Genomic DNA, 72,089 nt, shown 5'->3' on the forward strand with positions numbered 1-72,089 from the left:
CAAGGAACAGGGGTAACAAGAACAAAGAAAAAAAAAAGTTGACGGTGATGGCCCATCTCTCCCATAAATGACAGATAAATCACAGAACGAGGGAAATGAACGAGTCTTGCCGTGTGTTTTCATGACCTTAACGCCTTTTCAGCAATACGTGCAATCATGTAGCCTTCTCTGGCATGTGTGCCTTGTGTAAGCTCGCATGTCTTGCAGTGGTAATTGCTTTTAGATCTCTGAGTTACTCTTTGCACTGAGGCTGGGAGAAGGTGTTGTGTAGCTGATGTGCTGCACGTGCGATGTACACGTATGCGTGTGTGTAAAAAAAAAAAAACTAATCGCCCAACCTTGTGGGTTTTGTGCCTCCTTGTTGTTGAACTATGCAGGTTCACACTGCAGATGGGAGCATGATCATCAAACAACAGCTGGTATGCATGTCAGCATCTGTTTGTGTTTGCATGCGCACGTCTGCACTTTCTTCTCGTGTATGGGAGTGTGTGTTTTATAGTTGCACGATAGAACCGCAATATGAAGTCACTTTAATGGGACACATTGATGAGATGAACGAAAAAAAACGACTATCTGCCCTCGTCCGTTGACAGTAAATAGTAAAAACATTTATTCCTATAAATCAGCTGAACTTTGTTTATATAGCACTTTAACAACAAACACAGCTGTAACAAAGTGTTGTATTAAGATAAAAGACAATAATTAAAATAATAATACAATCATAAATAAAGAAGGAGTGACTTTCAGCTACTCTCTGTCAGGAAGTCATACATGATTTGTTTGGCACAGTTTTTACACCACATGACATAACCCACCCATTATTATGCAGGCTTTGGACCAGCAGTGGCTGGGAATTGGTGCACTGACCGGGAATCAAACCCCCGCACCCTCTGCATGGAAGGTAGCAGCACTTACCACTACACTAACAATGCTAATGCAATCATAAATAACTAAATAAAATATACATGCGCTCTTTACACTTTACGCATTTAGCATACAGGACATGCAGATGTTGTGTGAAGCTGTGAGTAAATGAGAGAAAGCAGAAACACTGAAGTCGCCAAAGAACATTATGAGGACGTCGAGATTATAGATGTCCATGGCCGGGGTGACCACAGCGTGCATGACCTTAACTCATGTTTGCTACAAGCTAAGTTTGAATGTAAACAAGCAACTGTGGTTTTCTAGCAAGATATAAAAACATACAATATAAATATGGCATCATCAATTACATTGAATATGAAAATGATGAAATGTCAAATATATGACTTCATAATAATGGGTTGAGCAATAAAGTCATGGAATCAAGGGTTAATTTACTGTGATGAATAAGTAATTTGAAGCTAGTACAATCATAAATATTTGGCTTCATGTGTATTCCCTTCAGTTGAAAGTAAATGTTCAATGATATAGAAATATGAAAGCATACAATAATATGAAAATATTATTGAAAATTAAATAAAATATAAAAATTATGAAATGTCAAATTTATGTCTTAATATGAATAATGGCTCGATAGCATATTCAATTAAATACTATACACATTTCATAATAAAACTAAAGTTATACGAATATAAAATTTATGCTATATAGTATATATGTAGTTTACTACATATAGTAAAATGACAAGGCATGCTAATCCCCATGGGATAAGAATAAATATAATTACATATATATATATATATATATATATTTTTTTTTATTTTTTATTTTTATTTAACTTTATAGATACAGTATAATATAATGTAGAAATTACACTAAATTGTAATGGTCAAATAGAAAATATCTGTCCTAATAATTTTGATAGGATGAGGATTATTTACTAAAATAAATGATATGCAAAGCAGTTAAATGCAATATAAATATAAAAATACTTATAATGTTAAAAATATGTCAAAATACTAATATCTGTCTTAAAGCGCAATAACGTCCATAAGTTCAGAATAAATACAACATAAAAAAATGCATGAATATATGAACCATAAAATACAATATTCATACAACTCAAGAAACATAGAAAATGGACATAAAAGAAAATCACTCAAATTCATACTATCTGGTTCCATGTGTACTAATTGACATATGGGTTAAGACTGGATAAATTACAATATAAATACAGTATAACTATAACTAGTGTACAGTATGTAAAATGTTCCTTCAGGCTGGTGATATAATGGAGCATTGAGCTGTTGTCTGTCCAAATCAGACATGCTCACTTCTCACACTTTTCTCTCTTTTCCTCTTCTTTGTCCCATTACAAGGAGGGGACATTCTTTTTGTGGACCACCAATCACCCTCCAACACCTCCCATCTCCTCTTCTGTGCTTCCTTTGCGTCTTTCACTCTTACATTTTCTCCATTTCCGATGACAAACCCTCGCTTTCCGAGGCAGATTCCCTCAACTTTGAACAAAAACCACAGAAATCTCATGCGGGTGAAGTCGTCTCCCACTGTGCATTGCAAGGTCACATACCCTGCGAGTGAGTAACAATAGCTTGCTTTCTGCTGTTGTGTAGTATTAATAGTAGTAGTAGTCCTGGAATAACATAATTTATGCAGGGTTAATCTCTCCCCATACGTTCGGGCGCAGTGTGTCAGTGCCACAAAAGCCTTTTGTGCACTTCCAGTAAGGCCCACCAAGCTTTGCTGCTCAAAATGGGGGGGGGGGGGGGTGAGTAGAGTGTGTGCCACATTTGTGTGAAAGAGAAAAAGCGGGCAAAGATGGAGGAATGACCACCCAATTAGTCATTAGATGCTCAGAGGAGGGGCAAGTTCTTCCTGTGTATTTTACTTTAGTATTTATAAATATTTAATACAGAGGTACTGCAGTTAATGTACTGATAAAATGCATTTCAATTAAAAAATTATAATGAAAAATAGACTGAGTGCGAATAGTTGTTTGTTTATATGTCCCCTGCGATTGCCTGGTAACCAGTTCAGGGTGTACCCCGCCTCTCGCCCGAATATAGCTGGGATAGGCTCCAGCACGCCCGTGAGCCTAGTGAGGATAAGCGGTGTAGAAAATGGATGGATGGATGGATAATTAAAAATAGTTTTTATGTGTAAGGGGTTATTTCTGAAAATAATGACAATTTTAAACAACAAAGTAAATAATTTGGTGTTGTTTTTAAAAAGCAATGAAAGTCTCCAAGTTAGACATCAGTGCAAGGGCAGTTTATTTTCCTTCCTTATTTCCTATTTAATACAGCTCCAAATGCAATTATCAATGCGTGGAAATATATTTCTATCTCACTGTAACAAACAAACAAACAAAACAAAAAGTCGTCATTTTTTTTGTAGTTTTAAGTTTAATCTGGCAAGAGAGGAGAAACTGTACAGAGCAGATACACCAAATGCAGTACGCAAGCTCCTCTGACTAACACGCCAGCCGCTGGGCCACTTCTGCAAAACATCGAGCCACCTTGTGATCTACAAACATACATTTGCAGTTACCTAGAAGACAGCGTTCGAAGATAACCTTGAATAATGAGCCACATGCTGCTTCACCATGTCGAAAGAAAAATACATTACTATCTGTTTCTAGTTCCATTATCATGTATCTTATAAACTTATATCCTAACCTGATTAGTTGTTTTATATATATATATATATATATATATATATATATATCCATCCATCCATTTTCTGAGCCGCTTCTCCTCACTAGGGTCGCAGGCATGCTGGAGCTTATCCCAGCTGTCATCGGGCAGGAGGCGGGGTACACCCTGAACTGGTTGTCAGCCAATCGCAGGGCACATAGAAACAAACAACCATTCACACCTACGGGCAATTTAGAGTCCCCAATTCATGCATGTTTTTGGGATGTGGGAGGAAACCGGAGTGCCCGTCAGAGTGCCCAAGAGTGTGAAACCGGAGTGCCCACCAGTCTCTAACCAGTCTGGTTAGAGACTGGTGGATGACTGTTTCTGTCTCTGTCTCTCTCTCTCTCTCTCTCTCTCTCTCTCTCTCTCTCTCTCTCTCTCTCTCTCTCTCTCTCTCTCTCTCTACACACACATATATATATATACACACTGACGACTAAGAATAATACTGACGACTGACAACTAAGAATAATATATATATATATATATATATATATATATATATATGGAGAAAATGTAAGAGTGAAAGACGCAAAGGAAGCACACACACACACACACATTTATATATGCTAGGAGGGAGGAATATATATTAATGCTAGGCGGAATACCAAATTAAGAGATTAATTGATGAACATAAACTTTTGTGGGGATACAATGATTGACATCCTCGCAATGAATTTTCTGTGCTTTCTGTGTGTTTCTTGTCAGAAAAATGGCTAAATTACCAAATAAATTGCTCAATCCCAACCATAAAAATAACCAGTGCATGCTAACCTTTCATCTTATTTCTCTTCAGGAAGTGTGTCTGTCAGCTGGACATCCTTGATCACACCACGTCCAGAGCACATGATCTGTTTTGCCGAATAAGACAAGGGGAAATAGAGACAAATTGACGTGCCTTTTGAAACTCTTTTGTCACATTTGCAAGCATTTTTCCTGGTCAGTCTCTCTCTCTGCGTGCTCTTCTGTGCTGGGTTATTTTAGGCAGTCATTGCCAGAGGTCTTATCAGCAAAGTCTTCCTGCTTTTGAGCTGGCAGAGGAAGTGAAACGAGAGCCGCAAGTGCTCTGTTTCCTGTCTGCCAGATACCAGCAGGTGTGGGTTACTGTGCTCAGAGGTCCGCTTAGCTCATGCTCACGGGAACATACGCCATAGCGGCCAATTACGCCACTTTAGTACACTCCCCTCATTGTTCTAAAGCACTGGGTGGGCAACCTATGGTGCGTGGGTCATATACTGTATCAATAGTTTTTAAAAGTCCAAAAGCTGAAAATTTGAATGTGTATTGTGAATGCACACGTTTATTCCGTCACACGTTCTAAAAATCTGGCATATGGCCCTTGGAACACTTCATAAAAAAAACTAAAAACTGACGACTAAGAATAAGACCACAGCGAATAAGATCATGCACAAAAAAACAAAAAAACAACAACAATGAAACGTTCATTATAATTAGCATTTTCTTGTCAGGTGTTGCCTTAAATTGCAATGTATGAATTAGTTTAATTTCATTAGTTTTAAAGTATTATTATTTAATATATTTGTTATTGTATTTTTAAATGTCTTTTAGAAGTCATTTAATGAATCGAATACAAAAGAGTTTCTTGATTATCCGTGTAACGCTAATGCAAATATTATGTATTCAACTTAGAAGTGAATTACATCGAATGTCTAAAGTACAAGTCGGAGCAAAATTGGCTTACGTTACCTGTAGAGCAAAATACCATTCAGATTGCTGTCGCTTTAGCGTTGTTTCCCATAAAAATGTCTCCCTTTCATGTTTTTGTGTATTACCCTTTTAGCTCCTTAGTATGTTTTTTAGTATGCTAATGCTAATAGGCAGAGATGGATGTTAAAAGTCGAGGGTTGAAGTACAACACATATGAGTAAAATTATCATGTAGCTTAGCATTGCGGTAGCCCTCAACACTATATACTACATAACTTTAGCTTTAACAACATTGTTTTTAAAACACAGATAACTCTTCTGCCATTGGAGCATGTTTCCATATATTACCCTTTGAGCATGTTAACGTTAACGTTAATATGCAGAGGTTGATGAAACAACATACCAAAACTTGTGGTATCGGGCTGAAATGTTATATCTTCAACGTACAAGTGACTCATATCAACGTTTAACGAGTAGCTTAGCATTCCGGTAGCGCTAAATGCTGTGCATATTTTTACCTTCACACAAAACAAATGATTGAGTCATTTTAGCGTGTTTCCATATTTAGTGAAACATTTAAGCATGCTAATGCTAATATTTAAAAGTGGATAAATCTATCAATGTAAGATATGTATATGAATTATCTATATATGTAATCATGTATCAAAAGAAGACAAAGGGCAAGATACATTTCCTCTGTTGAGTCTTTTTTTTTTAACTTGAAAAGAATTCACACGTGAGAGCATTGAGAGCGTCCTCATCGAGGCCACCTCGATGAGGACGTGACAGAACACGCATACGCTGGGACCGAAACCCGACTTGAAAGTGTTCCCTTGCCCTCCAGACAGACGTGCAAGTGCAGAAAGAATGCAACACCCGTCGTGCCGCCCTGAGAGAGGTAACACCTGTGGCAGTACGTAGCGCGTCAAAGTCGCCGTGGCAGAGCCAGCTGGCTTTAGCCTCCTCCCACTTGTTTGCTTGCATCCATTTGATTAATAATGCTTGGCTTTTTGTTAGCTGTCTTTCGTTGTGTCTAGCTGTGTTAAAAATTCAAACAAAAAGCCCAACAAAATAACTAAAATAATTTGCCATTAATCCTATAACATCACATTGGAAATTTCCTGCCCGCGTCATTTGTTGTTAGAATTCATGGTGCTCAATCATAACTACCTCATTGTCCAACGGAAAAAAGAATATCGCATTTGGGAGTCACACAGGTTAGGCTACTTGCACAAAAGAGAATTGCAGTTCTGAAGTTGCGTCATTTTGCTATTATGCTAACATCAATGCGCTAGTCATATGCAGTTCAATAAAATCAGCTTACAAAATAAAATAATGCTGTTCAAAATGCTAAAAATGCTTTAGCCCAATTTTTCTACCATAGAAAGTAATTACAGCATCTTTATGTTTATTAGTCTTTTAGCGTATAGGGCTACATAAACCTGCAAAGGACACATTGTGATTGGCTACCACCATTCAAGCATAGTTTTAAGTAGTTCTAGATCTCTGATACCTGGCTCTTTTGTAGTGTTTTGCTGCGCCACTTTGTTCAATTAAAATGTAGCGCAACAAAGAAACAGAAACCCTTGAAATGAATGTTTTTTTATTTTTTCCTATGCAGAGATGAGGAGGAAGAGGGGGACAGAAAGTGTGTGGGGAAGCACACGGAGTAGCAATGAAGGACGAAGCAGATGCAAAAGGAGATAGACTGAGACGGGGAGGGTTTAGAAATGATTGTGTGATTGTGGAGTAGATGAATGCATGCCAGAGGGGAGACGGAATACTAATTTTGAAGGCTTATCTTCGGCGCATATATGGGGAAAAAAAAGAGTGCAGTATTTCCTCACAATGGAATTCCAATGTTTTATTACGTTGGAACTTGAAGGCTAGTGTTTTTTTTATCTACGGGGAAAACTGGCAAATAATAAATCAAATTAAAGTCACAAGCAGCGACGAACAGGGCCTTGCGCCCTCTTTTTCACGACAAATTCTCAAAATGATCGTCAAACTTTGACCCCATGCTCTGGCCACATTAGATGGTCTGTGCAAACAAGCTTCTCAAATTTGTATCGCCCATCTGTCAGGGAAACTTCTTTTCGAGTGGGGCCTTAGGGTGAATTCCCTAGTATAAGCTCTGGAATTTGCAAGTGTCCCTAATATTTTGGTCAGTGAGTGTATATTAGCCTTACATGGATTTTCAAGGCCTCTTCAGCCGTTGGTTTCTTTGAGTGAACCTCACTTCCTGGCATTCTTCCACTTCCTTCCTGCAGGCAAATAAGAAAGACTCTTCTGATTCATACCAGTATCACTCCGTCATACGTGGAAAAGCCATGACCTTCCATGCGGCGCCACCCCATTGTTTTGACACAGGCTGATGTGGCGGAAACGCCAGAGGCATCAAGTTTGATCAGTTGCCCTGATTTGGAAATACACACATTCAGTTGCATGGGGCAACACGGCAATGCCTATGGAGTAAGATACGTTTATGTATTTAAAAAAAAAAAAAAAAAAGAAAAGTATATATTAAATACAGAACAATGGTTTCATTTATTTGGATGCAGAACCTATTGTCATAATCTCATAGTGCTATGAATTATAATGAATTCTGCCTCGCAACAGGTGGAATATGACCTTTAATTTCATTGCCCTCTGGGGTGGTTGTGATCATTGAGCTCTGTCACATTTGTCTAGCAGCAAGTGTGATACTCTATTATTTCAGTAGTGAATAGGCAGTTTGAGGCACACCGAGACCGATGAATTCTACCAAGCAATAAATGTGATAAAAAAAAAATCTTTATTGGCCTGTGGCTGCAGGTGTGATTGAGCCCTGTCAACTATTCCTAGCAACAATTGTGATATGCCTTTTTTTTTTTCCAAGCGGAAAATTTGAGACTAATGTAGACGTATGAATTCTCCCTAGCAACATGTTGTACTTGTCCTTTACTTCATTGGCGAATGAGGTAGCGGCATTTTGACTGAGTCAAATACCATTGAATTGAACAGGCCTCTAGGCTTGTTATGACTGAGCCCTATAAACGCTGCCTAGAAACAAGTGTGATACACCATTAATGTAGTTTCAGTACGCTTCAGTACTGTGAATTCTGCCTCGCAACAAGTGCCGTGTGCCAATTATTGTCATTGGCCAACATCGCTGAGCAACAAGTGTGACACTCCTTTTTTGTCAGAAAGGGCAGTTATTTTTTTAACACTTTCAATTTTCCCTAGCAACAGATGTGATATACAATCATTTTCATGGACCATGGGGAGAAGTTCAAATTGAATCAAGTGGCGCCCCCCACAGTGCTGCCCTGGGTGGCTGCCTATATCGCCCCTATCAGAGAACACCACTTTCAGTGGCCACAACGGGGCAGTTTGTTAAGCTATAAACTCTGCCTAGTAACAGGTGACAACAACAAAAAAGATCCTGAATAATTCCATTATATTTTAATGTATTTACTTTATATATACACAAATGCAATCGGGCAACACTTTTTTTCTTTTCACATTATTTGTCTCTCCTTGTAAAACTAGAAAGCCCCCTGAGACAATGAATAATATGATTTAGATTTTTTTAAATGTTATCCATAATATTATTTAGATGACTATGAGTCCGTTATTCCACCAGGAGACATTTCACATGTGACTTTAACCTTAAGTGTTTTTATTATTTTAACAAGCTTTGTTTTCGTCATGGTTTGATCCATGAACAGTCATGCGGCCCCACCCTAGTAACTTGAGCCTTCTGTCGCTTGACGCCCCCGCCCCCTCAGCGTTATAAAGAGTGTGGAGCCTTGAGAGCAAAACCATTCCCTCTGGGACACTCTGGAATAGATCCTGCGGTGGGAGCTGATTCAGCAGTCTGCACCGTCCCCTTCGTCTCTCCTTCCCTCCCTCCCTTCTCTTCCTACAAATACACTCCCAGACTCTCATTTCTTTTCAATCTATCTTGGCTGGGAGTATTCAAGTTTTTTTGTTTTTGTTTTTTTAATCACAATGCTTTGGAAGCATTTTTGAGAACAAAGAAGGAAACATTCAGATATGAAGTGGAAAATGTAGCACCATAATGAAACACTAGAGCTGTCAATCTCATGGAAAATGGGAGACATTGAATTTTGTATGTAATATTGAAGTCTTTTGTCCAATATATTTGGTGCGCAGAACACAGATTATGCTTCTATTTAGAATATCCAAAGTTTGTATGTTTGCAACACAACTTTTCAGAAGCGATCTAAACATGGGCCAAACATTTAAACTTTTGTCTTGTCTGGAGGGAATTGTCCCCAATAAAATGCAGTTGACCAACTTTCCCACATGGTAGACTAATCATTCGAAAAAAGAAGGTGACTGAAGGTGATATAAAGTAGGTCCGGAAAGTTTCTTCATTAATGTACACACAGCACCCCATATTGACAGAAAAAAAACTGAATTGTTGACATTTTTGCCGATTTATTAAAAAAGAAAAAGTGAAATATCACGCAGCCATAAGTATTCAGACCCTTTGCTGTGACACTCATATTTAACTTGGGTGCTATCCATTTCTTCTGATCATCCTAGAGATGGTTCTACACCTTCATTGGAGTCCAGCTGTGTTTGATTATACTGATTGGACTTGATTAGGAAAGCCACTCCCCTGTCTATATAAGACCTTACAGCTCACAGTGCATGTCGGAGCAAATGACAATCATGAGGTCCAAGGAACTGCCTGAAGAGCTCAGAGACAGAATTGTGGCAAGGAACAGATCTGGCCAAGGTTACAAAAAGAATTATGTTGCACTTAAGGTTCCTAAGAGCACAGTGGCCTCCATAATCCTTAAATGGAAGACGTTTGGGACGATCGGAACCCTTCCTAGAGTTGGCCGTACGGCCAAACTGAGCAATTGAGTGAGAAGAGCCTCAGTGAGAGAGGTAAAGAAGAACCCAAAGATCACTGTGGCTGAGCTCCAGAGATGCAGTCGGGAGATGGGAGAAAGTTCTAGAAAGTCAATCATCACTGCATCCCTCCACCAGTTGGGGGTTTATGGCAGAGTGGCCCGACGGAAGCCTCTCCTCAGTGCAAGACACATGAAAGCCTGCATGGTGTTTGCTAAAAAACACCTGAATGACTCCAAGATGGTGATAAATAAGATTATCTGGTCTGAAGAGACCAAGATGGAAATTGTTGGCTTTATTTCTAAGTGGCGTGTGGAGAAAACCAGGCACTGCTCATCACCTGTCCAATACAGTCCCAACAGTGAAGCATGGTGGTGGCAGCATCATGCTGTGGGGGTGCTCTTCAGCTGCAGGGACAGGGAGACTAGTTGCAATTGAAGACAAGATGAATGCAGCCAAGTACAGGGATATCCTGGACGAAACCTTCTCCAGAGTGCTCAGAACCTCAGACTGAGACTTGAATGGCCCAGCCAGAGCCCGGACTGAAACCCAATTGAGCATCTCTGGAGAGACCTAAAAATGGCTGCCCACCAATGTTCACCATCCAACCTGACAGAACTGGAGAGGATCTGCAAGGAGGAATGGCAGAGGATCCCCAAATCCAGGTGTGAAAAAGTTGTTGCATTTTTTTGTTGCAACTAGTAATATGGGAAAGTATAAACGGGGGGGTCGATTTCGCAGTTTTTCGCTATCCCCCATGAATAGTGGGGATTTTGCTGTACATACTTTTTGTTGGACAGTTATGATAAGAAGATGGTGTTTTCATACAGCACATCATCGCTGTCCAATGAAAAACGTGTAACTCCAAATTTTGTGAGTGTTTTATTGTTATCTGAAAAACAACAAAATATGTTTTCTCTGTGTTCCCAAGCAAGAAACAAACTGCTAAAATTTGGAAATACATCCTTTTTATTGGACAGCGATGAAATGAGAAAATCTGCAGTTTTTATATATTGTGGCTGTCGAATGAAAAAAAAAACATGTTTGTTTGTGTCAACCCATCCCAAAACAAAAACAAAACGAACAAAAAAATACAATGAAATAAAATTTTAAAATCCTCCATTTTTTTTCATGTTTTGAGAAACCCACACAAAATTTGCTGGTATGTGCTTTTTGTTGGACAGTAATATTATAAGAAAATATGTTTTCATATTGTCAATATCCAATGAAGAAGATGTAACTTCAAAATTTGTGTTTACATCTAAAAATCACTGCGATTGGCTGGCAACCAGTTCAGGGTGTACCCCGCCTCCTGCCCGATGATAGCTGAGATGGGCTCCAGCACGCCCGCGACCCTAGTGAGGAATGAATGGAAATGGATGGATGGATGGATGGATGTTTTTGCTATAAAGAAAAAAAACTGCCAAAATTTGCAGATAAAAGATGTTTTTATACACTGAAGTTTTCCAATGAAAGACGTGTAACTCCACATTCTGTCAGTTATTTTATTTTCATCCAATAAATGTGTCTTCGTGTTTTGGAGGAAAAGGAAAAAAATAAACATTTGGAGATAGACTACATGCTTTTTGTTGGACAGCGAAAATATGGTGTTTTCAAACATCGAAGCTTCAGTTTCGAGTTTTAACTGGCCTGTGTGGGTGAGGGGGGCAAAGATTAAAAAGAGCCTATTTGACTTGTGGTTTCAGTGTGGAGAAAAGCATTGGGACAGGATGTGACAATGGAATAAAATATATAAATCAATGGTTCTAGGACAACATCAGATTGATTAATGAATTGATTTGGTGTCCCATCAGGGAGAGCTTTGGAGGGGATGCTGCAGCAGGCCTGAATAGAATCAATTGTTGTCTTTTATCAGGCCTCTCGTCTGGGAACAGGATCCTGACTGATAAAATCTATTTTAACCCCCCCCCGCATCTGGACCCCCAACTTTCTCCATGCTTGAACTACTACGTTGTCTCTATTGATAGCCAGATCAAGTCACTATCTGTTGCTGTCCTCTTTTCTGAACCTGCTATCTGTGTCGCATCTGTGCTTAGAGGTTGAGTGAAGGGTTTGTTTACATGGCAACGACCTAGTGAAAAACAGGGATGATGTTCCATCGTTATTTCGGCTCCATATATATTTCTCAAAACTATCACAGTACAGACGGCTGTGCAAAAACAAAGCAAAAAAAACAAAAAGCGTGGTACTTGGCCGATGTCACATTGTAAATACATTTTAAAGGCCACAAATTATCCAAAAGTGTAGACTGGCACCCATAATGTTGAATTGCTCTAAAGTCGTAAATAAAAATAGTCATATATTACACTATGCCACCTAATCCACCTCTCGTCATCAAAGAAATTGTATTATCATATAACAGTGGCTAGTATTTCCGCAATTTGTGGTTGGGGGATTTCGTTTACTTAACTGCAGATAGTGGAGGCGTCTCTTAGGACAAAGGCGTCGCCTCTTAAAATGTTCTCGTGAAACAGTTTCAATTTGTGTCAAGTGAAAAGGGAGTTTCAAACAATAAAAAGGAACATCATGGAGAATTTCAGACAAATGTGAAGAACAGAGGCAGATTGGGTCGGAGGAATAAGGCGCACGCAACATTGTGGAGCGACCACATGTCAGAGTTTACTGGAATGCTAATCGTCATTAAAGACGCCGTCGCCACATAACGTAAAATCATCTTCAATACTGCACAGGGTATCCGGTAACACTCCACACTTAAATATTTCTCTGTAAGTGTTTTGATTAGCAACAGAGTTTAAACTGGGTCAGTGGTAAATCAATATCGACTTGTAAATAATACCGGTGACGAACTGAGGTGGTAAGAGTTCCAACAATGTTCTTTTCAGATGAGAAATGAGGGAGGGTTCTTTATTGGAGGGAGGCGTTAATAATTTTCAATATAAATATGCATATACATAATATACATCAACGGGCTGGCCATTAGTTGAGAAAATTAGGTATTTGGGTTTTGAATTTGATGAATGACACTAAATTTAATCAAAAGAAAGAGCACCTTTAATACTGTGCGGGGACTGGTTGGCAACACATACTAAGACTTCATATTTTATCTTCATCTGTAGGTGTTGCTGTTTTGGTTAGAAACAGACTTCAAATGGGCTCAGCGTGTTAAACATTTCATGTCCGTGTGTGATAAATAGGATCTATGAACTGAGGTAATTATACTTCCTACACATTTTTTCCACTTAGGAGAAGGTATATGGATTTATTGGATCGACGTGTTTTTTCCCCCCTTCTTCTTAACAATGCTGTAACTGCACACTTTTGCTTCTGCTACATGACTTTTTTTTCTTCTAGATGAGAAAAGAGACGTTCGTTGGAGAGAAGCTTTTATTTTTCTCAATATACATCAGAGGGATTGCTATTATTTGAGGAAATATGGTTTGTGGGTTTTGAATTTGATGTACAGAAAGAAAATCTTGAACAGTGTGCAGGGAGCTCTTTTACACAATGCGGTAGTACTCCACATTTAATCTTCTTCACTAGGTCTTACTATTTTGGTTAGCAACAGACTTCAAATGGGCTCAGCAGTTTAACTATTTTGTCTGCATCGATAAACTGAGGTAATTGTGCTTTAAGACTCCGCACTGTGCAGGTGCTGGTGTTTTTAGTTAGCAACATATATGTAGATGCGACTGTTTTAATTGTGTACACGGAACCCATAACAGTGTCGCTTTCAAAAACCTCCATTTGAAATGTTTGCGTTTTATGTCTTCAAGAATGAGAATAAATGACCAAAAGGATATCAATGAACCGTTTTCAGTTGAAAGTGGCGTCATGTAAACAGTGTCTTAACTGAAAGCTTTGTTGAAAACCCTAATGCACACCCACATGTTACCAAATTAGCTGGTAAAGTATGTCTGTGGTTGTGTGTGTGTGTTTGCTTAGTCTCCTCAAACATGACCCGGCATGTCTCATAGGAATGCCTGTTATGCATTGTGTCAGGATTTTTTTTTTTTCCACACACCAATTTATCTGCCTAAAATCCCGAAGGTCATTGCCCACCCCCCAACTTATCCGCCGCACCGCTGCATCAGTGTGGGAAAGAAAGAAGATGAGAGGAAAAAAAACACAACTGTGGAATGTCTTCTTAAAGAGACAGCCCAAATAAACAAGCCTCCTCCTCCACAGGTACTGGAGCAGATAATGAGTGTTTTGAATGCACGGGCACTTGTCTTCCATTGGGGAGACAACAGTGTGTGTGTCTTTCCTCATCAGTGAGTACACACAGTAAGGGGCGCCAATCAGTAGCAATTATGCTCAAAGGCGAAGAGAGTCAAGAGCAGCATTCCTCCTCAGCACGACAAGTGCTCAAGTCAGCCTTGATTAAAAGCGACGTCTGTCTCAAGCGTGACGGCAAAATTCGCCTCCTCTCAAGTGCAAATACATTTGATTCTGGCACACACTCCCTCTGAATCCCCTTTGGCAAAGTATCTTGGCATCTTCTAGTGCAGTGGTCCCCAACCACCGGTCCGCGGACCGGTACCGGGGTGTGAGTCATTTGTTACCGGGCCGCGGAGAAAGAATGACCAATTTCTATCATTTCTGTTGCATTGCAATTCATGTGTCAATGTGTTTTATTTTGAAAATGGACCGGATCGTCGCCGCCGCAACAGCTGCGTGTCTCAATTGACACATCGAGACTGCACAGAACGCTTCCGTTTCCGTTCCCAGCCGGCTTAAACGCTTCTGTATCCGGTCCGAGCGGGCTGGCTAACGGCGACAGAGCTCAAATAACAAAATCATTACATAAACGAATTCAGTTCAAGGACCATCGGCAGATAATTTGAGCAAAAGAACAATACTGAAAGAGTAACATTTTTAGGACGATGTTATTGTGAAACTGGAAAAAATTCAATTACATTACAATAATTTACATTAAATACGGTTACCAGTATGAGGTTTAAAATTGTCAAACGTACTTGATTTATTAAATAATATCTCAATTATTATTTATCTGCACATACATTTTTTGGGGTTGATCTTTTCAATGTTCTGCACCAACAAAAACTGTAACAATATAATAAAACTCACCTCATTCATTCCAATATCATCGCTTAAAAACTGAGGGCTACTGTACATGATCGCTGCACCTGTTTTTAGCCTGTATTCAAACATTTATTCATTATATGCAATGATATCTAGCTATCTAGCTATCTAGCTATCTACCTACCTACCTACCTACCTATCTATCTATAAACAATCTTATTATCAAAATCATCCCGTAAATTAAATTATTATCAAAATCATCCCTTAAATTAAATGTTATTGTGAGTGTGATTCAATTATTTTTAAATCATTTATGACATTCTTGAATTGGAGAAGGTGTTCGACCGATCGGGGGAGTCCTGTGGAGGGAGCTTCGGGAGTATGGGGTACCGAACTCCCTGATACGGGCTGTTCGGTCCCTGTACGACCGGAGTCAGAGTTTGGTCCGTATATCCGGCAGTAAGTCGGACTCGTTCCCGGTGAGGGTTGGACTCCGCCAAGGCTGCCCATTGTCACCGATTCTGTTGATAACTTTTATGGACAGAATTTCTAGGCGCAGCCGAGGCGTAGCGGGGGTCCGGTTTGGTGGCCTCAGTATTGCATCTCTGCTTTTTGCAGATGATGTGGTTCTGTTGGCTTCATCAAGGGTGGCGTGCCCTCTCCAGGTCGGGGATGAGATCCTGCCCCAAGTGGAGGAGTTCAAGTATCTTGGGGTCTTGTTCACGAGTGAGGGAAGAATGGAACGGGAGATCGACCGGCGGATCGGTGCAGCGTCTGCAGTGATGCGGACTTTGTATCGATCTGTTGTGGTAAAGAAGAAGCTAAGCCGAAAGGCGAAGCTCTCAATTTACCGGTCGATCTTCGTTCCTACCCTCACCTATGGTCACGAGCTGTGGGTCGTGACCGAAAGAACAAGATCTCGGATACAAGCGGCCGAAATGAGTTTCCTCCGCAGGGTCTCCGGGCTCTCCCTTAGAGATAGCGTGAGAAGCTCGGTCATCCGGGAGGATCTCAGAGTAGAGTCGCTGCTCCTCCACATCGAGAGGAGCCAGATGAGGTGGCTGAGGCATCTGATTCGAATGCCTCCCGGACGCCTCTCTGGTGAGGTGTTCCGGGCACGTCCCGCCGGGAGGAGACCCCGGGGACGACCCAGGACACGCTGGAGAGACTACGTCCTTCGGCTGGCTTGGGAACGCCTCGGGATCCCCCCGGAAGAGATGGATGAAGTGGCTGGGAAGAGGGAAGTCTGGGCATCCCTGCTCAAGCTACTGCCCCCGCGACCCGACCCGGATAAGCGGTAGAAAATGGATGGATCTATGACATTGCCACTTAATTATTATTTATGTAAATTATAAAATTGACACAGTTAATAAATTAGATCCAGCCAAACTATATAGTTTGAAATAAAATAAAAACCAAGAGTGAGATGTTTTCATTTAATTTAAATATCATTATATAAATATATAAGTACACACATTGTGTATTATATATAATAAATGATGGTAATACCTTAATCATACTTCAAATGATCAAATTTCATAAAACGCGAGAGGAACGGGTACACTATGTCATCCGACATTAAAGCCAAGACTTAGCATTCCATTGTCATGTTTCCCGATTAACAGCGGTTGACTTATTTTCACGCTTTATGCCAGTTAATGCCGCCCGTTGGACCCTCTATTTCCATTTTTTTCCTATGGCAACAACATTTTTCGGAATATGAACAACCCCCCTATATACATTTAAATGGGCTATATTTACTCCCACTTTGGATACTGTTTGGCACGGTGACCGCAAGTCTGGGAAACGCTGTTTTGGACCCTCTCGCTGGAACAACATGGCCTCCATTGCTCATTTTAGTTAGCAAGTCAAATTGGTCATCATGCCAAGCCCAATGCTGCTTTCACCTTTGCGATGAGCGTAATTAATGTTATAAGGCGCTCTTCTCATAGCTTTAATGACGGTTTACACCACACAATGTGTGTGTGCACTGCACTGTGCCAAGTCGGCTGATGCATTTCATTATTGGATAGAGGCCAACGGGAAGCTTGAAGCTTATTTTCTGGTTGGGTCATGGGAGGGACACAGTGACCGCATCCGGGGAGAGAAAAAGAATGATATAGCAAACACCAGGAATCCATTTCAGAACATTTATCGCTCACTCTTAATATCAATATTCCTCATACATCTACAATTAATAATATTTATGGCATTATCAGTGGTGATCTTGCATTAGAAGCAATCGGGGCAATGCCCCATCATATGCAGCAGATGGTAAAAGATGATCAAGATGATAAAGGGGACATATTTTGCTAAACCAACTATTTCTAGTATTTGGGGTGTAATATTGTCTCTGAGGTGCCTCAGTAAACGTGAAATATGAATTAAAATCGTCCACTCATTCCCGAGTTCCAGACATTTTTCTGCCGAGAGGCCTGAAGGCAGGTCATTCGAATTTCTCGAGCTTCCCTTTCCGCTCCAGAGTCAGCGCTGTCAACATAACAAACACTTGTGCTCTCACAAGTGGGTCTTGTACATGGAGACAACCAATCGGACGAAAGGGGGCGGTCTTCGCCAAATATGGACGAAGCGGATACAAAACTGGGTCAAACAGAAGTAGCTGTCAGAGGGGCCTTTTCTGGACACTCATATGACAAAACCAAGGTGGTTTTTTTTAATGAAATTGACACTTTTATACCAAGTCCATGAGTCACTGTGGAGGTCTAAAAAACGGGACCTTTAAATATTTCATACGTGGGGAAAAAAATATTTGTATGTTTTCTTATGAATCCAATTACATTGTCAACTCACTATTTTTGTGTCTAACTAACAAGTTCAAAACATGACTCAGTATTTATTGTATTAAATATCCATCCATCCATCCATTTTCTGAGCCGCTTCTCCTCACTAGGGTCGCGGGCGTGCTGGAGCCTATCCCAGCTATCATCGGGCAGGAGGCGGGGTACACCCTGAACTGGTTGCCAGCCAATCGCAGTGTATTAAATATAAAATATGTATTGCTAAGGAAAAACGTAACGTGGTTTTAGCACGGTGTCAAGTGCCGCAGTGTCATCTGTTGCGTACTGTCGCAGCTAAAGCAAGATCACCACTGATAATGCATTTGCAATAGGGGCACCAGGAAAAGAGCCCCACCAGACGCAGCAGAAGTTACATTTTATATTCAATCCATTCATCCATTTTCTGAGCTGCTTCTCCTCACTGGGGTCGCGGGCGTGCTGGAGCCTATCCCAGCTATCATCGGGCAGGAGGAAGGGTACACTCTGAACTGGTTGCCAGACAATCGCAGGGCACATACAAACAAACAACCATTCACACTCATATTCACACCTACGGGCAATTTAGAGTTGTCAATTAACCTACCACGCATGTTTTTGGGATGTGGAAGCAAACCGGAGTGCCCGGAGAAAACTCACGCAGGCATGGGGAGAACATGCAAACTCCACACAGTCGGGGCCGGGGATTGAACCCCGGTCCTCAGAACTGTGAGGCAGACGCTCTAACCAGTCGTCCACCGTGCCGCCTTCTTGTAATTAGTCAATGCAAATTGGTGGTTCACGCCGCCAGCATGACATCAAAGTGGGGAAAAAGAACGTGTCGTCGGTTATTATTTGGTTATGGACCTAACCAGGGCCCAAAATAACGTTTATAACACAATAATGACGTGCCTCACAGTGTGTGGCGGGGCAGCACGTGCTTGTGTGTATATTTGTGTGCGTGTGTGTGGTAGTAGTTGTAGTCCTGGGGGTGGCAGTTTGTTCTGGCCAGACCCTGAGGCGGCTTATGTCCCACATGCATGTCGTGTCCCTGAGGCCGAAAACAACAAGCTGACTCACTGCACTGACCTTCCATGTACATTTGATGTGGTGTGCCAGTCCAAGACGTGTGTACTAAAATACAAGACTCATAAATAAATAAATCGACCACAGGACAGTATTAAAGGGGAAATATGTCAGCTAGTAAGAATCCAAATTCTCCTGTAATGTCACTTTGTGCCTAAAGATGTGATAGTGAGGCCTCAAAGATTTGTGACATTTTGTAAAAATATACCATTTGAGATTGCCTTGTTGTTTTTATGTCTAAATAATAACATTGGTTCACTTCTTATTACACTTGTGTGAGTGTAAAAATTTTTTATAAAATCTGATCTGTGACATCAGTCACAATACTCACCTGGGCATGAGGTCTTTGTCACTCAGAGTTAAGACCCAGCGCCACTAGTGACCCCACATTTTGTGTGTTCTCCCTTGGCTCATGCCCTGTCCCTTTATCAACGTTATAGAAAATGAATTATTTTATTTTGTATTTTACTTATTTTGTTTTGTATGTTTCTTTTATGTATTTTTGTATCATCCATCCATTTTCAACACCGCTTATCCTGGTTAGGTTCACGGGGCGCTGGAGCCTATCCCAGCTGACTTCGGGCGAAAGGCAGACTACACCCTGAACTGGTCGCCAGTCAGTCGCAGATTTTTTGTATCATGTATATTTGTTTTGTATTTATATGTATTTTTCATTTTATTTGGTATTGAAAACCCACGCAGGCACGGGGAGAACATGCAAACTCCACACAGGCGGGGCCGGGGATTGAACCCCGGTCCTAAGAACTGTGAGGCAGACGCTCTAACCAGTCATTCACCGTGCCGCGAATGTAAATTAGTTGTATAAAAACTTTGGGCCATCTACACAAGAATAGTACTCGTGGTTATTAATGTGCATTGTTCCTTTTAAAATAAAATGTTAAAAAGGGGACTTTACTGTGACATATTTACACAGCCACAAAAATGTTGGGGTTTCTGTTCTTGTCTTAGAAAAAAACTGACAAACACGGTTTGGAGACAGCAGTTTTTGCCACAATCCTTAATCAGCAGCTTTAGCCAGCAGTGTGTCAAACAGTTTTAGACAGCGGTTTTAGTAAGATGCTTCAGACAGCCATTTTAGCTACTAGCAGTTTAACCGGCAACTTTAGTCAGCATCTTTAGCCACAACTTTTACCCAGGAGCTTTAGCCATATATTGTAGACAGCAGTTTTAACCAGATACGCTTCAGCCAAAACTTTAGCCAAGAGTTGGTATGTTACTAAAATTTTCAAAATGCCCATATATCAAAATAGACAATAACATTGGGAGGAGTGCTACATGAGTAAAATGAGCCCTAGTTTGTAAGAATCGGATAAGGTTTAATGATTTTATGCCACTTTTTATGTCGCAAATCGTCCCATATTTTCTTGCCAAGAAATCGTCAGAAATTCATGTGACAATCATTATGAAATTTGCGGCTCAAACCTCGATTCTTTGGTACAAAAATGCCCAAATGGTAGTCTTATTAGTTAAAATGTGATGTTTAAAAAGCCCATTTTCCGATTTTTCAATGGGCTCGAGCCATCAAATTTTCCAGGTCAAACGGTGAGCAAGCACATCGTCAGAATGATTTCCCATAAAACAAGAATAATAATCATAGTGAATCATGGACATATAGTTTTGTATCATGGTTGAATCCAATGAACATTTTCATCTCTGTCACAAGCAATAAAAATCTCACCCGAATTAAAAATTCCAAAAACGAGGTGGTAAAGGGATTCCTCAACACCATAATCTGAAAAGAACAAGGATTATTACCTTTCTGGAAACAATGAGAAAACAATTTTGGTGGATTTCTGCTAAATCCACATGCCCGAAATGCAGCAAAGAAAAATGGAAAGAAAATGGCGGTCGTTTTTCTCGATTTTGTAACATACCTACCAACAGCTTTAGCCAGAGGTCTTCGGCAGAAATCTGAGACTGCCGTTTTATTTTTGCCCAAAATCCTAAACTATAAACTTTGCACAGCACTTTTGGACAGCTGTGACAGCCAGCATCTGTGGCCATCATGCAGTTTCTCCCTGGAGTTCTCAATGGACTTGCTGATAACAGCGTTTCCCACACTGAAACCCTCAATACGGCTGCACTGCTGCTAACCGAAGACTATCAAATCAGATGTGGGTGGTTGTTTGGCTCCGACTAGTGGCCATTTGCTCACATTACACCTTCCTTCTGGAAATCACGTACATTTAAAAAAAGAAGAAGCTATATTAGGTATACAGTATATTATTTAAAGTGATATAAATGAACTGCACATGTCATTATGTGTGTACTACTTATAATTGTGGGTACGTTTTGGTGTAACTATACTACAATTTAGCAATTCTAATGAGATACTGGACATATTTAACCGCTAAATCTGGGTTTAATGAATTATTTTGCTGCTCGGATGGTATTTGAATGTGACATTTACTTTCATTTCCTGATTTTAAAACTTTTTTAACGAACTCGTATATATTCCTTGGTAGAATCAAGTTCTACAGGTTTTCCAAAGAGATGATGGTCCAAATTTTGCTCTTCTTTCTCTCTATCTTTCTTTCTTCAGCTTCTGAGAAGACTAGGTCGAACATGAATACTAAACATTAATGATTATCAACACAGAACTGACAACAGCACACTTTGTAGCGGTGACATCGACAGTGGCGGTTCTAGACCAATTTCACGGAATTTTATTCTCGTGACTAGAATTTGGAACTTGAGCAACATGCATAAATTCCACCATCTCGCATCAGTCCAAATCACAATTTTAACATGTACAATACGTACACTGTAGCGCCAGGAGTAGTGGGCGCAGAATTCCCAGCATGACTAGCGGCATGTTGTACATACGGTAATTACGTTTCATTGGTCATGTTTGAGTCCCCCCCCCGCCCCCCCTTTCCCCATAATAACAGTTGTCTGTGTGTTTTACTCACGTTGGTTTTTGTTTTGGTTGTATTGTTGTACCGTAAGTGTGCTCTGTGTAGTGACTCCTTGCTCGTTTTCATCGTGCGGCATGTGTGTAGTTAGCACCGCCCCCAGCCCAGAACTGCCACTGGATATCAATAGCAATAAAACCTCCTCAACTGGCGGAATACCGGTTAATGCTGACAGTAGTGTTAAAGAAATACTCAAATGTAATGAGATTACGATACATCCAGATAGCAATATGTCACGGAACAATATTGATGCACAATGATCAATTATTGATATGTCTGTATTGCGTGGGCTTTGCATAGCGATTAGCATATATGCATCACAGTCGAGAGGTTAAGGTTCAAATTTCTGCTCCACTTTCATTCCATAAACAAGCGCATTACGCTAACTTGATTTTGTAAAACTGGGCAGGAATGGTTGTTTGTCAATGTGTGCTCTACTATGGACTTGTGACCTGCCCAAGTTGTCCCCCACGTCCCCACCTCTGTCGCCCAATTGGAGCGAGGAGGCTGCAACACAGGGGAGGGGAGGAGGGTGGTGGTGGTGGTGGGGGGGGGGGGGGGGGGGGGTGTTCTGTGCACTTCTCGATACCTGATTGGCTCAACTCTCTACCTCCAAGCCAATTGCAACGCGGCTGTAGCTGCCCCTGTCGCGTCGCTACCATGGCGGAAGACGGAGCAGGAATTCCGTCTATGTGACGATGACAGCGTCACAAACTTCCACCGCCAGGGTATATGGGCACCGCGGGTTTGAGCCGACCTGTTGCTCGGTGACCAACGGCGACCTCCGTGCTTAAATTTTATAGCTGCCTTGAGACTAACTTTGGCTTTTTTGTTCTTTTTTTTTTTTTTTTTTTGTATTCACGCCATGGCGGAAGTACGTCTTTGTTCAAGCTAAGGCGCTCACTTGGATGCTTCGAGTTGGACCGGTGCCTTTGTCTTAACAAAACAAACAGCAACAAAAACATTAAGTTGTTGAACTTTATTGGCGAATGATGGATTCTTTGGACGAGCTGTCCCACGGACTGGCCAACTTGTCCATGTTTCCCTTCTTTGACATGGCGCACTACATCACGTCCGTCATGGCTCTGAGGGAGCAGCCAGGTAAGAAACGGTGTTCTTGTCATTCAACCACGGACAGGGTCCCTAACATCCCCAAACAAACAATAATTGCACTTATTTGACGAGATCGCTGAGTGGAAAGCCTGAAGCGTGTTATTCAAATGCTGGTGTCAAAGCAAAGGTACTTTTTTGTGTATTTTTCAAACAAATTAACGCCTCCAGTCTCTCATTTTAATCCTCTTAGTAGTCATTATGATAATTAGTGTGTTTAGCAAATAGTAATACATGACAACAGTATGCAATGCTGGACCGAGTTCAACTTTACAGCACTTTTCGAGACTTTAACACCATACAGCTCTGGCAAATGACGTTATGTACACAAACTCAATAAACAGTGTACTAAATCACATTGAAATTGAAGGGGAAGTAACACAACTGTGTGACACACCACACTGGAAAATCTTTTATTAAAAATAACATTTTAATCATAATCAGCCTTTCCTGACTTTGATTGGAAGAGGGGAAAAAAATAATTTTTTTTGGGGGGGGGGGGGGGGAACCTAAAAGAAAATGAACCTCCCGTGCACGTTTTTGGGATGTGGGAGGAAAACCGGAGTAAACTCAAACAATCACACGGGGAACATGCACCACACCGCAGGACAACCGCTCATTATAATCTTTAAAGACATACAATAATTGGGCCTTTGCTAACTTTAAGACAAAAAAAATTGATAAAATAAGGCCCAGTTATTAGTATATGTTTAAAGTATCACAAAACATTTGGCGTCTTTGGATAAAAACAAAAAATTGTCTATATGCTTCGTTCAGCCGAAAAATAGCACACGTTAAAAAACGTGATGAGATTAATAGTTAGGAAATTGACTTTTCCAGGATAGGGCTGATGAGTTGTAAATGCAACAAAGGTTCTCTTGTGTGCATTTTGTGAAAACAAATTTCTGCCTCCATACTGTCATAAGAATCCTCTTAATAGTAAATTGTTCCAGCAAGACAATGCCAAACCACATTCCGCACGTGTTACAACAGCGTGGCTTCGTAGTAAAAGAGTGTGGGTACTAGACTGGCCTGCCTGCAGTCCAGACCTGTGTCCCATTGAAAATGTGTGGCGCATTATGAAGCGTAAAATACGACAACGGAGACCCCGGACTGTTGAACAGCTAAAGCTGTACATCAAGCAAGAATGGGAAAAATTCCACCTACAAAGCTTCCACAATTAGTGTCCTCAGTTCCCAAACGTTTATTGAATGTGGTTAAAAGAAAAGGGGATATAACACAGTGGTAAACATGCCTCACAGTTCAACGCGTTGAACTGTGAGGCAGACATGCTAACATCCACGTCCACCATGCCGGCATACTTTTCATTAACGCAAAAAAATAACAAAAATGTTTTTTGTTTATTAAAATAAGATAACCTGGAGTGACAAGTGTCTTAATGTTGCCTGAAGAGGAAGCACTTTAAGGTTCGAGGTTCAAGGTGCTTTTATTGTCAATTCTTCTATATGCGTAATGCATGCAGAGGATTGAAATTACGGTACTCAAGGGCCCCCCGCGGTGCTCCAAAAGAAAGTACAAATAATAACATCTATATATAGAGTATACACAGTATTTAGATAGATAGAAATGTGACCAATATAGCCACTCTTCTTTTCAATAAAGGTGAGAAGCCTTCCATCCATGGATTCTGTCAGTTTCTTGATTTGTAGTGGATCCAGTTTCTGTGCAGCAGAAACCACACCGTCCCAGACATTGTTCCGAGAAGTGTACTGTTTTTCTCTCACTGTATATCTCCCATTTAAGAACTGCCCACAAGTTTTCAATTGGGTGCAGGTCAGTACTTGGATGCATGTGATGTCTTTGTCCATTTTCAGCAAGCTAACTCTGACTGTCATCTGTTATGAAATACTAATGAGGGTAAATACACTTGTGTCTCCCACTTGAGATCAAGTTAATCCAGTTTATGCTGGAGACGTAATAGGACACTGTCCACTGAAAAGCAAGTTGGTTTCATTAGACAGCAACTAAAGGGCAACAAGAAGTGCTCAGATGTATTGGGAGTGTGTAACTGTGCAAAAATCCAAGCATGCGCCTTCCCGTTGACATTATATCACAGTGATAATGGCGCAAAGAACAGGTGGACTTCAACTGCACACACACATAGTCCGTTGTCATCCAGTTACCGTGGTCTATTTTGGAACTTGCCTCATAAAGCATCCCAGCGCCTGTAACCTTTTCACCCTCTGTTCTTGAAAACCCTCTATGAGCATCTCGATGCACATGTGACAACGTGCTTATGAGGGAGGTAAGCGAATGCACCACAAACAAAAATGTGCGCGTAGACGGAGCTGAAGTCAACCTTTAAGAAGGCAACTTTTCTTGTTCCCAGAAAGGAAAGGAATGCCATCGGCAATTCCTCAATTTCTCTTTCTTTCCTGTGTTTAATCCTCCCTCGTTTTCGGTGCACACACTTCAAATCCTGTCAGTGTCAGGGAGCAAAAAAACAACAGGTCTTACAAAAGTTAATTGTACTGTCTGCCTAGTACTGAACCTTCTGCCTTTAATCATACTGCCTGTCACTAAATGTCACTGGCATAGAGAAATGACCAAAGGTGCATTATTTGTTTCAAAATAAATATTCATTTGTGCAATTGGGTAATTTCCCATGGCACACTAATGTGCACCGTTACTTGGGAATCACTGCTGCATGAATGCTACCGTTGGGTGCTTTTGACAAATAAACGCCTCCCTCAAGCAGCAGCAACAATAGTACTAGTTAACTCTGACATGTGGTCCACAATGTTGTGTGCGTCAATGATTACAGGTATGTTCCAGTCATCCACTTGAGACAACTAAACACCTTCAAAATAGACACGCCCATTTTCTTGTCAGGAAAGAGAACTGGTATTACTGTAATTCTCAAGTAGTAACTGCAATTATCACAGTTCATAGAGGCTATCGTTCCCACACAGACATTAGTTAAATGAGCCCATTGAAGTGCTGTTGCTGACCAAAACAGCAACACATAGTGGGGCCCGTCAACAGTCTGTCAGAGACTCACGTTATTTTTTTATCAATCCTCATCCATAAATCCATCAAAGTCTGCATCTTCTGTATCCGAAACGAACAACTTGACAATTTCGCCGTCAAACATGCCGGGTTCCCTCTCGTCGTTGCCGGAGTCAGCCTCGTTGCCGGGGGGCTGTTCAGCAATGATGCCGCCGTTTTCCTGCTTCCTCCACTTGCGAACCATGGATTCGTTGATCTTGAATTCTTAAGACTTTTAAGTGCGCCTTATGGTCGTGAAAATACGGTAATACTTAATAAAATTATCTTTGACAAGTAACAGTACAAACTAGCACAAACGACTGGGATTATTTGACTAGAGTTTTCACTCTGTTGGGGGCCAAGTAACTTAATGTGGGTCATTTAAGATGGAGAACAGACTACTGGGAACAACAGAATGTTGTTATTTAAAGAATGACGAGAGTGGACTCAATAATGATGGTGCTGGTATGCTTGACTAGACCAATTCAGAGTGTTTGCAAACCGTAGAGAGCAAGATACCTCCAGGTGGCAGAAACGTGAGTGTCTACCGCTGACCTGAACTGAAATGATAACAAAACTTTAAATTTGCACAACCAGATAAAACACAAAAGGTTATTTTTTTCTGATTTCTTTTAAATCAATCAAAATGAACCCACGGAACCTGTGAGATGTTGAGGATAGTGGATGTCGTAAATGTTGATTTGACAACAAATAGAACTATAGCGGTTTGTTGTTGACTTGTTGTTCAGAAAAGTTCTTTACTTTGCGTCGAATGACTACGGTCCTATTGGTACCATACGTGAGCTCTAGGCAGGACACACCAAGCTGCAATATGACTGGCTGCTGCACCATCCTGCCTGGAACTCAAGTGGGATTTACACCTCAATGAACATTAGATGTCTTTCTTATACTGCTCCCATGTGGCCAAGGCAGGGACACCAGAAGGAGCAGCATTCAATCAATGCAATGTGACAAAAAATGTTAATTCTATTGAATTATGTCATTACTGTATGTGTTTATGAAGTACAATATTATGGAATGCTTTCCTATTTAAAATAACCATTACAATGATTTTTGTTGTTTTTGGGGGGGAAGGCTGTAACGGATTAATGGCCTCGTCATTCATTTCAATGGGAAAACATAATTTGCGATACGAGTATTTTGAGTTACGAGCGGAACCTTGAAAAAGTCACTTAGTTACTTTACTGATGACTTGAACTTAAAAGTAAGTTACTTTACTGATTACTTGATTTCACAAGTAACGAAGTTCTTGGTCAGATGGGCTCCTCAAGTCACTAGCCACAAATTAGGACTTGTTAAAGCAGATAAAAAAATTTTTTTGTAAAGTGTTTGTTATTGGTATGCTGAAGTAACTGTAATGTAATTACTTATCCGGGTACAGTAAGGTGCTGCATTGCTCGTTGCTCAAAATGGTGACATTTTTTGCAGATTTCTTAAAAAAGAAAAACTGAACTATCACACAGCCATAAGTATTCAGACCCTTTGCTCAGTATTTAGTAGACGCACCCTTTTGAGCTAATAGAGCCATGAGTCTTTTTGCGAATGATGCAACAAGTTTTTCACCTGGATTTGTGGATCCTCTGCCATTCCTCCTTGCATATTCTCTTCAGTTCTGTCAGGTTGGATTGGATGGTGAACCTTGGTGGACAGCCATTTTCAGGTCTCTCCAGAGATGTTCAATTGGGTTTAAGTCAGGGCTCTGGCTGGGCCATTCAAGAACAGTCACAGAGTTGTTCTGAAGCCACTCCTTCATTATTTTAGCTGTGTGCTTAGGGTCATTGTCTTGTTGGAGGGTGAACATTCTGCCCAGTCTGAGGTCCTGAGCGCTCTGGGGAAGGTTTTCATCCAGGATATCCCTTTACTTGGCCGCATTCATCTTTCTTTCGATTGCAACCGGTTGTCCTGTCCCTGCAGCTGAAAAACACCCCCGCAGCATGATGCTGCCACCACCATGCTTCACTGTTGGGACTGTATTGGACAGGTGATGAGCAGTTCCTGGTTTTCTCCGCACATACTGCTTAGAATTTAAGGTCAAAATGTTCTATCTTGGTCTCATCAGACCAGAGAATCTTATTTCTCACTAGCTTGGAGTCCTTCAGGTGTTCTTTAGCAAACTCCATGCGGGCTTTCGTGTGTCTTGCACTGAGGAGAGGCTTCCGTCGGGCCACTCTGCCATAAAGCTCCGACTGGTGGAGGGCTGCACTGATGGTTGACTTTCTAGAACTTTCTCCCATCTCCCGACTGCATCTCTGGAGCTCAGCCACAGTGATCTTTGGGTTCTTCTTTGACTCTCTCATCAAGGCTCTTCTCCCCCGATTGCTCAGTTTGGCTGGACGGTCTAGGAAGGGTTCTGGTCATCCCAAACGTCTTCCATTTAAGAATTGTGGAGGCCACTGTGCTCTTAGGAACCTTAAGTGTTTAAAATTTAAGGGGGTCTGAATAATTTCTATACCCACTGTGTGTGTGTGTGAGTGTGTGTGTGTGTGTGTGCATATATATATCTTGTATTTGATATTGTAGGCTGCTGCTGTAATGAAATGAATGTTGTTATTCAGTGTTAGACAGTCACAAGATGTCCTGTTAAATGGCATTTGAATGGTTTAAAATTGGAAAAAAGGGAGTCCAGTGTTTGCAACAGGAGGCAGTATTGAGTAGCGTTTAACTGGATGCAATCAGCCGCACACTTTGAGCCCTAATTCACTCATCCAGACTTTACTGTATGCTGTGTTTATTAGCTTGGCTCTAGCTAATATGTACTGTACTACTTTACCTTACAGGAGCTCTGGAAGTGTCCCGCGTGAGCCCGTTGGCCTGTTGGTTCAGTTCCATGCTGTACTGCTTCGGTGGCGCCGTGCTGTCCGGCATCATGCTGGCCGAACCGCCCGTGGCGCCGCTGTCCAACAGCACCAGTGTTCTGCTCGCCTCGCTCCTCTGGTAAATTAAGTTAAACAACAGTAAAATCACAAAAGTTAAAATAAACCATAGACATATTTTTTCATACATCGAGGCTATAAAAGCTATGAAAATGATCAACAATGACAGTGTTGTTGACTCTTACATGTATTTATAATTGTCCAATTTCCTGTGAAAGAAGCATGAAATGTGTCACGCTGACTGATACTTCTGAAAAAGGATCCAGAAGTTTTTCATGGAGTTAGCTTTCATCTTTAAACGTTGAAGACTGTGTCTCCCTCTGCTGGTTACACATGGAGTTGCACTTAAGGGTAATGTTTAAAGTTGCACCAAAACCATTGTTGTTTTTTATTTCTAAATATTGTACATTAAATATGTTGGAATGTAAGTGCTGAAAACTTGTGCAGAGACTGAGGAAAATTTAATACTGAATTTGTGGCATTTTCTGAATAACTAAGAGGCCATTTTTATAGTTTTTCTAATTAAAAAAAAAACACTTTTATGTAATTAAGATTTTTGTCAGAAAACAAAGAACATTTTAATTATTCTTTTATTAATTGTTTATCTTTTTATCTGTAAAAAACAAGATATACTGTATGTTTGTAACTTGATCAGACTTGCTATTTTACACTTTTTTTGTCTGAAAACCAGACAAATTATTTTGTTTTATTTTATTTATTATTATTATTATTATTATTTATTTTGCCAATTATTTTAAAACCTTTTATTCAAGTCTGGATTTTCGCAAATTACAAAAATACAGATGCAGATAAAAAAAAAAACTTTTTAGGTTTTCATTATACACTATTTGAAAAGCAAATACAGGTTTTTAGTTTTATTTTTAGTTTTTTTCCAAAGCTTATATGAGAAACCCAGAAAAGTATTTTTAAAATAAATTTTTTGGTTTCGTTTTATATACATTTCAAAGGTCATTCATATTATTTCTGAGTATGAGACAGAAATCCAACTATTTGTATACAAATATAAATATTGTATGATTAAAAAGTCCATTACAAATATACCCCCTTTAAATTTTAGTTGTTTTTTAAAAGTACAACGCAAACAATATTCAGATAAAATTACATAATTATTCATTTGAAAAACAAAAGAAATGCCGTCATATTTGTAATTTTATCAGAATATTGTTTGCGTTGTACAGGTGGAGCAGGAGAACTTGCGAGAATAGTTCTGTTGGTACTGAAAATGTGAGTTTCAGAATCAACACCACCCTCGGCTGGAAAAAGATGGTACTAGCGCCATTGTCTGACTACAGTTTCCTACGGTGGGGCCGACAGGTACCTCGTGTTCTACTGCCCCCTGGACCTGGTGTACGGCTGCGCAGCCCTGCTCCCTCTGCGCTTGGTTCTGTCGGGAATGAAGGAAGTGACGCGCACGTGGAAAGTGCTGGGTGGAGTCACGCAGGCGCATAGCAAATACAAGGACGGACTGCTGGTCATGATCGCCATTGGCTGGGCCAGAGGTATTCAGGAAACTCAAAGTATAACCATTAATAGTGATCAATCACTTTAAAGTATCGTGAAACATGTAGTTTTATGAGGAATGTCGGCACATAACACAACCATGCCTGACTTTTGTGTCCACCAGGAGCTGGAGGAGGTCTGATTAGTAACTTTGAGGAGCTCGTCCGAGGCGTGTGGAAACCGGAAACCAACGAGCTCCTCAAAATGTCCTAGTGAGTCTCCGTAGTTTGGTGCTTACAGTAGGTCGTGGTTCTCTTCTGGAGAATTTTTTTTTTCAGTTTTTATGTCGTGCAAAAAAACACCCATCCATCCATCCATTTTTTGAACCGCTTATCCTGTTCCAGCTATCTTCGGGCAAGCGGTGGGGTATACCCTGGAACTGGTCACCAGCCAATTGCAGGGCACATGTAAACAAACACCCATTGATACTCACATTCACACCTACGAGGAATTTAGAGTCTTCAATTAACCTAGCATGCATGTTTTTGGGATGTGGGAGGAAATCGGGGTACCCGGAGAAAATCCACGCAGGCGAGGCCGGATTTGAACCCGGGACCTCAGAACTGTGAGGCAGATGTGCTAACCAGTCGGCCACCGTCCCACCCGTGCAAATAAAAAGATTGTTGGTTAATAGTAGAATGGGCAGTTGGATGAATTTCCTTAATGGCGGATGTCAGAAAATTAAGCATTAATACATTTATTTGTATGTATAATTTTATTTTATTTTTTTACTCTTGTTCAATTTCATTTTAATTATCCATCAGTTATTTATTGGAAACAATATATAGTTTTGTGCATCATTTCATAAAATATTACGCTTTCATTTTTAGTCTATGTAAATTATTTTCCATTATTTTAGTTTGTACATTTATATACTATATATATATATAGTATATAAATGAAAAAAAAAATATATAAATGAAAAAAAAAAAAAAAAATATATATATATATATATATATACATAATGATCTTGAAATATGTTTGTTTGTAATTTTTGCATGATCTTTTTATATTTCTTATTTGAATTGATTATTTATTTGAAGTATTTTGTCACTGATTTTGTTTGTTTGTTTTTTACCCATTTTGAACACGAGTTTTTACAAATATTGTCTTTTTTATTTTAGTTATTTGTAATTGAATATTTTGATTTTTACATTTACATTTGTTTAAAAAATGTGTTTTGTGTTTTTAAAAAACTATAGTTTTTAAAAAGAAAAATATTTTCCATGATTTATTTCATATATTTACAGTCTTTTATTTAGATATGAGAAGCTCTCCGAATGCTCTGAAAGGCTGTTTCCATGTTATAGTGATGTGTATTGGGCAAAATAATGCCGCTGTAACATAGCGTGCGTGTCACTCCACTAACACTTCCTCCTCGCTGACGTTACATTGCCTTCTGTAGGCGGCAACTGAAATGAGCATGAATCTACACCACCTCTACCAGTTGCAGCCACATCGTGCACTCTGTTTTGACTTGATTGCTTTAAGATATGATTAGTCAACTATCAATCAATTTCTCGAAGATCAATTAATGGATTCTAATTTTTATTGTGTGTGTCAAAGCCCCACCAAGGTGACGCTGATCGGGGCGGTGCTGTTCGCTCTGCAGCAGACTCGCTACCTGCCTCTGCACACGCACCACCTGATGCTCATCTACACCACCTTCACTGTTGTCAACAAGGTCAGTCACAACCATGGAACACTTTGGCACCATCTTGTGATAATTTGGTGCCAAGGAAGTAAGGGGATTGTTGACTTTGAAGTTTATTGGACAGGCCAAAGCCTTGTCTAATGAAAAAGTAGCACTTTGGCTCCATCTTGTGGCATCTCTCAGCATTTATAAACTTTAGAGAGGCATAAATTAGTCATGGAGTTTTGCTTTTGACGGTAGGACTTGGTCCCTATCCATTGTGATAAGCGAGGGGATATTGTCCACAAAGTAGCAATAAGTCAGGATTGTTGACAATGTAAATCATTTTAAATATCATGACAGGCTGCATTAAATGCTATGCTATAGCTCAGCGATTCTCAAAATGTGCTACGTGTAGCATTAGTACTACATGCTCTTCCTCAAGTGATACGCAAACGAATCCCTGCCACAGTACACTTTCACTATTATTTAACTTTTGAGTTCAATGCATTTGGGTCTTGAGGAACCTTTTTTTTTCCCATTTAGTTTGGTAAAATTATTCAACTTTTATGTGCTATATACATGTAATTGGAATCATTAAGTATTTTTAAATGGACTTATATTTAAGCACATCCTTATTCATACTCTACATAACGTTACTGTCACGATCGGCAATGGCGTAAGGGCAGATCCCAAAAAATAGACTCCAGGGCAGAGGTCCGAACAATTTTACTTAAATGGCAGGGCATGTGATGGCGAGACATACGAAACTAAAGGAACTCACAACCAGAGAGAATCAAAAACAGATAACGCAGGGAGACACGGCAAACGGTCCGTGTGGTATAATCGTATTGAGCCTAAATTTGGACAGCGGTCAGAACGGCGGCAAACACGGGGCAAAAAACGAGTGAATATTCCGACGCCCACACACTGTCACGGTGCCCCCTAAAAAGGCTGATGATTGCAATGCATGACAGGTGCGTCACCGATGTCCACGCCCACCCAGACACTGCAACACAAAGAAGAACAACTTGAAACACGGGGCCATGACAGTTACAGTGACTTACAAAAAATGAATGTTTTTTTTAAGGAGTAAAACCGCTAATTTTGATGGACATTTAGGCCTACTATGCTACTGTATTTTCACGATGGTGGTACTTTGACAGCTAACCTTTTGATAATTTATTAGAAAAGTGCTTCCGATTTTTCGATTTGTTTTTGAGCCTACCAAAAAACAGTACGAGTGAAAGCGAAAAGAGTAAAATTGTGAACACCATAAAGTTGGAAATGGAACTTTTTGTGTCAGTGTTTTGCTTTTTATAGTTTTTATAGTATCGTATTTTTACGCTGAAATGCAAAAGAAAATGTATTACAGATTTCATGGCGAACCATATATATTCCACGGGCCATAGGTTGCCGACCCTTGCTACAAAACATTGGGACCCCAAACTTCAGTCGTCATCTTCCCCATAACCCTTGGAACCTTTCCGCCTCGGCTGGCCTTGTTGGCTCTTTGCCACCCTCTGGGCGGGGGCTTTTGCATCGTTTTCGTAGCCTTGCGTCATCCAAACCTCCTCCGGGAAACCCGACAGCGCCTTTCACCTCCGATCCATCGCAAATGTATGCCGAGGCGTTTCGTAAGATCGAATTTCCTGTCTGTCCTGCTGTTTGTTATTTTTTCTTTTCACTTGATAATAATGCTCATCTCACTTGCTCTCCACTAATGAGAAGCAAATACTACATGTATTATGTGTGCATTATGTTTACGTTTTGGCCAGTTGCACACATGAATGCGGGTTTCAGCAGATCCTTAAAAACTCTTCAATTGGATTTTCAAAAGTGCCAGATTTTAAAATGAATAACAAATGAATACTCTTCATTTGCCTTATGAAAACAAAATAAAATATGGACAGAATGTAGCTTTTGCGTCGAAACAAATATTTCAACTCCTTGTAAAAAGATCAACAGTGCTGTTTCAATTCTGGGGAAGTGTTTAAGCTCATGCTGATGAGTATTTGCATTTTGCTGGCTCATTCTTCCATCCATCCATTTTCTACAATGCTTGTCCTTACTAGAGTCATGAGTGAGTTGAGCAGTGGCGGTTTCTGATATGGCAGCCGCCCAGGGCCCACTCGCCCCCCCCGTTGACGATCGTGCACCAGGCACGTACGTTTTGGACTGCCGTTTTAAAAATAAACAAAATCTCCAGCAGGAACACGGGAAATCCATACAAACCAAACTCTGAATAAATGTCATATTTTCTAGGTTTTTGCAGCAATGTATGTATTGTGCCAGAGAGAGGCTTTATGTGTCATTTCTCAATCATGTCATACAACCCCAATTCCAATGAAGTTGGGACATTGTGTTAAACATAAATAAAAACACTACAATGATTTGCAAATCATGTTCAACCTATATTTAATTGAATACACTGCAAAGATGTTCAAACTAATCAACTTTATTGCGTTTAGCAAATAATCATTAACTTGGAATTTTATGGCTGCAACATGTTCCAAAAAAGACTGAGAAGGTTGAGGAATGCTCATCAAACACCTGTTTGGAACATCGCACAGGTGAAGAGGCTAATTGGGAACAGGTGGGTGCCATGATTGGGTAGAAAAGGAGCTTCCCTGAATTGCTCAGTCATTCACAAGCAAAGATGGGGCGCGGTTCACCTCTTTGTAAAGAAGTGCGTGAGAAAATAGTCAAACAGTTTAAGGACAATGTTCCTCAACGTACAATTGCAAGGAATTTAGGGATTTCATCATCTACGGTCCATAATCTCAATCTCTGCATGTAAGCGGAAAGGCCGAAAACCAAAATTGAATGCACTGCATCAAAAACCGGCATCAATGTGTAAAGGATATCACCACATGGGCTCAGGAACACTTCAGAAAACCAATGTCAGTAAATACAATTCAGTCCATAAGTGCAACTGGAAACTCTACTATGCAAAGCAAAAGCCATTTTATCAACAACACCCAGAAATGCCGCCGGCTTCTCTGGTCCCGAGCTCATCTAAGATGGACTGATGCAAAGTGAAAAGTGTTCTGTGGTCCGACGAGTCCACATTTCAAGTTGTTTTTGGAAACTGTGGACGTCGTGTCCTCCTGGCCAAAGAGGAAAAGAACCATCCGGACTGTTATGGACGCAAAGTTCAAAAGCCAGCATCTGTGATGGTATGGGGCTGTGTTTAGTGCCAATGGCATGGGTAACTTACACATCTGTGAAGGCACCCTTAATGCTGAAAGGTACATACAGGTTTTGGAGAAACATATGCTGCCATCCAAGCAATGTCTTTTTCATGGACGCCCCTGCTTATTTCAACAAGACAATGCCAAACCACATTCCGCACGTGTTACAACAGCGTGGCTTCGTAGTAAAAGAGTGCGGGTACTAGACTGGCCTGCCTGCAGTCCAGACCTGTGTCCCATTGAAAATGTGTGGCTCATTATGAAGCGTAAAAAAATACGACAACGGAGACCCCGGACTGTTGAACAGCTGAAGCTGTACATCAAGCAAGAATGGGAAAGAATTCCACCAACAAAGGTTCAACAATTAGTGTCCTCGGTTCCCAAACCTTTATTGAATGTGGTTAAAAGAAAAGGTGATGTAACACAGTGGTAAACATGACCCTGTCCCAGCTTTTTTGGAGCGTGTTGCAGCCATAAAATTCTAAGTTAATGATTATTTGCTAAAAACAATAAAGTTTCTCAGTTTGAACATTAAATAGCTTTTCTTTGTCGTGGATTCCATTAAATATAGTTTGAACATGATTTGCAAAACATTGTATTCTGTTTTTATGTATGCTTAACACAACGTCCCAACTTCATTGGAATTGGGGTTGTATTTTATTCAAGACACTTACTCAGTGATGACTCATTCACTTGGTGCAGTGTTTATTTCAATTCTTTATTATTTATCTTCCAGACGAGGATGATGCTGACAGGCTCCGCAACGTCGCCTTTCGCCCCCATCGAGTCGGTGCTCCACAAGACGCTCTTCGCCGGCTTCTCTCCGTATGCCGCCCTCACCGCTGGGCCAACAAATAACTGCGCTGCTAGCGCGCCAACACATAACAGCGCTGCTGGCGCGCCGACCAAAGAGCCCCTCGAGCCTCCCGCCAACGGAGCGTCGAGCGGGTCCCTCCGAGCCAAAAACACGTCGGCGAAGAAGAGCGACTGACAAAGCCTTTTCCGTTGAGCCATCAGAAACGTTAGTAAACATGGCTGCCTTGGTGGAATGTCTTTCTTAAGTGAACTCCAATCATGCCTACACTTTGTTTTGGAGCGCTCAGCCCGTCCTTAATGTACTGTGATGTTATCAGCCCATTGCACACTTGCAGCAAAATCTGTCTTAATTTAAAATATATGTATTTATGATAGTATATTGAGAAGTTATGGTTTCATCTCTGGGTTTTGGGATCAATGCTGAGCACCTGAATGGCTTTTTGTGTTTTCTGCCGCTTCCTACAAATGCTATTTCTCCTACACTGCAAACAGGTATGATTGTTTTTTTTAAATTTTATTTTATTCTATGATAATTATATTCTATATTGTAATTAATTTATTCAAAAAGATCATTGCACTTTTGAAAATGGAGAAAAGCTTTTTGATGAATGAATTGTAAGGGGGAACCCATTAAATAAAATTTCAACTGAAACACACTTAAGTGACTGATTGATTGCTGGTATCAAGATTATGCAACATTTAACAGCTGGGATAGGCTCCAGCGCCCCGTGACCCTAACCAGGATAAGTGGTGTAGAAACTGGATATATATGTGTATATATATATATACATATATATATATATATATGTACCTAATGCGTTGTCTAGGGAGTAGCATTACACAACTACAGTTGTATCAGTGGACCCTCAGGACCTTGTGGAGGTGACACAAAGCTGCTGGAGTGCAGACATACAGCATTACACAAGTGCTGGAGCGCATACAGCGATCATGATGCCCGTGCGTAAAACTCCACCATAGAAGGAAACGTTGCATCAGTGTAACATCAGCACCTGGTGCAGTGGGACCCCTGCAGTGAATCGAAATGAAGAAAAGAGGAAGACAAGCAAAGATGATGAAACAGTAGAAATGATGCACCTGCCTTACACTTCAAACCACACGTATTTTCACGAGTTCTCTTCATTGCGCGTGGGCAGTGCATGGCAGCCAAGTATGATGGCTTGTCATCAAACAGGAGAACAAACAGGAAGTCTGCCATTTTGTTTTGAAGTGGTCAATTTGGGGTCGGTTTGGCCATTTCCGAGGGTCCTTCAAAGATGGACTTGTCCTAGATATTTTGTCTGATGCCTAGCAAATTGGGACCTCACTCACATATAAGACAGATGGGAAACACTGAACTGTGAAACATTTGAGTTTTTGTCATTGTGTGTGGAAGTTTAACGCCTCGTCATAGAAGACACAGGAAGTCTATGGTATTGGCTAGAAGTGGCCTTATCAGGGTCATCGTGTCCATTTTCTTTTTAAAGACTAACTCGTTCTAGAGATTTTGTCCGATTGCTACATTTGTTTTTTCTTTTTTGTTTTGTGTTCAGCCACATATTTAGAGTTTGCGATTTGGGGATTCACCTATTCGCAGATTTCTTTCTTTATTTTTGGCGGGGGGGGGGGGCCCTATACTTGGTTCTTTGCTGGAAAAAAAAAATCACCTATTTGCTGTTTTTGTGTTCTGGCTAAAGCCATATCTAATGTAAAAATATAGCTTTGGCGTCATCTTGTACCATCTTGGTGCGATGAAACTGTGTTGCCGTGAGTTAAAGAGCTTTATGTCATGCTTTGCCGGCATCTTATGACATCTCTCAGTAATTATAAACGTTTATGGGGAGAGTGTCAATTACTCAGAGATTTTCACTCTTCGTGGCTGGACTTTTCTCCTGTGACTTGTAAACGCTGTAATCTAACTTTGATCATCTGTAAAGAAGATAGCAAGAGCGCAGTTTCAGAATGGTCAATGGGGTAAAAAGAACCCAAGAGTGTCAGCTGAAGACTTTGCAGAAATCACTGGCACATGCCAACATCTGGTAACAAATCTGCCACACGTCAAACATCAAACAAGAATGGGGTTCATGGGAGAACAACAAGGAGAAAGCTGTTGCTGTCTCAAAAAAAAACAACATTGCTGCATGTTTGAAGTTTGCTAAAGAGCACTCGGATGTTCCACACCACTACCGGCAAACTATTCTGTGGACAGATGACACCAAAGTTACACACGAGGCCATGTGTGGAGGAAAAATGGCACAGAACACTCAGATCAAAACCTTATCCCAACTGTGTAGCATGGCAGAGGGAGCATCGTTGCATGGGTGTGCTCGTTCCCTCAGGGTCTGCACAGCTTGCTATCATCAATGGAAAAATGAATTCTCAACTTTAGCAATATATTTTGCAGAAGTACTTGAGGCTATCTATCCAACAGTTGAAGCTCAACAGAGGGCGGGTGTTTTGCGGCAGGACTATGATCCGAAACATAGACGCATATTAACAACAGAACGGCTTCAGAAGAAGAAAATAGATGTTCTGGAGCGGCCCAGTCAAAGTCCTGACTTTATTCCAATTAAGATGCTGTGGCGTGACATCAAGACAGCTCGTCACAGCAGACATCCCAGGAGTCTTGCTCATCTGCAACAGTTTTCGAGAGGAATGGTCCCAAATTCATCCTGATCGTACGAGCACATCTGATCTGCAACGACAGGAAACACTTGGTTGAGGCTGCTGGTCAAGCAGTTATTAAAGCCAAGGGTTCCTCCCTGTCCTGTGAATTTTTACGCTATTTTCAATAAAATATTTATAAATATTACATTTTTTTTTGGGGGGGGGGATCAATGCCGAAAACGCTTATTGATGGTTTATCCCCGCTTATTCAAGAATTTTTGGGGTCAAATAAAATAAATAAGGGGAGCACGGTGGTCGACTGATTAGAGCGTCTGCCTCACAGTTCTGTTATGATATGGTCTCTATGTCCCAGATTTTCAACTATCACAGTTGGGGGGGGGTGTCTTCACGATACAGCGACTATTTGTGCTGCAGTGCAGGATGTGACCACTTGGTGTCATCAGGAGGCACTGATGCCGCTTGATGCATGGGAACAGACAGGCTGGCGAGCAGCTGCAGGCCGGGAGCGTTGGGATTGGGGACTCGGGGGGGGGGGGGGGGGGGGCTTTGTGGCGCCAATGGTAGCATGGTGTGTGTGTCTCTGTGTGCTGTTTTTTTTCTTTTCTTTCTGTGCTCAAGGGGACAACATTGATAAAACTCTGGGCTTGTAAGGATATTTGGACAGAAAAAAGCAATACAATGTTATTAGAAGCAACGGCACACGTATGACGGACATCCAGCCTTCAACACTGAGGATGTTTTTGGTGTGGTGTGCAGAGGTTCAAAGCACTCAAAGATATATATATATATATATATATATATATATATTAAAAAAAAAAAGAAATGTAGACCCAGGGGGGTGACAAGGAGGACCATTAAAGAGGACACAAAGCTGTGATGCGCACGAGCGAGGAGGCGCTTTTGTTGTTCAATGCGACCTGCTTGCACATGCATACCTTAACCATCATGGTTGCTTCCTTTCTGCGTTCAAACAAAAGTTACATACGTCTCAATGAACAAATTAGAACGACTGAGCAGTTTATACAGACGGTAAAATAAAAGGCAAAATGAATAAGTGGATAAGGGATTATAATATAAATATACAATAAAATAGGATAAAACCAACACCGTTCAAGGGGAAGTTTTCAATTAAAAAAAAAAAAAAGTCAGTATGTCAGTATGATGTGAGACTTGGACATGAGTAAAATGATCTGTGAAGAAAAAAAAAAATCCCTCTCTAATTAGATTTTCAAGTCACTCGCGTCTGAGGAAAAACAACCAATCAGAGACATAAGGCGTGACGAAGAAGCTGTCAATCATTTGCCGTGCACTTGTGGGCTCACTCATAGTAGGCGCACTGCTTCAATCTTGTGCTAACCTGTTACCTTGGGCTTCAGGTGCTTTGCTGAATCTACAGCGGACATCCACCTCTTTAAAAAAAAAAAAAAAAAAAAAAAGCCCATTCCTCGTATGTCGACAACTGGGCATAAGACTAGCAAACAGAATTAGACCGATCCTAGGCTGAACATGGGAGCTGTTTTTCAGAGGACAGGATTCAGAAGTGACGCGGAATCAGCAACTTCTCTGCTCGACAGGTAAGTCCTGCTAGCAACGTAGCAGTCGTGGCTAATGTTTACCCTTGTTTACAGTGCTAATGCTAGCGTAGTATATTCCAACATATACGGATATACGTTCACTGTGAATTGGAGAATCACGCCCGCCCGTGTTAGCGACGGGTGTGGCTTTGGGCAGAAACTCAATCGGGGGCTTAGGGTTAGTGAAGTGAGGCTCCATTCAAATGTTGTTTGTTCGCTGCCTGAGATCCAAACATTTCAAAGCCGAGGTGCCCTACATAGAAAAAGGCCATTCAAAGAAAAGGAAAAAGAAAAAGCACTAAAAAGCAAAGTAGGGACTGAGCCCTGATGCGAATAGTAAAAAACTGTCAGTAATTGGTATAAAAAAGGCATATCCTATATATGCCACAAGATGACGCAAAAGCACTACTTTTATATTAGGGTTTTGGGCCAAGACAGCTAATATGTGAAGTTTGATGACTTGCCATAAAATGTGAAGAAACAGGAATTCTGCCATTTTGGCTCGATGTGACCATTTTAGGGCCATTATGGCCATTTCAATAGGTCCTGCGAAGGTGGGCTTGTCCTACACATTTTGTCCCATTTGCTACCAAATTGGATCCACGTACACTAGACAGTCGGGCAATGCTAAATTGTACAGTAATTCTGTCGTGTGGGTGTAGCAGGGAGGAAAAATTAGTTGTGTTTAATATGGGGTCGCCCCCCCCCGGGGTCGCCCCCCCCCCCCCCCCCCCCCCCCCCCCCCCCCCCCCCCCGCCCCCCCCAAGCTACAGCTCACCGACCCGTGCGGTTCCCCGCGTTCCAATTTGAAAACCACAGCTTTTTCACTTTGTTGCACGTCTGAGGATGTTGGCCATTGAGGGTTAAAAATATAAATCTGAGCGATTCAAAGATGATACACGGTCTGATCTATATACATCATAAAGTCATGGATAAAGACCACCATTGTTTCTTCACTTTCTTGTTCATTTTGATGCCCGGTCCCACTAAAAGTATATTACCTCAATAAGTGCAATGAACACAACAAAAGTGCAGCTGATTCAATAATACTTTGTCCTACTTGACATGCTTAATCTTAATTGTATTCCCAGTGATTTTGGTTATTTTCATGAAAACCGTGGAATATCAGTTCTTAATTTATAATCTCTTATGAGCCACAGTACATCTGTTTTCATCTTTATATTCGTCTAAACAAATGTAGCATTAGTTGTACTAGACATTACAAATGGGCAAGTAACAAGGGTGAAAAGTCCACACACCCCTGCTCAAATGCCAGGTTTTTGTGATTTAAAAAAAAATCAAAAAAGCCTGATTATACACACACACACACACTTTTAAGTTTTGTTTTCTTTGACAACAACTTTTGCACTTCTGACGATCAAAGCTTGTCTTAATCGAGAGTTTTTTTCTTTTTTTTTTTTTTTTTTTTTTTCGGAGGGTGATGCAATCGATTTCATCATTACTTCAAGTGGGAGATGAAAGGCGAGCTTGCGACCACACAGGAAAAGATTCTGCCAGGCAGAAAGAGGATCAAAAAGCAGTGGAAGGAGACAAAAAGAAGGAGAGGAAAATGTGATGACCACAAGGGACAAGAACGTAGTGTCGCTCTCTCACTTACACGGACGGGCACGCGCGCACACACATGCACATTTCCGCACACGCACACAAACCCTGGCCTATTACACACTACACTGTGTGCACGGCACTAGAAATGAGCAGCTGCAAAAAATTAGCAAAATTATCGAACCAAACTTGGAAAGTAAGGCGAGATTGCAAGATTCTTACATTTTTTTTTTTTTTTAGCATTAATAATAACATATTCATGTTTGGGATGGATTACTTTGAACTCTTGCTAAGCAAAACAACAGCACTCACAGAGACACGTAAATAGTCCCTCGAGTGTAGACTCATCAGAGTTTTGAACACCGATTAGATGCAGTAGACTCTGACATGTGGTCACTCCACGATGTTGTTACTTAATTATTATTACGATGTTGTTACTTAATTATTAGCTTCTGCCTTCTATCTCTGCTTTTCTCCATAATTGCCCTTTTGACTTTGTTTTAAACGCCACTTTCCCTTGTCATCTTGTACAGCACTGTTTCTCATACCCGCACCTCTCTCAAGTATCACATATTGACATTGAATTGCATATATGAAACTTTGAAATTTGCATAATTGGGCACTACTTTGTGGTTTTCATTTATTGCGGTTTTCTGGAACGTAACCCCAGCGATAAATCGGGGATGACTGTAAAGGAATCATTTTCACAACATTCATTCATTCATCTTCCGTTCCGCTTATCCTCACTAGGGTCGCGGGATTTTCACAGCAATGAAATCAAATCTGATCATTTCCCGCGCAGTTGGTTAACACTGTAGTAGACATTGTCCAATGTTTTTCAAAAAAAAAAAAAAGGCTTCCCCTGAAATAAACTACTACAACCTTTTCAGGAAATAAGGCACACACTTCCAAGCAGTGGAGCTTCTTGAACGTTCTACCTTCCCAACAAGGTACACGGAGTGTTCTTTTGTTCACATCACCATGGCCAGTGGTTGGGACATGATGTGCTTCTGTCACTCCCTCCCTCCTCCCCCTTCTTCCCCTTTCTTCCTCCACCAAAGAAGCAGATGGTGTTTCTGCGTCTCATAAAGGACCTACTAGATATTCTGAGGCGAGAGGCCGCGCGTGTGGGTAAACGTGACCTTGCGGACGGGGGGGATTTAACAGCGTTTATTCTCCATTGTGCCTCGTTTTCATTCACTTCTACCTTCCACCGATCTGCTCCATTTTATTCCAATAAACGGCTGAATCGTTCTCTTCCTCAGCTCCACCTCTCCGATCCTCCTCCTGTATGCAAAGCAGGTGTCAGCCAGGACAAGAAGGTAGCGACTTCCTCACAAAGGAGACGACAGGGGTCTTGGAAGAGCCTGCGATAGCGCACGCACACACGCACAAGGAGGAGGGGAGATGGGGGGTAAGGAGTGCAAGGAGCTGTCCATCATTAGTATTCCAGCAGGAGGCTCCTGGCCCGGCCCAGACATCTGAGCGGAGCAGCCGCCACCGCAGATAAAGAAGAAGCCATTAATCCATGGAAGATTACCAGCACTGATACTTTATCCCGCCGTAATACAGCAATGCAAGCGCACTCGTCCCGTTTACAATGGCGTCAGAGGGAAAACCAGAGGAGAGGCAGGAAGAAGAGGGAGTGGTGCCAGCTCACCTTGTGGAGGCAAAGATGGCAGCGGGACACATTAAGAGTTTGCTCGGATTTGATTTGGAGAATTTGTGTCACAGATGGCTTTGGTGAGCCAAGGAGTCCTTCCTGCGACCATATACAGTATGCATACAACTACAGTACATGCATGAGACTCGGTGTCTTAGTTGCACATCAGTCACTACAGCAGCGGACATTCAAGAGCTGTTTTCATTTCTTCGTGCATAAGATGTCAAAGTTACAGATCAGTCACGACACTGGAAAGCGACTCCAAAGACGTTATGTTCTAAATTTACATTTCATCACTCAGTATGTTCAACCAAACCACTGAATTTTGGAGGAAGGAAAGTCTACTAGTTTCATGCTAACAAGCCTAACAAAAAGGAGCATGGACTCTACGGTAATTATAACCCCTCAAACAATTGACACTTTAAAGGTGCCATATTTTACCAAACCAACTTTTTCTAATATTTGGGATGTAATACAGGCTCTATGGTGCCTCAGTAAACATGAGAAATATGAATTCAAATCGCCCACAAAATCCTGAGCTCCAGAGGTTTTTCTGCCGAGAGGCCTGAAATCAGGTCCTTTGAATGTCACGAGCTTATCTACGTCACGAGCGAAGATCGCCGCCTATCTCTCGGCTATCTCTCGGTCAGCGGTGTCAACATAACAAACACGTGTGCGCCCACAAGTGGATCGTCTACATGGAGGCAACCAATCAGAGGAAAGGGGGTGGTCTTAGCCAAAAATTGACAAAGTGGATACAAAACTGGGTCAAACACAAGTCGCTGTCAGAGGTGTTTTTTGAAATGACAGTGACACTTTTGTACGAAGTCTATCTAAGAGAGTCACTCTATGGAAGTCTAACTAGCCAAAATATGGGACTTTTAACACGCATGGAGCAGCAACACATGCAGGACAAACAGTGCATACGAGGTATTGCGTTGAATGCTGTATTTGAATATGTTCAAATGCGGGACCACTGCCGCTGCAGCGGTCAGGAGGTAAATAGCAATGGCGGTTTGACTGACCGAGTGATAAAAAGCAGTCATCATCGGAATTCCTTCGGATGATGAAATGCCGTTGATGCAAGCAGCGGAGGTGACAGATGAGGCGAAGGAAGAAATAAATAAAGGAACGGCCTGCGAGAAGGACAGGACGGGCAAGGAGGAAAGACGGAGTACAGCTGAGTTCCCCCAAGGTCCTGGAAGAATCCAATCCTTCAGATGTGGCAGATTGCGTTGCCATGAGAAAGCCACCGGGGTCATTGTGAAGAGAGAAACAGAGAAAGAAACAGGAGGAAACAAGGCTACAAAGCATCTGTTGATGGACAAATTTGTTTTAGGATAGGGTGAGCAAATGCTGGATTTTACAGGCAGTTCAAAACGCAAAAGTATCTCTGAAGATGAAGTCTTTACACACAGGTGCCCCCCCCCCCACCCCCACCTTCGATACTACCTCCTAAGATGGTAAAAACGTTCCCCTGGATTCCGTATTGGTGCACATCACTGGAAAAAGGCCAAGTGAAAGGGCGTTTCAGTGCTGGGAAGTAACAACATACAAATACATGATTTCTGTACTTAAGTACATTTTTCAGGCGTCAGTACTTTTACTTGAGTATATCTATATTTTTTGATGACATTTTACTTTTACTCCCCTCCCAATTGAAAATCAAAAAGAGGCGCTTATCTTGCCTGTCAAGCAGAAATGTTACGTATTCCGCGTCACTTCTGAATCCTCAGCTGCCCGAGGTCCCTCGCTCTGCTTCTAGTATGATGCCCATTTGTTGGTAAATGGGCATTTTGTTTTTTCATTTTCCGGCAAATTGATTAATTTAGCAAATGTCATGTGACTCATCAAACCTGAGACGAATTGAGCTAGCTGCTTTTGTGTCTTTAAATAGCGCATCTGAGAGGGAGGTGCAAATCAGACCGCAAAGTGGTGCCAGCGTAGTGTAGGCAAAATGAGAGGCAGCTGGTAAATCTTTTCCACTCGTGAATACATTTCTGAAATGCCAAGCAAATTTATTGTGACTTGCGCTCCAGAGCAATGAAATCTAGGAGCTTCTGAATGGTCCAAGCCAGTAATTCTCAAACCTTTTAATCCAAGTATCACCTCAAACAATACTTGGGTCTGCAAGTACCGCCGTAATGACCAAGATGCACAGTAGGTTGATTGAAGACTCTAAATTGAATGTGAGTGCGAATGGTTGTTTGTTTGTATGTGCCCTGCGATTGGCTGGCGACCAGTTCAGGGTATACCCCGCCTCCTGCCCGACGATAGCTGGGATAGGCTCAAACAGGCCCGCAACACTTGTGAGGATAAGCGGCTCAGAAAATGGATGGATGGATGTCACAGAGGTTGGGAACATACATGTACGTTCAATTGCAACGCACTTCGCTCAAACAAAACATGACTTTTATGCGGTTGCTGTTTCCCCCGAAATGATTGGAGTGATCGATTTATTTTCTGTAAATAAGTAATGAGTTCGTTTCTCCTCCACCAACAATTCCATCACTTCAGACTTCATTTTTCGTATGCAGTCCTCTCCCCAATTTCCCATGGTAAAAACCATCAGAGTTGCCTCAAGGCAAAAACCCTCTTTTAAATACGGGATATGCTCTGTCATGATGTCCAAAACCATCACCGTGGAAATGACAAGCTCAGGCAGCCGTCCGCCTTGTGGCCATACAGATACAAACCACTTGGTCATCCCAGGACAACTTGCTGCTTGTCTGACGTGCTACTTGAACTCATCACAGAAGGAGGGAGAGAGAAAAAACTGAGAATGTCGTGCCGATGTAGTTTGCTTGGAAGATTTCAACTATTAACTCTTGTCTCTTATATTCACTGTTTAGTTTTGCAGCTCTGTTTCCAACAGGGGACATAATCTGATAGCACGCATTCAAATCCATGGCATCTTCTCTCATGTCCCATAATGCACTTCTCGCCAACAACAAAGCCTTCCGCTCTCATTAAGTCAGAAGGCGAGGACGAGTTGCACCTCGGCTGAGGCAGATGCGTAATCCTGAACGCCTCCACTGCCGCTCGCCCTCCTCCTCGCTCAATCTAGAAGCTGGCACAGAATTCCAAATCAAATGTTCATAATGACTGCTGGAGAACACATACACACACACACACACACACACACACACACTCACACTCACACACAAAATCTCTTATTGACCAGCAGTCAACAGAGCACAACTAAGAATGCCCTCCATCTTGGAATGTCACACAAGCAGCAGTGCAGGTCCTTAAGATCCATAAGGAGGCTGTGGTTCCATGTACGGTACAACGGTACCTTGACTTTGAGTTCAGTTAATTCCGTGACCTAGCTCGTAACTCAATTCACCCGTACATCCGATCAATTTCCCTCACTAAGATGACTTGAAATGTCATTAATCCATTCCAGCCCACAGAAAACGCACCACCACTTTTCAAACTTGCACTGTCTTGTGTAAAAGAGAATGTACAGGAAAAAAAACCCTGTTTTTATACAGTTTCATTAATGTACGTTGGGACAAGCCGAAAGTCACAACAACAACTGTAGGCGTCTCACGCTATTCGTGCTTCGTGAAGACGTCTACACTTTTCCTATACTCCTGCTTACTTTTAAAGTGTTTCAGTGAAAAATTCATTCCTTGAATCGCTACACCACGGTTTTACGGAATCTCCACTGGCTCCCAAGCTGCTCGCCCCTCTAGCCTCTACAGGCTTGCAGCACAACACTGGCGAAACAACCATCCAGGGTCCACTGACAGCAAACAACTAAACTCCTGGTGGACCCTCGCCACACATCTGTTCAACAACTTGACTCATCCAACACTGCGTGCTCTTAGGAGAGCCCCGCACGTGAGTACTCGCGGTGGCTTGCTAGCTACCGCCACCACTACAGCAAATAGCACTCGGACACTAAATTCCAAGCTGTGGGATCCGCCTAAATACTAGTGCCGAACTGACTACTATCGCTAACAGCCTCCGGGCACCGATTTACAACTACAACTACTGCAAACCATTTAAAAAATGTATGATTAAAAAATGGATGAAATGTATGAAGCTCGCTCGAAAATCTAATTTTGCCTCACAACTCAAAGCATGATAAAATTTGACCAAGTTGATAAGAATTGATTGATTCCGATTCCATTATCGATACTGCTTATCAATCCGATTTATTATTGATTTCTATTGGGTGAGAGAAATTAATGAAATTATACAAATGGGTCTGTTTGCTTTAACGCTTTAGTATCTTCAACTTTAGACAGAAGATCCAGCATATTCACTATTCACTCCTAATCTGTAAACGTATCCTCAGGGGAAGAAAAAGAATAGTAGGCGATTTACTTTCGTCATGATCTGTGTTTTTGTGGTGAGATTATATTTAGTTTTGTTCCATATCATGTCTCGTTTTCTTGTGACCCATGTTCATGTCTTGTCTTGCCCGTTAGGTTTTCGTTTCCACCTGTTCTCGTTAACGGTGTTCCTTGTGTCTACCAATCAGCACCCTCCAGCCACGAGGGTCTTGTCCAGGTGCGCCTGGTTGTATCGTCAGTTTGCTTGTATTTCGTTCCATGTTTTCTGTAAGACTGTGTTGGATCAGTGTTGTCGTTGGTGTCACGTTCCCCAAATCTTGTTATGTTTCTTGGTTTTGTGAGTCCATTCCCTGTATTTGTTTGTTAATTTTTTTTTATCTTGTTTTTGAACTGAACTTTATTTTTTGAAAGCACCTCAATGAACATTTTGTGACCAGTGTGAACCTAGATTGGATTCCTTCCATGTTCATTATTTCCGACGCTAAAGTTTTTTTTTTTTTCCCCCAACATCCGAACAAATCCACCTTTAGAGGTTCGGTTCACCTGTCACGTCATGTGAGTGGGAAAAGGTGACCATTTAAATTCGAACCACTAGTAAATGCTGGCACAGCATTGTAGACTGGTGTTTAGCACATGTTCCTCACAATTCTGAGGTTTGTAGTTCAAATATGGGCCTTTCTTTTTCCGTCCACATTCTCTCCCACAAGACTTTTCATTTTCAATAGGTATGTATATGATTGTCTATATGTGCCCTGAGATTGGCTGACGGCCAGTCCAGGGTGTACTCTGCCTCTCTTCCAAAGTCAGCTGGGATAGGCTCCGGCACACCTGTGACACTGAAGCGCAATACAAAATGGATGGATAGAAAACGCTAACATTTATGTACCCACTTTGTGGCCTCTGCTCAAAATTAATCGGTACGTAACAATATTGAAAGTGCAGGATCAGTGGAAGGCGCCATTGCTTTGGAAATGAGGCTGTGGCGAAGCCACGAATCAGCGCTTTTCAGGATGAATCATTCAACATGGCCGCCGGCAGGGTCCAATAATGACGACGGAGGTGGAAGACCTGATGCAGCCTTCCTCTGCTGATGCAGCATACAGTGAAGAGGGGATTGGATCATGACATTGTGTTCTCCTGTAGGTACTGTTAAATGTGGCGCGTAAATGACCAATGACAAACATGTTTTATAGCGACATTTTTAACGAGTGTCTCTATTGGCCTCTGGGATTCACATGTGATGGTTGTTAATAAATTGAGGATCGCTAGCCTTGGATAATGAATGTAATATTTGAGCAGTTGTGAATTAACTATCTTTTGGAAAACCAAGACTGATTTATTTTACCTTATTTTGTTTAAATGAACCGAGCGTCGACTCGTATTGATTTTTTTTTTTAATTAAAAGGCTTTAAAGAATCTGCTCTTCACATGGCGAAGAGGAAAGCTGATTTCGATTTGAAGTAATTTATAGCTACCATATGTCAAATGTGGTTGCCGTTACTTTGTTTTGACAAACCAACTGCACCGACAAATGACCTCATAGCTACCTTCTATACCTCAGTGCCTAAAGTTATACCTGTAAGCAATAGCTACCATGCGTCTATTGCACCCACTGTTACTTTTGTTTCATTAAACCAGCTGTACCTCTGAATTACCTCAAATACTTACCTACTATACCAAAAGACCACGAAGCAATACCAACTTGAAATACTTCAAACAACTTCACCGTTACTTTGTTTTAGTGCACCAATTGTACCAGCGAATTGTTGATTTCACTGTAAGATCATTACTTTGATGATGTGCTTTTACCTTGCTAGCCATGGTTACAAGGCTTGTAAGTCTCCATTCATCCAACAAAATCTCATTAGTGTTGCGGGTGAGGCTGAGCCTATCCCAGTTGACTTTGGCTGAACGGCAGGGTGCAGCCATAGACTGGCCGCTGGCTAATCGCAAGGCACATATACTGTATAGTAGGTAAACAACTCACGTACAGGACAATTTAGTCTTCAATGTGAGTTTTCTGAATGTGGGCGGAAGCCAGAGTACCCAAACATTGAGTCCACCTAATCAGTGTATGGCATTAAAATTACAGTAATGGCTGCGAAAAGCTAGATTTAGGTTTCTGGTGTTTAATCCATCTACTACAGGTTGTTTATGGTACACTTTAAAAAACAAAAACAAATTATTGCTCCTGAAAAAATAAAACAGAAATGTAACATACAATGGCAACAATATACTATAAAGCTGCAAGTTTTTTTTTTTTTTTACCATCACAGAACTCCAAGGTGCTTTAGGTTGTTATGCTTCAATGGGAGGTGCTGTCATTGCGAGCAGCTCCATCTCACATGGTGGTGACACACTGATAATGATTATGATGATGTCGGTGCTGCTGCAGGCTTCAGTAAGTTGCTCAATGACGACTAGCGGGAGATGAATCTTTGAAGGTCACCTGCATTAAAAACAAGTGTACCTCGCGATTCCCCCCCTTATCCATCAAAGCCTTACTCGGTGCTATGAATAAAAGAAACTCCTTACATCTACGTAGGATGTCTTAGAATGTTGTGTTTCGAAGAGGTAGGCGAAGAGAAAAGCTGATCAAACCATTTGTTTCAATAAACCAACTGTCGTCAACCTTAGACAGTGAAAGTAATTCTTGGCAATAAAGTTATATTTAGGAGTCTGATTCATCTGCGCTTCGCTGTAAGGACAAGAGCTTTTCGCTGTTATTTTGGTTTTAACGAACAGTGTCGCCAACCTTGAAAAGTGGACGTAATGCTTTGAGCAGATGATCGACAATGCAATTATGTTTTTGAGTCGGAAATGTTTTGGGAAGTCAGATTGTTTCACTGCCAGCCTTCCCAGTTAACATGGATTATTTGACTTCTAAAGCCGTCAATGGCAGTGAATGTGTTTTAAGACCAATTCACTGTTGTTTAGTTTCAGTCAACCAAGTTTTAATCTTTCGTCAAGATACACGAAATGCCCCTGCTTGCTGGTATCTCTCAATCAGTTCAGTAACATGGAGGAAGACAACATTCATCAACCAAAGCTTGGTTGGCCAAAGTCACTGAGACTCAACATACACAAAATCATATCTCTGATCGAGATATGATTGGTTTTCCTGTTCCTGTTATGTTGAACAACGATGTGGCACTTCTCCAGCGCTTGCCTTGCTGCATTGTGCCTCGTCTCAGCTCTTTTCCCGACAGTCAGAGTGATAGATATAGTGGCAGCCTGCTAGGACGACCTCACCCAGAGGGCTGAGGAGGCAGAAAGAAAGAGTGCACACAAGGAGAGCCAAAGAGAGTGGCGCTCAGATGAGCCATACAGTGGCCTCCTCCCTCTCCATTGTTGTAGAGCATAAGAGCAAGGCAGCCTGGAGGCCACCAAGAGGGGGAGAATACATTAGAAAGAAAGTAAGATCGCAGAGCTTGCAGAACAAAATATGAGAACGATCCACGAGTATGTAATAATTCGAGGTGGGTCTCAGTTATTAAAAAAACAATTAGTTTATAATTCTTCATTCCTGCTCAAAATGGTGAAATGTGAAGAGCTTGCTGGAATTGAAAGAATCCACATGAAAGCACTTCATGCTGACAAATAGTCTCCATAAGTGATAGGTGATCTAATTCTCACTTGACAACCTCAACAATAAAATATTTTTTTTTTTCTCACTTTATTTTTTTCAAAATTATTTAATTTGTTTTTAAATTACATATATATATTTTTCCATATTTTAATTCATGTATTTATTTTTAAATTATGGTATTATTGCTTTCCATTAGGCTACCACATACTGATCACTGCCATTTGTTTTTACTAACTAAAATTAAGGCATTAGAGTCTTATACTACTACTACGAATAACAAAAGTCTTTGACGTGTCTGTTGGTTTGTCATATAGGCAAAAGTACAGACGTCAGTACTGAAAACTACTGCGTGGGTCTTTTTTTCCTACTCCCCAGTGCACAGTAACCACAATAGTCGTAGGTATATAGAAGGAAATCCTCACCTCTCGTCTGTGCCGCTTCGCTGCTGGAGATTTTGTTCTTTTGCTGGCGGTTGAGGTCCCGATGGCCGAAGGAAAAATAGTTGGCACCGCAGCTGGTTTCAGCCTCTGCCTAACTACATATGTGTAGCCTGTGCTTTCTGCTAAGTCTTTCTCAAAACACGACCGTTCGAAGTGATCGGCACAGAGTTTGGAATGCTGGCTATAGCTTGCACCCATAGCTGACCACGTTTCTTCCCCTGTCGATTGACTTTCCCTATCCACTGGTCACGTATTCCTTTTTCACTTGGAAATCCCCAAAAAAAAAAAAACTCTTGCCGCTGCCTGAACCATTTATACAAACAAATGCCACACAATAAACCATCGTGACATCGTCAAATCAGACGTCAGTACTGAAAACTACTGCCAAATATATAAGTAAAAGGACGGGAACAACAGCATGGAACAATAGCACACAACACCGAATGAACAGGATGTTTTGCTCATGTGATGTCGCAGCGCCGGAAAGAGACAAAGTCAGGAAGGCGCTGGATGCAAAAAGATGAAGGCGCATTAGGAATCCATATTTATCGATTTAACTGCTGTATATCTGCTATATAATCACTTCAAAATGGCAGATGTGGTTTGTAAAGGGGTTCTAGAGTTCTCAAGGAACATTTAAAAATCTTTGTCCTCTGACCTTTAATGAAATCCCATGAGAATCAAATACATTTTGGCAAGGATTTTGATTAAGGTGGAAGACCCGATCCATTTGTTATCATCCATGAACCAGTAAGTAGCCCGCTAACAAACAAAATGCTTCATGAACAGTTCGGCCTTGGTGGAGGTCACACAATCTTGTGTGTGTATGTATATATATATATCTGTGTGTATGTATTTGTATGTATATATATATATATATAAAATAAATACATGAATGAAAATATGGAAATATATATATATATAATTTTTAAATTTTTTTATTTTTATATATATATATATATATATATATATACACACACACACACACACACACACACACAACCCCAATTCCAATGAAGTTGGGACGTGTTAAACAGAATACAATGATTTGCAAATCATGTTCAACCTATATTTAATTGAATTCACTACAAAGACAAGCTATTGTTCAAACAGATTAACTTTATTGTTTTTAGCAAATAATCATTAACTTTGAATTTTATGGCTGCAACACGTTCCAAAAAAGCTGGGACAGGTGGCAAAAAAGACTGAGAAAGTTGAGGAATGCTCATCAAACACCTGTTTGGAACATCCCACAGGTAAACAGGCCAAAGGAATTCAGGGATTTCATCATCTGCGGTACATAATATCATCAAAAGGTTCAGAAAATCTGGAGAAATCACTCCATGTAAGCGGCAAGGCTGAAAACCATCATTGAATGCCTGTGACCTTCGATCCCTCAGGCGGCACTGCATCAAAAGACGACTTCAATGTGTAAAGGATATCACCACATTGGCTCAGGAACACTTCAGAAAACCAATGTCATTAAATAAAGTTTGGCGCTACATCCGTAAGTGCAACTTGAAACTCTACTCAACAACACCCAGAAACGCCGCCAGCTTCTCTGAGCCCGAGCTCATCTAAGATGGACTGATGCAAAGTGGAAAAGTGTTCTGTGGTCCGACGAGTCCACATTGCAAATTGTTTTTGGAAATTGTGGACGTCGTGTCCTCCGGCTCAAAGAGGAAAAGAACCATCCGGACTGTTATGGACGCAAAGTTCAAAACCAAGCATCTAGTTAGCATCAAGTTAGTGCCAATGGCATGGGTAACTTACACATCTGTGAAGGCACCATTAATGCTGAAAGGTACATACAGGTTTTGGAGAAACATATGCTGCCATCCAAGCAACGTCTTTTTCATGGACGCCCCTGCTTATTTCAGCAAGACAATGCCAAACCACATTCTGCATGTGTTACAGCGTGGCTTCATAGTAAAAGAGTGCGGGTACTAGACTGGCCTGCCTGCAGTCCAGACCTGTCTCCCATTGAATATGTGTGGCGCATTATGAAGCGTAAAATACGACAAAGGAGACCGCGGACTGTTCAACAGCTGAAGCTGTACATCAAGCAAGAATGGGAAAGAATTCCACCTACCAAGCTTCAACAATTAGTGTCCTCAGTTCCCAAATGTTTATTGAATGTTGTTAAAAGAAAAGGTGATGAAACAGAGTGGTAAACATGACCCTGTCCCAGCTTTTTTGGAACGTGTTGCAGCCATAAAATTCTAAGTTAAAGATTATTTGCTAAAAACAATCAGTTTGAACATTAAATGTATTTGTCGTGTATTCAATTAAATATAGGTCAAACAAAATTTGCAAATCATTGTATTCTGTTTTTATTTGTTTAACACAACGTCCCAACTTCACTGGAATCGGGGTTGTATATAGTTATTGTATATTATATGCATATATTGCTGTATAAAAGATCCTATCTTATTTTGACAGCTTGGAAAAAGATTAGAAAAAGAAAAGAAATCTTGACAGGGTATTAGGCAAAAGCCAGCCCACGCTCCCGCCCTCCTTTCCGACCCTCCCCTTCCAATCCTGTAAATCAATTATTGAAAACATCTCCAAATCCTTCACCACAATCTCCTTTTACTAATCTGCCTCCTGCGTCTGCACTCATGACCGACTGACTGGAAACTTCATTTTTATTTTATTATATTATTGCAAGCCGTCAAATTGATTTGGAAGCTTTTGTTAAAGTAATGCTACAACAAACTGTCATGTGTCTAAACTGCACGGGGGGAAAAACAATCCACAGTATTTTTGTTTGTTCCACGAATCGACCAATACATTTCCACGAATGTCCGCTTCTATGCCTTTCTATGAGTCTGACAGTCTCTCTGTATCTCTGTTGCAACCTGCTGATGACACTCTAAGATCAGTGGCCACAATTGTTAGGTGTTGTCTCAGTCTTGTGATGTCAAACAGTGAACAGCATGATGAAAAGGATTTTTCATGTCCTTGTTAGAGAACATTAAGTTGTGAAAAAAGTACTGGCACATCGAACAGTTGTACATGTATGTTAAAAAGTTTAGTGAAGTTCAACTTGTAAAAGATAAAGTGCATTTTAGTTTCATCATGAAATTTCCCCCCAAAGCTGCTGGCAACTGTATTTGAGGAACCATGGTGTTTGCGTTTAGTCCGGCTATCAGTCATCATCCAGTTTAAGTGCACAAGCTTAACACCGCTGACCTTCTCGCTGCTAATGAGCCTTGTCATCGCACATCTGGGACACAATATCAACAACAAGGAACTCCATAATGGCTCTTTTACCTTGCCGTTGTTAAATCCATCATCATCTTCATCACCATACGGGCGTGATTACCGATGAAGAGTGATCACACAACGGCGTAGAGACGAGCAGAAACGGCACAAGGAGCCTCATTCAATGAAGGCGACAATAGAAATACTGTTAGTTTTAGCTGCTACAGAATATGCCGCAAAGTAACATTGGCTTTTTCAATCACATTTATTCACTCAGCGCTTGGTGGCTGTGCAGCGCGAATATGGTTATACAGTAGAGTAGTGCGTCTTCACGCCACATTGAATTGACATGCGTGGATGTGCATTTCCAGATGGATAACAAGCCGGATTTTACCGAACAAGTCTACACAGGGATTTATATTGGAGGAATGTGAATGAATATGAATAGATAACGACATCATGAATAGCTAAGCATGAGTTTCCATGATAAAGCAATGTCTTGACATACGAGTGATACGATTGCTTTGACGTTGAGCTATGAGCCCTGTATGGTGGCAGTGAACACAGCTCATCTCAGTTCACAAGCAGCAGCGGTTTGGCAGCTATTGGACAATTCTTCAAAAAAGAGGCTTCAAGCGGTTTATTGCCACTCCCAGTTGAAGTTTACTCTCAAACTGGAAAAAAACAAAACAAAAACAAAAACAGAACTACATGTTCTACATGTACTACACATGGCATTGCCTTAAAGTCCGCTAGCTCAATGCTAACACATAACGGAAAACGCCATTGACGAGCTAACGAATAGCATTGAAAGATTGGAACACGAATGGTGGCGCAACAAATGTTGACAGAAAATATAACAATATTCACAGGCATATATTCTTTATCCTCTGTGAAGAATGACTAAAGTCAACGAAAGAACGACTGCTGTTATTACTGAGGAGATGAGACTGTCACCAGCAAGAGCAACACATTTTCCATTGAATTGAAGCAAGAAATGTGGCATGTTTCTTTACATGATTTAATATTTCATTATGTCATTACTGTATGTTTTTATAATGTACAATATTACATAGTGCAATGTTCATATTAATGGCATTTCCCTTCATTTCAATGGGGAAAGGTGATTTGAGTAACAACCATGGTCACTGAATGAATAAAATAAAATAAAATAAAAATACAAATATCTTGAGGTGCCACTATAGAAAGAGGAGGATCATGTTGCAGCTCTTTGGGGAAGAAATTCTCTCTGAGTGCATCATGATGAGCATTACTTTGGCATCATCATCATCATCATCATTCGTAATTCCAAACATATGCTCGCGTTCCTTTGTTAGTGCACATTTCCAGGAATAGAGCCCAGTGATGGCGGACAGTGCATGAACACTGTCAGCATCACTCACAAACCGCGACTAAGAGCCACGTACTGTACATTGCTGCCAACATTGTGGACCCTCGCAGAGACCTAGTCCAGAAGTGGAACACTCCCAGGTGTGTCTTCTGGATTTGGGAAAACACCTTCATCAAAAAAGTGTTTTTCCTCCCCAAGTTACTGCTGTGATGCATTTTTTGGGCCAAGATGTTCAGGTATCCTTAGTCACCCACACCAGAGCCAGAAATGGAAAAACAACTGTACTTTCCAGGAGGTCGATTTTCACAGTCAGGGCCTTTGTTGTGGGTCAAAATAATCTTTTGAGTGTTTACAAAAAAAAAAGCGCACATCAAGGTTGTTTAAGATCCTAATTTGTCTTGGATCGTGACATGTATTGTCTTTGTTGTTTTTTTATATGTATGTTAGGTTAATTGACAAAACATGAATTTTCTTTGTTTGCCTGACGTATGATAAACACGTACGTTAGGTTCATCAAATACCGAATTTGTCTCCGTGTCTCTGTACATTACGTTCATTGAAGATCCGAAATTGTCTTACATTGAGTTTTGTATATCGTAAATTGTCTTTGATGTATACCAAATTTACGTCAAGATTTATAGAAAATCCTACATTGTCTTTGATGTTTACAAAAAAACCATCCATTAGGTTCGTTAAAGATTCTGAAATGTCTTTTTACATTTACAAAAACACATAATATTTAACGGAAGATCCAAAAAAATTGTTTACAAAAGCACGGACGTTTACCAAAGCACGTGTTAGGTTTGTTTGATGATGCTAAATTGTCTCTCGTGTTTACAAAAATACATTTATTGAGTTCACTGAGGATTCTAATGTGCATCTCTTGTCAGATGTTAACTGAAAACAATTGATGTTTACAATAAATGTACCTTGGGTTTAATGAAGATCCTAACTTCTCTCTTGATGTTGACGAAAACACGTGTGCAAGATACAGCATTGTCTTAGATGCTTACTAACCTATTCATTGAAGATCCTAATTTGTCTTTGATGTTTACAAAACGTACATTAGGGTCGTTCAGAATCTTAAATTGTATTTGATTTACAAAAAAACGTATGTTAGATTCATGCAGGTGACACGGTGTACGCCTGGTTAGCACGTCTGCCTCACAGTTCTATCTTTGATGCCTATGAAAACAAACATTAGGTTCATTCAAGATCGTAAATGGTCTTTGATTACATTAGAACAACACGTATGTTAGATTCACTAAACATTCAGCATTGTCGTTGCTGTTTGCAAAAGAGCTACTGTACATTATCTTCATTGACAATCATGTGTCTTTGATGTTTATTAAAAAAAAAAGTAGGGATGTTACGTTGAATGTAGAATTGTCAACTGAAACGCGCAACCTTGAGTCAACACCACTAACCACTGGTGCACTGTGTTGTGTTGACAGTTAACATTTCTTGAGGACTGCTTGTTAATTGAAGTGTCACTCTGTTCTGGATTTGAATGACATTCAGGATAAATGAGTCACTGTGCGTCACTTCTTTGCATTAATGTTTTTGGATGTCACTGCCTCCAAAACCCGCATCCGGTCAGTCAGTATGTTTTCTATTCTGCTAGGTTTTATCTTTTGACTGACACGCATATTAGTGGCTTCTTTTCCAGGGCTCGCCAAACACATCATCGTTTCCTTATTTTTTTGTGCGTTTCCAATCGCAGCCGCGCTCGTGGTGGCATACTAATTGCGCGGTGGTGACCCCTGAGGAAAACAACTTTTCCAGCGTGGCAGTATAAGTTGTCCAACCGAGACAGGCTGCAGAATATCAAAGAGCACCAAACCGATATGTTTGTTGTGGGAAGACAAGAACACATGACATCTTTGCATCGAGAGACTGCGGAACACTACAGCCCAATTTTTTTACTTTTTTTTTTTTTTTTTACCCACTGAGTTCATGTTCATTGCAACTTTTCTCGCACAACTTTATTCCTATAAAATTTTACATATTATGGTAAACATCAAACACAAATTAGGCTCTCCAATGAGCCTCACATACATTTTTGTGAACGTCAAAGATGAAAGACGATTTTCAATTAACTAAAATACTGTATGTGGTTTTTTTGGGTTTTTTTTTATCATCAAAGAAAAATGAGGCTAATCATTAACCTAATATACACATTTTTAAACATCAAAAACAAAAAGGACGAATCCTAATCAGATGCCCGAGCCACCTCTTCTGGCTCTTCTCAATGCGGAGGAGCAGCTGCTCGACTCGAGTCCCCCCCGGATGACCGAGCTTCTCCCGTATCTCTAAGGGAGAGCCCAGACACCCTATGGAGGAAACTAATTTCGGCCGCTTGTATCCGCAATCTTGTTCTTTCGGTCATGACCCACGGCTCGTGACCATAGGTGAGGATAGGAACAAAGATCGACCGGTAAATTGAGAGCTTCGCCTTTCGGCTTAGCTACTTCTTATCCACAACGGACCGATACAAAGTCCACATCACTGCAGACACTGCACCGATTCGCCTGTTGATCTCCGGTTCCATTCTTCCCTCACTCGTGAACAAGACCCCAAGATACTTGAACTCCTCCACTTGGGGCAGAATCTCATCTCCGACCTGGTGAGGGCACGCCACCCTTTTTCGACTGAGGACCATGGTCTCAGATTTGACCTGAAACAAATCCGATTTACTGCCGGCAATGCAGACCAAACTTTGACACTGGTCGTACAGGGACCGAACAGCCCGTATCAGGGAGTTCGGTACCCCATACTCTCGAAGCACCCCCCCATAGGTCTCCCCGAGGGACACAGTCGAACGCCTTCTCCAAGTCCACAAAACACATGTAGACTGGTTGGGCGAACTCCCATGCACCCTCGAGGACCCTGCCAAGGGTGTAGAGCTGGTCCACTGTTCCACGAGCAGGACGAAAACGACACTCTCCTCCTGAATCTGAGATTTGACTTCCCGACGGGCCCTCCTCTCCAGCACCCCTGAATAGACCTTACCAGGGAGGCTGAGGAGTGTGATCCCCCTGTTGGAACACAAACCTCCGTTCCCCTTTCTTAAAAAGGGGGGACCACCACTCCAGTCTGCCAATCCAGAGGTACTGACCCGACGTCCATGCAATGTTGCAAAGGCTCGTCAACCAGGACAGCCCCGCAACATCCAGATCCTTTAGGAACTCCAGGAAAATCTCATACTCAGACTCTGCTTCCTTGTGGGAAGGCATGTCAGTGGAATTGAGGAGGTCTTCAAAGAATTCTCCCCAACAACTCACAACGTCACGTGTTGAGGTCAGCAGCACCCCATCCACACTATACACACCGTTGACGGTGTACTGCTTCCCCCTCCTGAGATACAGGATGGTGGAGCAGAATTTCGTGGAAGTCGTTCTCCATGGCCTCACCAAATCCTTCCCATGCCCGGGTTTTTGCCTCAGCGACCACCAAAGCTGCATTCTGCTTGGCCAACCAGTACCCATCATCTGCCTCAGGAGTCCCACAGGCCAAAAATGCCCGATAGGACTCCTTCAACTTGATAGCATCCCTCACCGCTGGTGTCCACCAATGGGTTTGGGGGTTGCCAACACGACAGGCGCCAACTACCTTACGGCCACAGCTCCGGTCGGCCGCCTCAACAATGGAGGCACAGAACGTGGTCCACTCGGACTCAATGTCCCCTGCCTCTCCCGGGACCTATAGGAAGTTCTGCCAGAGGTGGTAGTTGAAACTCCTTCTGACAGGGGATTCTGCCAGACTTTCCCAGCAGACCCTCACAATACGTTTGAGCCTGCCAGGTTGGACCGGCATCTTCCACCATGATCGGAGCCAACACACCACATGGTGGTGATCAGTTCACAGCTCTGCTCTTCTTTTTGTCCAAGACATGTGGCCGCAAGTCCGATGACACAAGTTGATCATCAATCTGCAGCCTCGGGTGTCCTGGTGCCAAGTGCACATATGGACACCCTTATCCTTGAACACAGTGTTCGTTATTGGACAATCCGTGATGAGCACAGAAGTCCAATAACAGAACACCACAAGGGTTCTCGTTGGGGGGCCATTCCTACCAATCACGCCCTTGCAGGTCTCACTGTCATTGCCCACGTGAGCATTGAAGTCCCCCAGCAGAACGAGGGAGTCCCCAGCACTTCCTCCAAGGACTCCAAAAAGGATTGGTACTCTGAACTGGTGTTTGGTGCATAGGCACAAACAACAGTAAAAATAATGACATCAGACTCATCCATCCATCAATTTTCTTTACCGCTTATCCTCACTAGGGTCACGGGCTGCTGGAGCCTATCCCAGCTATCTCTGGGCGGGAGGCGGGGTACACCCTGAACCGGTCGCCAGCCAATCGCAGGGCACATAGAACAACCATTCCCACTCATATTCACACCTACGGGCAATTTAGAGTCTTCAATCAACCTACCACGCATGTTTTTGGGATGTGGGAGGAAACTGGAGTGCCTGGAGAAAACCCACCCAGGCACGGGGACAACATGCAAACTCCACACAGGCGGGGCCGGGGACTGAACCCCACTCCCCAGAACTCTGTCATATGTCATGACTAAAGTCATGAATTATTTTTCATAATATTTCAACGACATTCTTGTAATTCTTGTAAGTTTTATCCTCCAAGTGGTCAAATTTCTTTGAATCATCAATTGTCAAAATGATTGTGTTAATAACAATGGAGTGGGAGAGAATGATAATGGACACTATTATTTCTTCATGAAAATTTAATTCACAAAGTCTCCAACCCCTGCTGACATCCTCATTGGCATGTGGTGCTGTGCTGTGTGTGTGTGTGTGTTTGTGTGCATGTGTGTGCGTGTGTGTGTGCTGGGTCAGACAAAGGAACGTGTGTGAGTGAAATGAATGCAGGTTAAATCTGTCCTTCAATAAGCAGCTTGGGAAAGCGCCACGATGGCCGGCCCCATGTTGCAGATGCAGCTCCTCGTGTGTTTAGAGAGGGAGAAAAAAATTAAAATAAAATAAAATCAGGATACATCTGGTTGGCAAGTAGTGAGCGTGTCAAAGTGCGTGTGCGTGTCTGCCGCATGCAACTTGATGCTCCTTCCAACAGGGATTAAAGTCAGACATGGACTCATCTAATCACCGCTGGCCCCAATCTCATCACTCTCCCAACAAATGTGACACACATTCACACACACACACACACACACACACACATGACTTTTTCTCAGAGATAATGATATTTTCTTTCAATATTTTTTCTTCTAAAACCTGCAACTACATATAGAAATGTCATAAAATTGAAATTTGGGTTTTGTTTTCATCAAATTAAAAAAGAAATTCTGAAAAATGCCAACTTTTTCCTTGAATTAATTTGTTTACTTTCTCAGAAAGTCACTTTTTTCTCTGAACAATTGTAACTTTTAATCACATAAAATTGTTGTTGAATTTTCTCAAGATTGCTCTCATCAAATTACACATGTATTTCTTAAAAAATGATTACTTTTCCTTTGAAGAAAGAAAAATGTCCTTTTCCCCTCAAAATCTAGATTTTTTTCCTCACAAAAGGTTCTGATTTGGACAGGTGGTTATCTCCCAAAAATTATAAATGTACTCTGAAAAATTATTACTTTTCTTGATGAAAAGTAGAACTTTTCTTTTTTCAAGAAATGTTACTTTTTCTGTTACAAATGTAAGCTCATTCACAACAAAATGTTGACATTTCAGCTGACATTTTTTTGTACAAAGTTTGGGGGACAAAATAGGATGCGTACATCAAAAAATGTACTTTTGCACATCAAAAAAGCAGTTTGTGACTTCTTTGATTACATCTATGCAAATGATTATATGCAATTCTCAGCTGTCTCCTACATTATCAATTCCCATGCCTACATTACCAAAAGCATGTTATTGTATGTTGAGCAAAATGTATTATAATGGTTCTCTATTGAATAGTCTTATTCCCCTCAACATTTAGGCCTTTTTTCATCATCGAAGTCTTTAAATGCAAAATCATTGAACAACTTGTCATAATATGTCAAACATATTTCAATACATTTCCATGAGACTTCTTTTTTCCCCTGGTGAATCTTTATTTTCTCTAGCAAATGGAAATATGTGAAGCATTAAATCCATCAATGATCAACCAGTTTTCTGAAATACCTCACACTGTTCGACATTCCTGTAAAATTCAACAGTTATTTACCACATACCACACAGTAAAATACTTTAAAGGAGGCATATTTTGCCAAATCAACTTTTTCTAGTATTTAGGTTGTAATATTGTCTCTGTGATGCCTCAGTAAACATGTGAAATATGAATTAAAATTGTCCACACATTCCTGAGTTCCAGACGTTTTTCTGCATAGAGGCCTGAAATCAGGTCATTTAAATCATTCGCGAAGATCTCTGCCTACCTCTCCGCTCCAGAGTCAGCGCTGTCAACATAACAAACACGTGTGCTCTCACAAGTAATGAGAGTTGGGGCTTCTACACAGAGGCAACCAATCAGAAGAAAGGGGGCGGTCTTAGTCAAATATGGACAAAGCAGATACAAAACTGGGTCAAACAGAAGTAGCTGCCAGGGGGGCTTTTTCTAGACACTCGTATGACAAAACCAAGGTGTTTTTTTAAAATGAAATTGACACTTTTTTACAAAGTGCATGTTAAAGAGTCACTTTATGGAGGTCTAAATAGTCAAAATACGGGACCTTTAAAGTGATTATACAGTAATTAACCACAGTTACCAATGCATCATGGGATTTTGGATGACGTCACACAGAGAGTTACTGTATTTTCCAGCAGGACCCGTGTGGCTCCCAGCATGCATTGCACCATGAAATGTTTAACTGTTGCCGTAATAAAGACATTCAGGATTAGGGTAACCTGAATCATGTGTGTTTATGTCACCCGTAGTTCGTTGAATGTGTGTTTTATTTAACTCTCGCGTTACATTTATGCTGCACTTTGTTTTCATGAAACCCTGACTGTAGGTTTTGTGCGATAGAGTGACATGCCGGTCAGTTCAGCTGTATGCTGACTAACTAATGTATGCTAAACTAACAGTTATCTGGTGACTTCTCGGCTTCATTAGATTCAAGTTTGAGCTTCCTTGTGTTTACTCCATTTGGCTTACTTCTTCTGCAAGCCAAAATAGCTCACTTTTCCTTGTGTGACTCATTATCACTGAAATGAATACAAATATGGATTTTTTAAAAATTATGTATATAATAACTTTCTGGGCAGCACGGTGGACGACTGGTTAGAGTGTCAGTTCTGAGAACCTGGGTTCAATCCCCGTCCCCGCCTGTGTGGAGTTTGCATGTTCCCCCCGTGCCTGCGTGGGTTTTCTCCAGGCACTCCTGTTTCCTCCCACATCCCAAAAATAATTGGAGACTCTAAATTGCCCCTAGGTGTGACTGTGAGTGCGAATGGTTGTTTGTTTGTATGTGCCCTGCGATTGGCTGGCAACCAGTTCAGGGTGTACCCCGCCTCCTGCCCGATGACAGCTGGGATAGGCTCCAGCACGCCCGCGACCCTCGTGAGGAGAAGCGGCTCAGAAATGGATGGATAACTTTCTGTTTGTAGTGTGTGACATCAACCAAAATCCCACGATGCAGTAGAAACGACTGTATGTTTAATTAAAGTGAAATCCCTTTACGATATTTTGCAACCTGTTATGTGGTAAATAACTGTAGAATTGACAGCAATGTCAAAGCAATGTACTCTTATATATTCCCAGCATGAATTTTAATATTCATGGCTCCACAGTGTTAAGCATTTTTGTGTCAAAGAAACAAGACGAGTATACAACAGGAGACACATGCAGGAAAATATGATTATACAAGAAAGACAACAATCATACAAATCTATTGTGTTGAAATACTGAAAACTAACAAGATGGTAGCGTTCCAGAAAAGCATTGTTATATATGCTTCTATTATATACATGTGGGTTTTGTAGTAGCAGTATGTTTCTGGCAACACTGTAAAAACCCTATGTACGTTCTAACAGTGCATTTCAAGAGAATATGTTGGTTGTGATGTGGAATTTGTGCCCCAAACAGCCAGGACTGTCAGGTGTAGGAAGACAGCACTGTAATTCCTACAGCACTACATGTACAGTTTTCCCTAATGAGGCTGTACTATGGTCACAATTCTACTTTTGTTTTTCCCGATTTCGTCTTGGTGCTATGCAGTGCTGTATTTTCCTTTATGTATTGCAATGACATGGTCTCACAACAAATTACAGTGCAAAAGCCTAAATGTGAATCCTGTCCAGTCCCATGCAATCAATCTCCCACTTATGTTAAGGTGTAACTTACAATTTAAAATAATTGTCATCAAAACTTTAGCCGCAGTTTACATCAGAACATCTCTCCAGTGTACACTGTTTTATTGACAACATGACCGAGCAATTTGACTGTCTAATCTGTACACAGTGACACAAAGACTTGTCATTCTGATGGCACTGACATGTTCATTGACGCAGATATTTACTTTTGAGAGATGAACAAGGGATTTTGAGGAAGGGAATGGCTTTTCAAGGTGCTCCTTGGTGTTTTGCCATTTGCACGAATACTTTTGAGAAATGCACTTACTGTTTTGCAAATGTCCAGGGTGATTCAAGAAATGTACCAAAAAAACTGACCTCTTATAAAATGCCTTTTTTCTCATAATAATGCAATTTTATTTTCATAATATTAGAACAATTGTATTGTAATATTAACACTTTTATTCTTTCAAAATAGGACAATTTGTTCTCTTGACTAAAAGCAATGTCATAAAATGTCAGAAGCGAGACAGAATTATCGCTCCAGCTCTTTGCTTGGACTTTATTTAACCTTGTAGGTGGGCCTAATGAAGTGTCCACTGAGTCCAAATCTCCACCTGTGATGCCATCTGTGATATGTAAGTAGTATAAAGGTGTTATGATATGCCTTATATGCATTAAAAAATGTTTACAGTCCAATGCTGCTGTTGCAATGACTCTTCTCATCCGTCATCCATGGCGACAGCTCGGCGTATTGGAGTGAAATTAAGACGAATAGATCGAACAGGAAGGCAGATGTGACTTGGCTTTGATTGAATTGCGCACACACATACACAGAGGCTTCATACACCTGGGTGCCCGTGTTCCTCTCTAACCACATATTAGCCTGCCAATATAAACCAGGAGATGACCTGACAGGCCGTCTCCAGTGGTGTCTGTCGCTGTCACATTTTGTTGTTGCGGCTGTTGCTGTGCTGCATGCCTGTGATGAGGCGTATGTAAAGTGAGCTCAGGAACAACAATGCAAGAGAGGTGACTTTGTTGCTGCTGATGCAACGGTTGCTGCTAACTATTGGCTGCTGGAATCATTTCAAGCTGTGCTTTTTTTTTTTTTGCTATGAATTTGGAAAATTGTTTATGTTTTAAAAATAAATTTCTACACATTTTTAGAAACGTGTATATTTTGGGGACAAATGTCATTATTCATTATCATGTTATTTGTATTTTTTTTTTATTTTTTGAGGGATTTTTATAGTTTTACAATTTTATTATTCTTTCAATATTTTTTGTAATTTGTCATTTCTGTGTATAAATCTGTGATTATGAATTTTTTTAAAAGATAATTAGATCAAATATTGCAGTTTGATTAATAGTTTTTCTATTTATAGCGTTTACATTTATATTTACATATTATGGTTAAGGTTACGATCAGGAATGATTTAAACATCATGACCCATCAGCAGCGCTGCTATAATGATTGACATAAGATAACATGTCAGAGAAAAAGTATTCCTCAAGGTGAGCGGACTCTGCCCCATTCTGGCCTTGTTGTTAGGCGTTGGCGGAAAGCTCTGCTCTACTGAGTCATGTGCTGAGATCCCATGAAAGCAGTGACCCTTCCATAAGGTCCACGTCCCCTTCATGGGCTGCTGGAGATCGTGCTCCATTCTCCAATGTCACTTCCCACACGTTATCACCACAATCATCACAGTGTATGCTTGGAACACTCGTAGTGCACTGCCACCCATCTCCAGTTCTTGCTTATGGAGAATGAGCAAGTGAAACGTTTTGACGCATCGAGGCGAGTGTTTGTTTGGGTTGCGGGGGAGGCAGTGGATTAAAGCTTGGTTACTTCCTCCAGTCTAATGAAGACCGAACCTTAATCCACACCATCTCACTGCTTAATTCTGACCTGACTGACTCACGCTCCAAGTGTGATAAAGCGGGACTTGGGGTTGTTTTTCCATCTGCCAGTGATGCTCCGGTTTCATTCCCATTTTTTCTGTTGTTAGTTGGCTGGTTCAGATGAGGTCAAGACCCAGCCATCTTCCTGCACCTCCAAGAGAAACTGCACTCTTTTGAGGACGAAAATGCGTATATTCTGGACAGGGAAGACGGATGGTTTAAAAGAGGAGTGGGAGAAGCCCATCTCCATGAAGGCGAAAAGTCCATCTCCAAACCGAGGAGGTCGCTTACGACATACCTACCATACAATACCGTTCTTTTGGGCATTCCAAAGAGACATAAAGGCTTGCAAAAACATCTGAATGATTCCCAAGTTTTTGGGGAGAATGTTTTGAAAGGTGTGTGTCTATCTAGTGTAATTGTAACACAGTGTTTCAGGAAAAATAAATAACTAAATAGCATCATATCAAAGGTCAAATATGGTGGGAGTGTGATGGTTTGGGACTGCTTTCCACCTTCAGGGCTTGGACGACTTATTGTGATTGATGGAACCATGAATTCTGCTCTTTACCAGAAAATCCTGAAGGAGAATGTTCAGCCATTTGTTTGGGATCTCAAACTGAAGCAGACTTGGGTTCTGCAGAGGGCAATGATCCAAAACACACCAGCAGGTCAATTTCTGAAAGGCTTAAAAAACTAAACAAAATGAAGGTTTTGAAGTGGCATAGTAAAAGTCCGGACTTGAAGCTGAATGAAATGCTGTGGCATAACCTGAAAAAGACCATTCATGGGCAAGAACCCTCCGGTGTTGCTGAATTAAAACAATTCTGCAAGGAAGCGCGGACCAAAATATCTCCACGGAGATATGAAAGGCTCATAGATAGAAAAAAAAAAATGTCACAAGCATGTATGCGATCATTTGAGATGGATATGCTGTCGGATATGACGTAATGGCCGGCCAATCAGAAGTCGTGTCCTGTATGACGTAGGGAGAGGCTGGCTCGTCTACTCAGAGCGACAGGCCATTGACCGTGATGCCGAATAAATGTGCCTTTCGGGCTAAAGCGCAGGTGGATGTGTGTTTACTCCTCGACTCAAGACAGAGTTTCAACAGCGCTGCGTTACAATCTGAAATGTATAGAGTTCGTTGCGGACAGGATGGCAGGATAGTCACATATAAGCTCCCCTGCGTCGGTGTACCTAATGAGGTGGCCAAAGGGAATGAAGGAATTTTATTGTCGTAGTGAAACTCGTGTCATAGAGATGCACTACAGACTACACACACTCATAGTCAAATATTTCATGACTATTTTTAATATAGGTACATCTCAATAAATTAGAATATAGTTGAAAAGTCAATTTTTCTTCAGTACTCAGAGTGATTAAACACTGAAGTACTTTTCAGAGGGCAAATTCCAGCCAAATATCTACATTAAAAATCACTTTATTTCTTGAATTAATTAACTATTTCGCTTTACGTTATATATTTTTTAATTTGCTATGTGCTATAATCATCAAAATTATACATATTTGAATTATGAAATACTTCACTCTGAGTGTGTGTAGTGCATCTCTATAATTTCATTTCTTGAATTGAACTACCTAATGAAAGATTGACACTATTCACGTGTGAGCATAATCGACGTGTGCGTGAGCATGATTGACATGAACCCGTGAATATCAGTGACGTGTGCGAGAATGTGATTGACGTGCTCGGGTGAATGCATTTGAGTAGTGTTTATGAGAGCAAGACTCGTGCGTATGAGAGGGTTTGAGTAGCGCTTAGGAGAGGGTTTGAGTTGTGTTTATGAGAGGGTTTGAGTAGTGTTTAAAAGAGTGTTTGAGTAGTATTTATGAGAGCAAGACTTTCATTCGTGCGTATGAGAGGATTTGACTAGTGTTGATGAGAGGGTTTGAGTAGTGTTTATGAGAGCCTTTCAGTAGTTTGTGTGTGTGAAAGCATTTGAGTAGTAAGTGTGAGAGCTAATCCTGAATAATGTCCCTAACGGCCCCTCATAGAAAGAGGTCTGTGTTACACGAACGGGTACTCGCCTTGCATTTGACTATGAAATTCGACCACACTTTCGCCATTTGTCTTTTGTCTCTCTCTCTCTCTCTTCTCAATTCGGCTTTGCATTTTGCAACCGATGTCCGTTGAACGCTCCACTTCCGCGTCCACGCATCGTTGACGTAAGTGCGTTGTCATATAGGCCACTGGTGTCTTCCGTCACCGCCGTCTTCTGTCTTCGCGACCGTCTCCGCGGTAAACCTGATTTGCAGTTTTGCTTTTCAATGTGGTTTTTTGATGCGCAAAATGTGAATTTTGACCCAGAAACTGCTATGCGAGACCGCTTAATTTGAGCCTTGCACACATACTTGGGTAGGCAATGTTGTGCGTCAGAGGACACACATTCACAAAGCTTTTTGCGTCCTTCATCAATTTTGTGCATCTAGGATGCAGGATGCACATCAAACCAAATCACTGTACAGTCATTAACTTGTTTATCACTTAACGTCATTTAAGAATGATAACATGTTACTTTCAGGAAAACATTGCCTGTACAGCTAACAAAGATGACTCAGGAACCCAGGAATTATATTTCCATTCTTGCCTATGGGATTGTTTCCCCAACAGGCAACTCAAAAAACCCAAGTGCAAATTTTGATACTTTTCATCTCGTCTTTGCCTTGCGCAACACACACACTTACATGTAAAAGCACAATCACACTCTCACACCCACTCACACACATACACACACAGGCTGAGGGGGCAGAAATTGCTGACCTGTACACTCAGGAATTTCATGCCAACAGGAGGAATCTGCTGATGCCACTGAGACTTGTCTAAGGCGCAAATCTCAACAAAGAAGTCAAGTCACTATTCACTTGCACCGTGCAGTTGCTTTAATATCTCACGACTTTGTCAACTGTTCCATGTCGTTCCCTACCAGACAAGGAAGAAAAGGAACAGACAAGGAAGGAAGTGTGTGTGTGTGTGTGTGAGACTACAAACCTTGACCCTTCAGCTGAGCTTGTGCTATCAGCGTCAAAGGTCGTCAGCAAGATTGATTGCTTAGTCTTGACATCACTTCACCTGCATAATTAATTACTGCGCAAGTCCCTGTTTACAGAGTAGCGCCCCCTGCTGCTACAGAGACTTTTTCCCCATTATAGATTGTACGGAATGTTACAGAAGTGTTTTGCTCGTAGTTGGCCCTCTCTAACAAGCCAATCAGAGTACAGAAAAATACGGATGTTATTGTGGCCCCATGTGAAAAATGGTAATTTTGTTTGCTACATTTGCCAGCACTACTGATTCTGAAGGAATCTGTGCATATTAGACAGACCGACAGACAGACAGACAAGTAGGTAGGTAGGTAGGTAGGTAGGTAGGTAGGTAGGTAGGTAGGTAGGTAGGTAGGTAGGTAGGTAGGTCGGTTGTTCGGTCGGTCGCTAGGTAGGATTTGGTCAGTCAATGGGTCGGTCAATACTTCATTCATCCACAAGGGAAATTCACTGTTCCAGTAAGCTTTACAATGAAAACAACACAGACATGCCAAATTTCTATTAAATTATTATTAAAGATGTGAAAATATTATTATATTGAACATAGTATTTAAACAAAAAATCTTAGAGATATGAAAAATATTTATATATCATCTAAGTCAAAGGTTTAGAAATACATTTTTGTTTGCTGATTGAGTCCATGTTTTGTTTTGGAACTTGAATAGTTTAATTGTTCTGGGCTTTCATTTTAGAGTAAAATGAGAAATTAAACTGCACACTTTTCAATATTTAAAAAGCTAAGAATAAGCGGTACGGAAAATAGATGGATGGATGGATGGAAAAATTGGGTTGTTTTCAAACTTTTGACCACTAGTGTACATAAAACATAAAGAAATACATTACTGTACATTCAAAACTCCAAAAGCTGTAACATTTAGAGTTCAACCAACATGTCTGGAAAGATTACAAAGTGTTGCTTCTGCTCAGTGGGTAAGAATTAAGAAGTGTGATTTTCCTTTTCTTTGTTTTTTTTTTGGGGTGCTTTTACGTGCTTGCCGCCATATAAGGATAATTGGAAAGAGGAAAATTGTGAGTGCTGACAATCACAGGGCAGGAAATGGAACATTGTGAGACATCGGAGAGCTCTGTACCATAGGAGGGAAAAGAACTAATAAAATATAACAAGGCTTTAAGCATAACAGCAATAGCTATAAAATTCCACTATGTGGCAATAGGATGAGTAGTTTTACTTTATTTTAGTCATATTACACCGTGATTAATTCTCTTTATACTTGTATGACAGTTTAAAATGTTAAACCACACAATTCAACCTAAAATATATTGCAGCATGAGGGGAATTTTTCTGAAAGGAATTTTGTCGAAACAAATTCCTTCTTTTCGACCATCAGAACTCAACAGCCAACTCCTTCCTCAGAGGATGGTGCGTTCTCTCCATGTGTCTGTGATGACATGACAAGCCCTGGTGTAAACAAAAAGACAAAAAAGAGAGAAGCAGTGACACCTGCCTAGTGTCTCGCGTGATGGACAAACATCACAAAGCGCATTGTTTTTCTTATTCTGTGAATGCGAGCGTGTCGTGTGTGCCTCTTGTTTGTCCCTCAGCTCCAAACTCCAAGAAGATTCTGACAGTCAAAATGGATTAAACGAAGCTTGCTGATGGAATACATACAGTAAGGAATAAGCGGGTGCTACCGAGGGTGTACAACTTCCGCTTTCTTGCCTGGTGGGAGGCTGAAGGAGAAAAAAGGAGAAAGGAGAGCTCTCGATCACTTGCTTTGTCTGGAGTGAGTCACCTTGCAAATATATGAATAGCAAATGCAGCAGGAGTAATCTTGACGGCAATTTGCATAGAGCTTCTGCACCACCGCCACGCATATATTTAACATCTCTTCTTTCTTATTCACATCCAACACCTTCCAGCCAGTCTTCCCTGTCTCGCTGTTGTCCTCAAACATCAGGCTGTATTTCCCCCTTTGGCAGGATGCATGACAAAGGGAGGGAGGGAGAGAGGGAGCAGGTGGAAGGAAGAGCAAATGACAAATGTGTCTCAAATACACAGCCAGTTCAGCAATAGAGCCCCCCGCCCTTCCAGTTTGGTCTTCGCGCGTCCCTTCTCATCCTGTCGGACCACATTCTAATCAGCTGTAGCAACTAAGGTCTATTTAAGCCAACAACAGAGGGTGGTCCAATGTCTGCAACACCTAAAACCACCCGGGAATAACTCAATTCCCATATCAGAATTTCATACAGTTGATAAAAACCCTGTAAAGGAAACGATTCAGCAGCTGAAACCATCAACTAGCTGTCTTGACTCAATACAGTCTGAGTTTTTAAAAATTATTGCAGTTGCATTGCATTGCATTGCATTGCATTATTTCTCGCGGCACGGTGGACGACTGGTTAGAGCGTCTGCCTCACAGTTCTGAGGACCCGGGTTCAATCCCCG

The 72,089-nt window shown here is 41.1% G+C and overlaps 1 protein-coding gene across 1 annotated transcript; it reads left to right on the forward strand.

Moving 5' to 3' along the window:
- The first annotated feature begins 22,626 nt into the window (after positions 1-22,626).
- On the forward strand, positions 22,627-36,792 carry tmem38b (transmembrane protein 38B). The gene is made up of 6 exons (XM_061698390.1): positions 22,627-23,060; positions 28,877-29,033; positions 30,308-30,492; positions 30,618-30,705; positions 32,060-32,177; positions 36,057-36,792. The coding sequence occupies exons 1-6, from the start codon at positions 22,949-22,951 to the stop codon at positions 36,309-36,311; spliced, it is 915 nt and encodes a 304-aa protein (XP_061554374.1). The 5' UTR covers positions 22,627-22,948; the 3' UTR covers positions 36,312-36,792.
- Positions 36,793-72,089: the final 35,297 nt, after the last annotated feature.

This window comes from Phycodurus eques, chromosome 15, assembly GCF_024500275.1.
Source record: "Phycodurus eques isolate BA_2022a chromosome 15, UOR_Pequ_1.1, whole genome shotgun sequence".
Taxonomy (NCBI): Eukaryota; Metazoa; Chordata; class Actinopteri; order Syngnathiformes; family Syngnathidae; genus Phycodurus; species Phycodurus eques.

Coding starts and splice junctions, on each gene's coding strand:
- tmem38b (XM_061698390.1), top strand. CDS start 22,949: ATGATGGATTCTTTGGACGAGCTGTCCCACGGACTGGCCAACTTGTCC. Junction 29,034..30,307: donor CTGCTCGCCTCGCTCCTCTG/GTAAATTAAGTT, acceptor TGGGGCCGACAG/GTACCTCGTGTTCTACTGCC. Junction 30,706..32,059: donor GAGCTCCTCAAAATGTCCTA/GTGAGTCTCCGT, acceptor TGTGTGTCAAAG/CCCCACCAAGGTGACGCTGA.